The sequence below is a fragment of the Schistocerca gregaria genome, chromosome 4, assembly GCF_023897955.1.
Source record: "Schistocerca gregaria isolate iqSchGreg1 chromosome 4, iqSchGreg1.2, whole genome shotgun sequence".
Taxonomy (NCBI): domain Eukaryota; kingdom Metazoa; phylum Arthropoda; class Insecta; order Orthoptera; family Acrididae; genus Schistocerca; species Schistocerca gregaria.
Window position 1 is genome coordinate 657,557,157 of NC_064923.1, and position 72,089 is coordinate 657,629,245.

Here is a 72,089-nt window from a genome sequence, read left to right on the forward strand (position 1 = left end):
GTTAAGTAGTTATGGAGGAAGGTCGTTCTTTCTAGTGTGGTTATGTCTATTTCATCGCTCTTTAGTATGCACACACCCCAATGCCTTACGTCAGAGATCAGGCACCCACCATCTCTTCACAAATGCGACACACGTCCACACTTACCCAGTATCCCAGCTGAGCCCATCCATAACAAAAAGTTTGTAAACTACATCTCTGCTGCAGCTGCCAGTTTCTGGAACAAGCTACTCAGTACTCAGCACGCAATTCAATGCCCTGTTGGGTTTAAGGAAAAGCTGAAGCATTTCCTTTCATCAACGTCATAACTTGCTGCTAAGAAATGACGGACTGGGCCAGTTTTCTCCCTATTAAATAGCAAAGGAACTGTTTGCACGACCTAGCAGTTACGCTTCCGCCTCCCTCCGTTTCTCAACCAGTTAAACCACTTTCTTTCCCCCTGTCGAGTGGAGACACTTCTGCGTTGTCGGGATGATGATGTGGAACCTGCAGAGCATTTTTGATGCTAATAAAAATGTTTAGCAAGTTAATATTTATTCATTCAGACGTACAATTCTGTGTCTTCTTGTCATCCTCTGCTGATGCCTCGAACCAATGTCATGGAGGGATTCCGCTGACTCCTACTGGTGACTCTGCTGTACTGTTAGTCAAGGCTGCTACAGCAGCAGTTTGGCCAAGGTCTTGCGGGCTGTAGCGTGATATTATGCCCTCACACTGAGTCAGAGCATCTTCAGTATCGCTCCGAAAGATAGCAATGACACCCAGTGACCCATTGGGAAGTACAGCGCTGCCGCAAGTCGTGTAGTCGACTGATCCTGGCCCATGAGAGAGGTGGGTCCTTGGCATCTGAAAGTGCCTGCAGCGATGATCAGGAACTGGAGATGGTAAGGAGACGATGACGTGAGGCTCTGTGCGTTATGACCGAATTTGACGTGCTTCTTTACTAGTGCACAGCTATCAACTGCACTGTCAAATCTCTGATAGGTGTTATTGCATACGAGGTACAGCTTGTTGTTTCACGTAACAAGAGCTAACGAATATACACTATGTGATCAAAAGTATCTGGACACCTGGCTGAAAATGGAATTCTATATGGTGTTGGTCCACCCTTAGCCTTGATGACACTTCCAATTTCGCAGTTGCTGGAAGGTTTCTTGGGGAATGGCAGCTCATTCTTCAATGTGTGCTGCACTGAGGAGAGGTATCGATGTTGGTCGGTGGGGCCTGGCACGAAGTCGGCGTTCCAAAACATCCCAAAGGTGTTCTATAGGATTCAGGTCAGGACTCTGTGCAGACCAGTCCATTACAACAATGTTATTATCGTGTAACCACGCCGGCACAGGTCCTGCATTATGAACAGGTTCTCGATCGTGTAGAAAGATGCAGTCGCCAACCATGAATTGCTCTTCAACAGTGGAAAGCAAGAAGTTGCTTAAAAGATCGATGTATGCGCTGTGATAGTGCCATGCAAAACAAGGGGTGGAAGCCGCCTCCATGAAAAGCATGACAACACGATAACACTACCGCCTCCGAATTTTACTGTTGGCACTACACACGCTGGCAGATGACGTTCACTGGGCATTCGCCATACCCACGCCCTGCCATCGGATCGCCACATCGTGTACTGTGATTCGTCGCTCCACACAACGTTTTCCCATTGTCCAGTCGTCCAATGTTGACGCTCCTTACACGTTTAGCATTTACCGGAGTGATGTGTGGCTTATGAGCAGCCGCTCGATCATCAAATCCAAGTTCTCTCACCTCCCGCCTAACTATCATCGTGCTTGCAATGGATCTTGATGCAGTTTGGAATTCCTGTGTGATGGTCTGGATAGAGTCTGCCTATTACACATTACAACCTTCAACTGTCGGCAGTCTCTGTCAGTCAACAGACGAGGTTGGCCTCTACGCTTTTGTGTAGTACGCGTCCCTTCACGTTTCCCCATCGCTATCACATCGAAAACAGTGGACCTGGGGGTGTTTAGGAGCGTGGAAATCTCACGTACAGACGTATGATACAAGTGATACCCAATCACCTGACCACGTTCGAAGTTCGTAAATTCCATGGAGCGTCCCATTCTGCTGCCTCGCGATCTCTAATGACTACTGAGGTCGCTGATACGGAGTACCTGACAGTAGGATGCAGCACAATGCACCTAATACGAAAAACGTATATTTTTGGAGGTGTCCGGATACTTTTGATCACGTAGTGTATTTCTGTCTGTCCCTCTCAGTGGACGTTCTGCTGAATGTGAAACTTGTGCCTGGCAGATGGTGCCGAAGTAGCAATGCGTACTCATGTCCCTGACGAACTTGATTGTTTCTTTCTGCTGCATAGTTATATCACCACCTCTGCTTGATGTCGCTTGTGACTGTGCTAACGTGAACTTAAGAAAACTTTTTATTTACTCCGTTTTTTCTACTTTGTGGAGTAGCCTTTCTCTCTTCATTATTCGCGTTTTCATCTCCTCCTCTCCGTCTTCTTCTTCTACTGGTTCTCTCACGTCTATTGCTGGGATTGCTCTTAGCTTAAGTCTGCCTGATTGCAATCTGCCTTCGTTGCACTACTTCTCATGACATAATACAGGATGTTTCACAATCTTTAGACGATTTCAAATTTTAAAAACGCTCGCCAAAAACAAGACACAGCGGCGGTAGGGCGGTCTATTAGCAGTGCAGAGTTCGAAGTCTCATTCCACGTACACGTCAGTAACCACATCGTGCTTTCCGGTGGACTTCTATTTTTGCTATGGCGAATCTGTCATGAGCGGGCAACGTGGGTTTCGTAAGCATTTCAAGAGTCAGTCGCGATATTTAATTGCTTTTCGTGGGACAATACTGAACTGGGTAATAAACTTTCGTGCAACTGCCAGTGCAGCGAATCGGAAATCAGCCGGCGCTCGGAAAATGGGTGCACTCCCGAGAACATTGAACGTGTGTATAGCAGTTCACAGGAAAGCTCGTGTAGTTCATTACAGAAACGTGTCACAACGGTGAACCGAGCGGCCGAGAAGCTTGCAGCAGTTAAAAAAAATCGAATCCACAATGACGTTTTTGGAATTCCTCCAGTGATTATGAAATATATATCCAGAAACTAGGTCAAATGCCCCGAGTATTGGGCAACCGCAAATAGTTGACATTTGTCTGAAGTAGTATTTCATAAGTAAGTTGAATAAATATTGCACCTAGTGTAAAATTTTCAATTTATTTCACGATTAGTTTGTGTGTTATTCAAATTTGAAACTGTCAAAACGTTGTAAAATACACAGTATAAATTCAGTTTTTTTCCCCCTATCATGTCTACTACTGCTTTCCACTACATTTGTTATAGCTACACTACTGGAAATTAAAATTGCTACACCAAGAACAAATGCAGATGATAAACGGGTATTCATTGGACAAATATATTATACTAGAACTGACATGTGATTACATTTTCACGCAATTTGGGTGCATAGATCCTGAGAGATCAGTACCCAGAACAACCACCTCTGGCCGTAATAACGACCTTGATACGCCTGGGAATGGCGTGTACAGGTACAGCTGCCCATGCAGCTTCAACACGATACCACAGTTCATCAAGAGTAGTGACTGGCGTATTGTGACGAGCCAGTTGCTCGGCCACCATTGACCAGATGTTTTCCGTTGGTGAGAGATCTGTAGAATGTGCTGGCCAGGATAGCAGTGGAACATTTTCTCTATCCAGAAAGGCCCGTACAGGACCTGCAACATGCGGTCGTGCATTGTCCTGCTGAAATGTAGGATTTCGCAGGGATCGAATGAGGGGTCGTAACACATCAGAAATGTAACGTCTACTGTTCAAAGTGCTGTTAATGCGAACAAGAGGTGACCGAGACGCGTAATCAGTGGCACCCCAAACCATCACGCCGGGTGATACGCCAGTATAGCTCGGTACGGGCTTTTGTTAAAGTTTAGAGAACATACCTTCACCGAAGAGTCAAGCAGTATATTGCTCTCTCCTACGTATATCTCGCGAAGAGACCATGAGGATAAAATCAGAGAGATTAGAGCCCACACAGAAGCATACCGACAATCCTTCTTTCCACGTACAATACGAGACTGGAATAGAAGGGAGAACCGATAGAGGTACTCAGGGTACCCTCCGCCACACACCGTCAGGTGGCTTGCGGAGTATGGATGTAGATGTAGATGTAGATGTAGATAGCGATGACGAATATACGCTTACAATGTGCGTTCACCGCGATGTCTCGAAACACGTATACGAACATCATGATGCTGTAAACAGAACCTGGATTCATCCGAAAAAATCACCTTTTGCCATTCGTGCACCCAGGTTCGTCGTTGAGTACACCATCGCAGACGTTCCTGTCTGTGGTGCAGCGTCTAGGGTAACCGCAGCCATGGTCTCCGAGCTGATAGTCCATGCTGGTAAAAACGTCGTCGAACTGTTCGTGAAGATGGTTGTTGTCTTGCAAACGTCCCCATCTGTCGCCTCAGGTATCGAGATGTGGCTGCACGATCCGTTACAGCCATGCGGATAAGATGCCTGTCATCTCGACTGCTAGTGATACGAGGCCGTTGGGATCCAGCACGGCGTTCCGTATTACCCACCTGCACCCACCGATTCCATATTCTGCTAACAGTCATTGGATCTCGACCAACGCGAGCAGCAATGTCGCGATACGATAACCCGCAATCGCGAGAGGCTACAATCCGACCTTTATCAAAGTCGGAAACGTGATGGTACGCATTTCTCCACCTTACACGAGGCATCACAACAACGTTTTACCAGGCAACGCCGGCCAACTGTTGTTCGTGTATGAGAAATCGGTTGGTAACTTTTCTCATGTCAGCACGTTGTAGGTGTCACCTTGTGTATGTCAGCACGTTGTAGGTGTCACCTTGTGTGAATGCTCTGAAAAGCTAATCATTTACATATTACAACGTCCTTTTACTGTCGGTAAAATTTCGCTTCTGTATCACGTCATCTTCGTGGCGTAGCAATTTTAATGGCCGGTAGTGTACCTCTAAGTGCTGTATCCCATTGTCAATGTAAGTGTTTTAATGACACCTGTGTCGGTTGGTGATATAATGTAAAATTCACTGTTAGATAAAAAAAGGATGCAACCAGAAGATATGGTCTGATGCTAATGGAACTTAATGGTCTTACGCAATAACAGCGTGTTTGTGAATGACTGGAGCTGGAATTTCTGAGAAACGTAGAATAACCTCCAAAATGTGTTAGTGTTATTCATGTTTAGTACCGTTACCAGGCGTGGTAGGTTACATAAGAGGCGTGAAAAGCGTCAGGTGTTGGACGGTAACTGCGAAGAACACAGAGATGCCGCACACTCGTAAGAGACAGCGTTATCCGCACCTGGCAGTGTTTGAAAGGGGCCTCGTTTTGGGTCTCCATTTGGCAAGCTGATCGAATCAGGCAATATCCAGATTTCTGGAGCATTCGCATATGACAGTGAACTGATGTTGTACTGCATAGAGTAACGAGACATCCTCCTGTAGCATTACGAGTACTTTTCCTCTCTAGTAGTTGTCGATACCAGTATTATATTTCGTATTTTGGACAAATCAGTATTATCTCAGTTGCTTTCCTGAAACCTTTCACGCAATTTGATACACAGTATGTTATATTTCAAGCTAAAATATATGAAAATAAATTACTTTATAAAATGTATTAGTTTCGATGTTACAACCGATAAGTACTAGTCCTGAATATACAGTTAAATTATTTTTTAGAAACATTTGAAATTACAAACTGTTGGCACACTTAAAATTTTATTATTAATTACGCAATACTATACTGGTTACTATGTTTATTTCTGGATTCAGTTATGAAATAGTAGGCGAAAGTAATAATGTAACAGAAAATAATAGAAATTCATTTATCAAGAAAAATTGTAAACCCTTTGGAATATTACTATTTCCGCTGAGTAAGACAGCAGTAAGCATACCTCTGATGTGATCGGACGTATTTTTGTATTTTGTGCGAACAATGTAATTTCGAATTTGTTAATGTGAAAAATTAAAAGACTGTATGATATACTAAAATGTGACAAAATATATTAACGAAACAACAAAAATTCTGCAACAACAATCTTCAAATTTATTGAGATCAATCCAACTGTGAGTACCTGAAATGTGATATTTTCAGCTTCAAGGGTCAGACCCCTAGACAAGAAGAACTGGAGCCAATTCTACAAGAAAAGCTAAGTAAATTACACTCATGCTCATAAATTAAGGATAATTCCAGAATGTGGTGCCACACAACCTGGCACTATACAAAACTGGCGCTAATAGCATAGGCACATAGGGAACACACATGACAGAGATCTCTAAGCCCACGGTATTGGTGATAAGTTGAGAAAACCGCCCCGAAACACATGTATTACAAAATGCCACTGTTTCCTGCGCATGTACCCCGATATCAGTATGGGATATGATCACTATGCACACGTACACAGGCCGCACTACGGGTTGGCATACTCTGGACCAGGTGGTCGAGCAGCTGCTGGGGTATAGCCTCCCATTCTTGCCCCAGTGTCTGTCGGAGCTCCTGAAGTGTCATAGTGGTTTGGAGACGTGCAGAAATACATGGACCGAGAGCATCCCAGACGTGCTTGATGGAGTTTATGTCTGGAGAACAGGCAGGGCACTCCATTCGCCTCATATTTTCTGTTTCAAGGTACTGCTCCACGATGGAGGCTCGGTGGGGCAGTGCATTATCATCCATCAGGAGGAAGGTGGGACCCACTGCACCCCTGAAAAGACGTACATACTGGTGCAAAATGACGTCCCGATATACCTGAACTATTACAGTTCCTCTGTCAAAGACATGCAGGGTGTACGTGCATCAATCATAACCTCACCCCACACCATCAAACCACGACCTCCTTATAGGTCCCTTTCAAGGACATTAAGGGGTTGGTATCTGGTTTCTGGTTCACGCCAGATGAAAAACCGGCGAGAATCACTGTTCAGACCATACCTGGACTCGTCTGTGAACAAAACCTGGGACCACTGTTCTAGTGACTATGTACTGTGTTCTTGACACCAGGCTTTACGTTCTCTCCTGTGACCAGGGGTCAGTGGAATGCACCTTGCAGGTCTCCGGGCGAATAAACCATGTCTGTTCAGTCATCTGTAGACTGTGTGTCTGGAGACAACTGTGCCAGTGGCTGCGGTAAGGTCCCGAGCAAGGCTACCTGCAGTACTCCGTGGCCGTCTGCTGTCTTCTTGTGGTGTTGTACACTGTGGACGTCCCGTACTGTAGCGCCTGGTTTGAATCCTGCCTCGGGCATGGATGTGTGTGATGTCCTTAGGTTAGTTAGGTTTAAGTAGTTCTAAGTCTAGGGGACTGATGACCTCAGATGTTAAGTCCCATAGTACTCAGAGCCAATTGAACCTGTAGCGCCTGGACACGTTTCCTGTCTACTGGAGTCATTGTCATTATCTTCAGATTACAGTTTGAGGCACACTGAGGGTCGTGTACCCTCATAACGTCATCAATATGAGTTCTTTGCGTCACCATTAGCACGTCTGGTAACGTCTGCACACTTACTCGCTCCATCGTACTCTGACATGCACCAACACGCCTCTGCGTATGTGGACTGCTGCCAGCGCCACCGTGCGACGACCGCAGGTCAAATGCACCGCATGGCCATTTAAACCAGCAAACCGCCCACCAGAGCGTTGTTTCACCATGTATCAGCATAATCCTTAATTTATGTACATGAGTGTAGTTAGTGTGTACATACAGGCCAGAGAGTGTGCAGCGTCATACTGATAAGTGAGTCAAGTTCTTTGTATATTTGAGTCAACACTGCAATCATTCAAGTTATATCATTTATCCTTATTGAAGTTACATCACTTATCCTCATTTCGTTTCCTTCTCCCCTGCTGCGTGTTTCACTTCTTTGTCAGCCAATGCATGTAAAAGAATCTACGTAAGTGTTTCAGATGAAACTTCGCAGAGTATCTGCATATTAATTTGAGATTATCTTGCAGTATCCACATAGGCGTACAACGAACATCAAGAGAATCCAACCTTGACACCATCTGTAATCGAAAAAAAAATTCAAAAAGAAATCTCTAAAGAGTTTTAAGGATCTGCACTGGAAGACTGATGTTTTAATGTAGGACTGACAACACAATCAAATTTTTTATCACACGTCATTGGCCAATGTAAAATCAAAAAGAGGAATTTAATTATTCGGATTTCTTCCTGAAACAGTGATATCTGTGTACTTGCTGAGAGTCATTTCCACAAGAGTCTGGAGAGTACTATCGCTGCAGTCAGAAAAACTCGTTGGGAAACAGTAGATGGTTCACCTTTCCTTCTTCTTTCTTTTGACACTTGCCAAGAGGTCTATATCCACCCATCAGTCTAAATGGAAAGAAAGTGAAACTGTCTTTGATATACATTTTACCAGGGTAGTTATTAGCTTTTCGCTCATTTGAAATATCCGAACCCAGGGAGAGCTCTAATTATAGATTGGATCAGAGCATAAAATCGTTCTTCATGATAGACCGATAGGCGCAGACCACTGACTATTCTTCATCAGCCCAATTCTGAAACCATGACTTTAAATTCGATAGTGGAAGAGTGATGTTCGTTACAGGGCCAGACGCATTGGCCTCCACTATCATCTGGTGCACCTTTTCATTATAAACCGGGCGTATATGAGCTAAGGCCCTTAGAAAGGAAATGCTTATACATGTGTTCCGTGGTAATACTGGTGCAACTTTCAAAACTTGGAAGTTTATTTTATTGACTCACGTCGGCTTTGAGATGGATTGGATACTATAAATACGTCCAATAGTCCCAAATGATGATCAGATCTGAAAGCCTCCCGTTGTAGTAGCTCTCCACGTCATTTTATCTTATGTAAGTCTTTTCATATCTGTTTCACAATTGTACCGCACATAAATTTGGACCTATTACTGTAGCCAAGCCTTAGTCTTCCTCCACAATTTTTACCGTCTACAGGTCGGCCGCGGTGGCCGAGCGGGTCTAGGCGCTTCAGTCCGGAACCTCGCGACTGCTACGGTCGCAGGTTCGAATTTTGCCTCGGGCATGGATGTGTGTGGGGTCCTTTGGTTAGTTAGGTATAAGTAGTTCTAAGTTCTAGGGGAATGATGACCTCAGATGTTAAGTCCCATAGTGCTCAGAACCATTTTTTTTACCGTCTACACAACCGTCTGTTATCAAATTAGCCATTAATTAAATCCCCAGGATGTCTCTTATTGATCTATGTCTTCTTTCAGTCAAGTTCTGCCATGAAGTTTCTGTCTTGCCAATTTGGTTCAGTACTTTCCTGTTTCCCCATCTAATCCTCATCATTCTTCTATAGCGACAGCTTTCAGACACTAGCATTTTCTTCTTGCCTTTACCATTTTCCGTACACTTTTCACTTCCAGTTATTGCTGTTCAAAACTTTCCCCCCAAAAATTATATGGTATGGAAAGCCCTTTATGTAGATTTAGAAAAAGCGTCTCGTTTCGCGCCTATTTCGCACTCTGTTCTTCGATGGAGTATTAAGCTGTATACACTGTACGCAGCAAAACATTTTGACCACTGTCCACCCTGAGACTGAGTTGCAGGCACTTGACATTGCAAGGATAGTAGAAAAGTGGAGCAGAGCCGAATGAGGAATCGTTTTAGCTACGATATGGACCACCCCACTGACATAAGTGGCCTTGACAAGGGGAGATTGTCATGACCAGGCACCTGGGAATATCAGAAATGGTGAAATAGTTACTCTCATGGTACTGGCACGAGCATAAATGAAACGTGGTTACTGAACGGTGGAACCACAAGTAGCTGACAAGATGCTGAACATCTACTCCTTATCACAGAACATGGAAGTCAGAGGCTAGCCCACTCTGTTAAGTACGATAGGTGGCTATCAGTGCGAGATTTGACGACAGAGTACAATGCTGGTGCAGTCACAAGTGTTTTGCAGTACACTGTTCAGCGTACATTGTTGACCATGGGGCTCCGTAGCAGGAAAGCACTGTGTGTTAGAAACACAAAGTGCACAGATGACAAGATATCATCGACAGTAGATGGTGGATCTGCAGCATCCTTACCTATCACCTACATCAAAGGGTAAAGACAGTTGTAATGTCTTGGCAGGTACCATATGATCCATCCACTAGGCACACAACAGAGTGCCGTGGGTTGTCACTCTGTCGAGGTACCCACAACTCCTGTCTGCGCCTCCTGTCTGCGACAGCTGCTGCGGTACCCGGTGGCGCCACAGCAGCTCTGTTTCCAACGCTAGCTCGCCTCCGCAGGCCATGTGTTAGAAGCACGACGTTGCAACATTCCTCCACCATACAGCGTTATAAGACGTCACCCAACAGCTCGCCAGTCAGTCTGCGAGTGTGCGAGTTGCACTTCGTGACTTCAACGTCACGCTAGTGCAGCATAAAGGGACTTTTCCTGTGGAAGTGTTTCTGTACTGACAGACTGTGAACTCATCTTGTAGTTTCAAGAACTGTTATTGTATTGAATATATCGTTAGGCTATATTCTCTGCATCAGTAGTGAAGCTATAAAGTTCTTAGCAACCTGGGCACGTTTGTCTTCTTGTAACCTGCATCGCCCCCTATAGGGTACTAAAGGGGCATGAGATGATCGCTTCTTTTTTTCTGTACTGCTCTCGTCTCAGTGATGACTGATCTTTTTCCAGAACTTGATCCCTAGTTTCTTGTGCTCAACCAGATAGTTTATTTTTGTACCTCCCACAGAGTTTTTGTTCCTCTTCCCCACATTCCAGCGTCCAATGGCCGTTGTTGTACTTTTAGATGGCATCCTTTACTTTGTGTGTGCGCACTTTTTTTTGCTCTCTCGTTTTCCATGAGTCTACGTCCTATTCTTCTTTGTTTTTCTTGTTTCCCCCACTGAGCAGGAATTTGACTTGTCTGTGTGGGGTCGGCCGTAGTGGCCGAGCGGTTCTACGCGCTTCTGTCTGGAACCGCACGACCGCTACAGTAGCAGGTTCGAATCCTGCCTCGGGCATAGATGCGTGTGATGTCCTTAGTTGGTTATGTTTAAATAGGTATAAGTTCTAGGGGACTGATGACCTTGGAAGTTAAGTCTCATAGTACTCAGAGCCATTTGAACCATTTTGTCTGTGTGGGCACACTGTACTAGTGCAGCTTCATTCCTTTGTTCTGATGAATTGCTTGTGCTGTTTCTCTGCTTCTCTTGCTTCCTGTCCATACTGGACGATCTTTTGTGCTTTTGCCATCAGTCGCGCTTGCCCATTTTCCATAGCTACATCCACCCCAGATTTATTGCTCTTGCAGGTTTGCAAGCCATGGGCTCAGCAGTTACATCATTTGACACAAGATGTCACTCACTTGATTCAGCTTTGTTTGGTGACACTGCTCCCACGTGCAACTAGCAAGAAAGCATAGTTTCTGCTTCACACTCTGCACTTGCTCCACACCGCTGAGCTAATTGGACGCCACCTCACCATCTCAATGCTTCCCCTGCACAGGACACAGCTATGTGCACTCTCTCCAGAGTCTGACAACGCATTAGATTCATAGCCGACTTTTCTTGCTATACTAGCCACTTGCTTCACGTTTCTGCTCTTCGCATTGTGTCTGTCTCGACCATCTGCTGCCTCTCTGCCTCTAACACACCTGCCACCAGCACTGCTCCCCCTGGCTCTGCCTTGCTGCTGCACACCCCGGTGCCCTCTTCCCCTGGTGCCCCCTGCCTATGCTCCTGCCCATCAACTTCTGGCCTCTCTGCCACCGGCACTACTTCCTCTGACGCTACCTTGCTGCTGCAGGCCCCGTGCCTTCTTCCCCTGGCGCCCCCTGCCCATGGCCCTGCCTGTGTCCCTGAACGCTCCTCTGCCATGGGACGTGCCAGTCCTGCACAGCATGGCCCACTGATTGCAGGACCACCTGGTTCAGTGCCACTGGCTCCAGCGCCATCTGCTTCAGCGACACCATCCGTGGTGCCCTGTGCTTCCATGCCACCCATTCCAGTTCCTCCTGCTGTGAGACTCCGGCTTTGGTTACTCCTGTTCTGGTGCCTACTTTTCCAACACCTCTCTATCCAGGTCCCCCAACCTGGCCCCTCCCAATCTGGCGCCTCCCGATTCGGCCCCCTCCTATCCAGCCACAGACGATCTGGTGTCTCCCAGTTCAGCGCCCTCCAATATGGCCCCTAACGATCCGGTGTCTAGCCCTCCACCCCCAATCTGGGGCCTCCCGATCCGGTACCTACAACTGCAGCACCTCCTGCTGTGGCGCCACCAGCACTTGCACCACCTGCTCTTACCCTACAGGCAAACTCGCCGCTGATCCTGGCGCCTCTTTGGGTTCCAGACCCTCAGCGTCCTCGCCACCAGCTCAGAAGGATGCACTATATGCAGTTCAGAACCTGTAAGAGATTTCGTCCTGCATGCGTATAGCATATGAAGACATGTAGATAAAAGAGACTGACAGTGTTAAATTTCTGTGATTACAACTCGACAACAAATTCAGTTGGGAAAGGCATAACATAAAATTGGCGAGGCGCCTAAACAAGTCTGTATTTGCAGTAGATATGATGTCAGACGTAAGAGATATAAATACAAAAAACTTGCTTACTTTGCTTACTTGCATTCTACTATGTCATATCACTTTGTATTCTGGGGTAACTCATCAACCTGAGTAAAAGAATGTAGAGAGCAATAGCTTGTAACAAGAGTCATTTGTGGTGCAAATTCAAGAACATCATGTAAGAACCTGTTCAAGGAACTGGATATTCTAATCACTGCCTCTCAGAATGTTTATTACTTAATGTAATTTGTTGCAAGTAATATGTCTGCATCAATCAATAGCTCAAAACATAGTTTCAATATTAGGGTTAAGAACAATCTACATACAGATCTGAAATTAGTTACCTTTGTCCAAAAAGAGGTCCAATCTTCCAGACCTCACATCTTCAATAAGTTTCCAGCAACCATTATAAACTTGGTTTCAGCTACATATTTTGACAATCTGCTGACAAACGACTGGGGAAGTGAGTATTATATTCAATTGTCTATGCTTTTTATGTGATCCTTTCTGACATGTTCCACACCCACGAGAATCGTCTCATTTTTGAATCTTAAGTTTAATCCGATGTAACGTAACACTGCCAGCGCACACGCTGCCGGCCGTCCTGTTTGTTCCAGTCCAAGCAGTGCCGACGCCCTCACCAGGGGCCACACCATCTCTTCGGGTTCCAGCCCCATCTGGACCCTACCCGCCACTGGGCCACAGCCCACAGGCCCACACGTCGCCGCCCTGCTCACTGGTGGCCAGTGTGCCACATTGGATATTTGGGACCTATGATAGTGATTCAAAGCACCATGACAGCTGTGGATATGTCAATGCTAATGTGGATTACCTGCATCATCCCTTCGTACTTGGTGTCTCTCCTCATATCGATAGCTGTTCTTATCACAAGGTCAGAACAGTGCTACAATTGTTTGAGTAGCGTGATAATAAACTCACGTGAGCCATCAAATTCGCCTTGTCTGACCCTTGGGGAGACGTATGGGTTGGGCCACCAGCTCGGCTCTCACAGTACATTGGCCCATAACTTAATGGAATTGCGTGACCTGCACATAGATACACGACTGGCCATTAAAATTGCTACACCACGAAGATGACGTGCTACAGACGCGAAATTTAACCGACAGGAAGAAGATGCTGTGATATGCAAATTAATAGCTTTTCCGAGTATTCACACAAGGTTGGCACCGGTGGCGACATCTACAACATGCTGACATTAGGACAGTTTCCAACCGATTTCTCATACACAAACAGCAGTTAAACGGCGTTGCCTGGTGAAACGTTGTAATGCCTCGTGTAAGGAGGAGAAACGCGTACCGTCACGTTTCCGACTTTGATAAGGGTCGGATTGTAGCCTATTGCGGTTGCGGTTTATAGTATCGCGACATTGCTGCTCGCGTTGGTCGAGTACCAATGACTGTTAGCAGAATATGGAATCGGTGTGTTCAGGAGGGTAATACGGTACGCCGTGCTGAATCCCATCGAGCTCGTATCACTAGCAGTCGAGATGACAGGCATCTTATCCCCATGGCTGTAACGAATCGTGCAGCCACGTCTCGATCCCTGAGTCAACAGATGGGGACGTTTGCAAGATAACAACCATTTGCACGAACAGAACGACGACGTTTGCAGCAGCATGGACTATCAGCTCGGAGACCATGGCTGCGGTTACCGTTGACACTGCATCACAGACAGGAGCGCCTGAGATGCTGTACTCAACTACAAACTGGGTGCACGAATGGTAAAACGTCATTTTTTCGGATGAATCCAGGTTCTGTTTACAGCATCATGATGGTCGCATCCGTGTTTGGCGACATCAAGGGAGCGTGTATTCGTCATCGCCATACTGGCGTATCACCCGGCGTGATGGTATGGGGTGACATTGGTTACACGTCTCGGTCACCTCTTGTTCGCATTGACGGCACTTTGAACAGTGGTCGTTACATTTAAGACTCTTCATTCGATCCCTGCGAAACCCTACATTTCAGCAGGATAATGCACGACCGCATGTTGCAGGTCCTGTTCTGGCTTTTCTGGATACAGAAAATGTTCGACTGCTGTCCTGGCCAGCACATTCTCCAGATCTCTCACCAATTGAAAACGTCTGGTCAATGGTGGCCGAGCAACTGGCTCGTCACAATACGCCAGTCACTACTCTTGATGAACTGTGGTATCGTGTTGAAGCTGCATGGGCAGCTGTACCTGTACGCGATATCCAAGCTCTGTGTGACTCAATGCCCAGGCGTATCAAGGCCGTTATTACGGCCAGAGGTGGTTGTTCTTGGTACTGATTTCTCAGGATCTATGCACCCAAATTGCGTGAAAATATAATCACATTTCAGTTCTAGTATAATATATTTGTCCAATAAATACCCGTTTATCATCTGCATTTCTTCTTGGTGTAGCAATTTTAATGGCCACTAGTGTATTTGGTGGCACCTACCTCTGGAACCTGCCCAAGACGTGACGGGGCTGCGCGACGCGGTATCACTGCAGTATTACGTTTTAGAGGGGGCAAAGAGGTTATTAAGCAAGTGATCATAATGTTTGGCCCATCGGCGTATTTTTTACGCAGACATCTGTATCTTGAATGATAACGGAGTCACAGAGGGTTACTTGCAACAAGATCGGACAACTTCCCTCAATTCCATAAACAAAATGGAAGAGATAACGTCTTTTTGTAAGATAATGTCGCGTCCATCGATTTCCAAAAATACCGTTCTGATACTTTCTTCCTTTATTTGCGTTCCTATTCTTAAACCCAGGAAGAAGGGCGAATGCCCAAGTAGGTATCTTAGTGTTTGCCTGAACAGTTACATGAGAAAGCCTTAACGTGAACAGTCACAACCATCTTGTCTGGATCTGAAAATCCAGGCAGCCAAGGTGGATTCAAGAGGCGTCACTTCACCGTAGGTAACCTGATAGTGTTGGGCAGTAGCTATCCGTCCAATAGCCTTCCTGCTCAAACGTCATTAAATGTTTCTTTTTCCTTTGAGATGGCCTATGATACTTCCTTGAAGCATAATTTCCTCCGATAACCCCATGCATAGAATTTCTGGAGAAGTATTTTTCTGATTACATATGGCATTTCCCCTCTCCATGTTATGTCAGATATCGAATGTGTGACGTTTTATTACATTGTTTAATACAAGAAAGCGGTTTCCCCCAAGGCAGCGCTTTAGTGTGAGCTTTTTCTTAATAGCTTTAGATAGAATTACGTCCACTTAAAGAGTCCTGTCAAGTGGTCTTTACTTATGGGTGACTTTAAGTTTTGTTTTCTTTTCCTTACAGCAAGTACGTTGTCTGTTAAGACAGTGAAGGAATGGACACTAAAGTTAGTCACCAGACAATTTTAATGTGTGTTCTTTACCGTTCTCGTCAGTCTCATTTAATTTTCCGTGATCTAAGTAAGCTCAGAAACATCGTTCTAAATTTTAGAGAATTGGTGAAGTACCTGGCCCCTGTTTTTATGAGTGCCTCAAAGCCTTTAAAATTTCAAAATGCGTTGCACACCGTGTGTGGGGAGGAGATGTGCTTGCCAGTCACAGTTGTATAGACGTTTGACTGGTACGGACTTAATAAGGATGCACAATGTACGAGTGTGCGAGACCGTCATGAGGCTCGCTGATTACATGGTCACTTGCTGCAGAAGGAGTCAGTAATGGGTACTACAATTTTTTGTTACTAATAACAGAATAAAAAACCGAAATATCAATTAGCCATTACAGCAGTGCCTAAATTTTCATTTTTAGACCTTTTTAAAACAAAAACAGCAATTTTTACTCTCAAAATTTGCATAGGTTTAAAATATTGCATTATTGTAGAACATGAGAATAGCAATCAGTGTTGTTTTAATAATTATGCCGACAGAAACGAGCAACAAACCCATAGCATACAAAGTGGTACAGCGTTGCCATGTGGTACGGCCTACGCGTATACATGCAGTGTGCGAGACTGGCACCATGTGGTCTGTTCAGTGTTTTTTCGTTGTTGTCATCGGACAGTCGGTGTATTGCACAGTGGCACTATCTCCAGTCTGAAAGTATTTTAGGAAGCACGGTATCAGTGAAATACAATGCACCATTTGTTTCAAAAGATTAAGACCGGGAGAAGTCACATCAAACTTGCGGTGTCGTATTAGGAGAAAACATAAACCTAACAATTCATTCATAGTTTGCAACAGAAATGGAAAGTAGCCGACCTATTGCCTGCGTCAACATGATATGATATTATCTGATTGTAGCCCTTGGAAACGGACGAATTGACATGAAAAATATTTATTCAACCACAGTTTTCGCCCTTTGGTACAAACTATTCGTAATACCCAAGTGTTGGTATGATCCGCGATTACAAGACGTTTGAAGAGAGTTTTAAAAAAGTAGAATCATTAGGAGAACCACTTATCACTTTGCAAGAAAAGCAAGGAATGGTGGACGGACTATGTTTCCTTTTATTTGCCTATTTAATTTAATATTTTGGTTTTATGTATCTTGAAACTGAGTAAGTTGAAAATTTTCAGTCTTTGTTCGATTCATACGTTAATTACAGGAAATAGCAGGAATAACGAAGAGAAAAACAGTTATTTCAGAAAATGGTTATTTTACGTGGTTTTAACACTCGCGTTAAACTGGCGCTGAAAAAAAGATATAAACAAAACCAGTTGTTTCAACAATAACCGCCATCCCCAGAATGGAGAAGATTCTTCGTAGGTGCGCATCAATGTTCCAGTATGCACCCACGCTCGTCAGTAACAATGGAAAACGAGAACATCACCCAAACAGAGCCACATATTAACGAACCGTTTCCTTTAATACAACATTGCAGTTCTTGTGTTATTCCGAATATGACGCCATGCATTCATGCATAGCCAAAGGAGCAGGCAGTGCGGCGACTACATCCCTTTTTAAATATGTTAAACATATCGACAGTTGTGAATAGGGACAACTGTCAGCTGTAGACTGGAATGACGACGACCAAAATTTGTGCCGGACAAGGACTCGAACCCAGAAGTCCCACTCAGCTCGAGCGGTCGCCTTCCCGTTAGGCTATCCGCGCACGCCTGACGGCCCGATCCACACTTCCATATGCCGTCAACCACCCCTCCACAAGCTGTACTTTTATATCCATTCTGTATATTTCCGTACAGGTGAGACATTTTACTTGAAAGTCGCTTGTCCGGTGTCGCCGGGTAACTAAGCTGTCCGACTGCCTGTGTTGTTCTGAATACGATTCGAACTTCCTTCTTTACATGCACGCACAAATTTTCACTGTCATCATTCCGTTCTACAGCTGATGGTTGCTATATTCGCAATTGGGAACACATTTAATGATTCCTTTGATGTACCGACACCGCGTAGAAATTGTTCGTCGTTACACAGAGCGGCGCTCTTTGATATAAATTAACTTTACTAACATGGAAACGATAAATTAACATTACTAGCATGAAAACGGTAAATCTCATTACGTGACTTCATATGTGAGAAATAAAGCTCAGTCTATGCATAACAGACAGTATTAAGGTGTACAGAGAGTGGTCTGCTTTTTATAGTTGTGTGAGTTGCTCGGACTAATGTCGTAGGCTGCAGGTTTCAACGTGTTGCAGCAGAGGCTCTTTATGCCAAAACGACAAAAACCAGTTGAAATACTTGGATGACAAAAGAGGTATTTAACTGATGAAAGCAAAAAATATAAAACTCCAGCACATGAAACAGACAAAACGGAACATATACATCTAAAAATGAGACCGACAGAAAATGCAATATGGTGTAGTAAAAATGGCTACAGGATAATGAAAGGCTGTTTGTACAGAAAAATGAAGGAGACCTTTCGAGAAAAGAGAATCAGCTGTATGAATATCAAGAGCTCAGACGGTAGGCAATACTAAGCAAAGAAACTGAAAGGTTGAAGGAATATATAGAACGGCTACAAAAGGGAGATGAAGATAATGTTATCAAAACAGAAAAGAGGGAGAAGGTGAAAATGAAATGGGAGATGTGACATTGTGAGAAGAGTTTGACAGAGCACTGAAAGAACTAATCTGAAATAAGGCCCCTGCAATAAGCGATATTCCCTGAAACCTATTGAGGTCCTTGTGAGAGTCACGTGTGACGAAACTATTCCACCTGGTGTGCAAGATATATGAGAGTTGCGAAATACCCTCAGACTTCGAGAAATATGTAATAATTCCTATTCCATGGAATTCAGGTGTGCTGATAGATGTTAATATTACCGAGCTTTCAGATTAATAAGTCAGCACTACAAAATTCATACACGATTTATACGCTGAGAAGTGGAAAAACTGGAAGAAGACAATCTCAGGGAAGATCAGTTTGGGTTCCAGAGAAATCTAGGAACACGCGCGGCAATACTGACACTGCACATTATCTTAGGATATAAGTTGAAGAGGTTAAAGAAAGGCAAACTTATCTTTATAGCATTCTCACATTTAGAGATATCTTTTGACAATATTGAATAAAAAGCGAGGAAAGCACTCCTGGAAAAGGCAAATTTATTGGCATCGAAAATACATTTGAGTATTGAGCAATCTTTGCTTAAGGTATTTTCCTGGAGCTTAGCCTTGTAGGGAAGTGAAACGAACATGTTAAACAGTCCAGACAAGAAGAGAATAGAAGCTATTGAAATGCGGTGCTATAGAAGAAAGCTGAAGATTAGATGGGTAGATCGAATAACTGATGAGGAAGTATTGGATCGCACTCGGGAAAAAAGAAATTAATGATAATACTTGACTAAAGGGGGTTCGGTTAATAGGATACGTCCTAGAGCATGTATACTGGGGAAGTGTGGAGGATGGAGATTGTAGAGTGCGATCAAGGGTTGAAAACAGTGAGCAGGTTCAAACGGACATAGGATATAGTCTTTATGTAGAGACGAAGGGACTTTCAAAGGATAGACTTGAGTGTAGAACTGCTTTATATCAGTCTTCGGACTAGAGACCATAACGACGACAAAGTGGTTGGCTCACTTTTTATTAGGCCACTGTTCAGTCAGCCACGATTTCTGTTGTATTTTTTACAAGTACAAAGAAAACAGTCCTCAGTCACAAATCGTGAATTTTTATTTATTTATTTATTTAAATGTCACGTTCCGTAGGACCAAATTGAGGAGCAAATCTCCAAGGTCATGGAACGTGTCAGTACATGAACTTACAACATAAAAAGTAATAACAGATAAACATAAATGTTCATGAACCTGAAAGAAAATCAGTCCATAAGTTTAAGCAAACGCTATCAGCAATACAATGAGAATCATCTTAATTTTTCAAGGAACTCCTCGGCAGAATAGAAGGAGTGACCCATGAGGAAACTCTTCAGTTTCAATTTGAAAGCACGTGGATTACTTCTAAGATTTTTGAATTCGAGTGGCAAATTATTGAAAATGGATGCAGCAGTATACTGCACACCTTTTTGCACAAGTGTTAAGGAAGTCCGATCCAAATGGAGGTTTGATGTCTGCCGAGTATTAACCGAGTGAAAGCCCAGTCAGATTCCACATCACAGCCGTTATCAACATTGTGAATAATGACCTTTTGCTGCCTGTTGCTAAAGTAAGAGGTGAACCAATTATGTGCTACTCCCCTTATTCCGTAATGGTCCAACTTCTGGAGCAATATTGTGTGATCAACACAATCAAATGCCTTAGTTAAATAAAAAAATACTCCAAGCGTTCGAAACTTTTTGTTTAGCCCATCCAGTACGTCGCAGAGAAAAGAGAATATAGCGTTTTCAGTTGTCAAACGAAGTCTAAAGCCGAACTGTACATTTGATAGCAAATCGTGTGATATAAAATGATCAATTAACCTTACATACACAGCCTTTTCGATAACTTTTGCAAATACTGATGGCATAGAAATAGGTCTAAAATTATCTACATTATCCCTTTCTCCCTTTTTATAAAGCGGCTTTACTACTGAGTGCTTTAATCGCTCAGGAAACTGACCATTCCTAAAGGAAAAATTACAAATATGGCTAAATACAGGGCTAACATGTGCAGCACAGTACTTTAATATTCTACTAGACACTCCATCATAACCATGAGAGTCCTTAGTCTTCAGTGATTTGATTATTGTCTCAATCTCCCTCTTGTCTGTATCACAGAGGAGTATTTCAGACGTCAATCTCGGAAAGGCATCTGCTAAGAAATTTATATGATTTCCTGTAGATGCTGAATTTTTATTTAATTCACCAGCAATGCTCAGAAAATGGTTGTTAAATACTGTACATATATCTGGTTTATCAGTAACAGAAATATTATTACTGCAAACTGACTTTATATCGTCAACCTTGTGCTGCTGCCCAGACAGTTCCTTCACAACTGACCATATGGCCTTAATTTTATCCTGTAAATTAGCTATTTTATTTGCATACCACATACTTTTTGCCTTGCTAATAACATTTTTAAGCACCTTACAATACTGTTTGTTATGGGCTACTGTAGCTTGATTGTGACTACTTCTAACATTTTGATATAATTCCCGCTTTGTTATACATGATATCCTTATCCCACTAGTCAGCCAACCGGGCTGTCCATTACTGCTAGTACCCCGTTTAGAATGTTCTAATGGAAAGCAACTCTCAAAGAGCATGAGAAAAGTGTTATGGAAAGCATTGTATTTATCATCTATATTATCGGCACTGTAAACATCTTGCCACTCTTGTTCCTTGACAAGTTTTGAAAAACTCTCTATTGCTGTTGGATTAACTTTCCTACGTAGTTTGTAATTAAATACGACATTGGTTTGAGTACAAAAACCTTTTAGTGTTAAAATTTGTGCATCATAGACTGAAAGGCCATTCGCCCTTTTACTAACAGAATGCCCATCTAGTAACGAAGAATGAATAAAAATATTGTCTATGACTGTGCTACTGTTCCCCTGCACCCTAGTTGGAAAAAAACACAGTTTGCATCATAGCATATGAATTTAGGAGATCTACCAACATCCTTTTTCTTGCACAATCATGTATAAAATTAATATTGAAGTCACCACATAGAACTACTTTCTTGTACTTCCTACAAAGTGAATCAAGAACCCTCTCTAACTTAAGCAAAAATGCTCTGAAGTCGGAGGTAGGTGACCTATAAACAAAAGCAATTAAAAGTTTAGTTTCACTAAATTCAACTAATGTTGCACAACTTTCAAATATCTGTTCAGTGCAGTGTCGTGATACGTCTATGGACTCAAATAAAATACTGTTCTATACGTACAGAGCCACTCCCCCACCCCGCAAGGAACTCCTTGAGAAACAGCCAGCTAATCTGTAGCCTGGTAAAGGAAGCCTCTGAATTATCAATTATTATTTCAGTATACGATACATTTCAAGCCCAGGGCCCCATCTTCAGGTGCTTGTTCATTTTATATGATTTACTTGAAATTTAGGTTATGACTGGTTCCGTTAAGAGTACGTAGACTTATTACAACGTTGCACATCGCGACTACAATTGTTACAGGACTAAATCAAAACCGAGAAATTACTGTTTACGTATTGGTTACATATTTTTAGAGCATAGTGTAACTAGATATATTTGTAGACATATACCCACTTTCTGCCTCACAGCACATTTGTGAACAGAATTTAAACAAGTCAAAGACTATCCAGATGTAAAGATGATACATTTCCACTTATACATAGGGGCTGCTGTTTCTAAGATTACAAAGACGTCTTACATAATTATTGATACACAGATTGCACTTACAAAACAATCATTCGTGCAAATGTTAGACATGACCTTATATCATGAAACGGTTGCAACTGTTAAATATATAAATGATGACTAACTGACAACCTCAGCTGACGACAGGTGTTGTTGATATACCTCGATGTGGACACCGAAAATGTGTGTCCCGACCGGGACTCGAACCCGGGATCTCCTGCTTCTTTCGAGAACAAGTTACTGTCTTCATATACAGAGTTAAAGGCTACCCAGCCATCGACCTTCGTCTGTGCGAATGCGCACAGGTTGCCCAAACTCTTACGGGAATCGCCAAAGCGTGCGCGAGTAATGAGTGGGTGGGCAAATATCTATAAGGTACAATACATATGTAGAATTGTGGACAGTTGGGAATTTGAGTCTCACGGAAAGCGTGCAAGGGATAAGTCCCTACAGTTGCGCTATTTATCTGTGTCCTCGGTTACTCGGATGGATAGAGCGTCTGCCAGGTAAGCAGGAGATCCCGGGTTCGAGTCCCGGTCGGGACACACATTTTCGGCTGTCCACATCGAGGTATATCAACAACACCTGTCGGCAGCTGAGGTTGTCAGTCAGTCATCATTTATTCCAGGGAAAAGTTGCACGGACACCAACAGGAACTGTTCTTTCGAGAACATGTTACTGTCTTCGTATATATTGTTAAATACAAGTTTCTCTAGAAAAAATAGACTTTTGGAACTGCTGAAAAAACTACGACTATTGGACTCTATTTTTGTTTAACGTGTTTTTAGAAAGTTTTTCTTTGTTTTATCGTATTTATAATTGTTATAGCAGATAAGTTTTCTACCAGCAACACTGATAGCAAATTACACGGCTCATTTCGTTCTTTTCCTCTTAACTAGTAGTTTTATAGCTGACAATCGCACTGATTTTAGTGTGTGTGTGTGTGTGTGTGTGTGTGTGTGTGTGATCTTAGCACTGATTTTTAAGTAACTGTTATGTTTGCATTCATGTTTACACATTTATATGTTTCTCTTAGCCACGTTCGTCTCTTTAACAGGATCTTAAGGGTGCTGGAGTCACAAACGTCATGCGCTCAACAACATAATCATCATCTTAAGATTTTTAAGATTGTACTGTGAACTGTATAAGTGATAAGTGATGTATAATAAATGTTACGAACCTACTACGCTGTCGTAGCAGGCGGAGAGGTGGTACTACGACTTGGTACCTTGGTGGTAGCGGATACAGTAAGGGCTCCTTACCGGCTTGCCGGCGAATTTCAGCGAAATAAAATAGCTGTCGCTGTTGTATAACAGCTTCTACGGTTCACAACCGTACTTGTAACTCGGAGCTTGCTCCATATAAAGTTGACTACCTTTGAAAGTCGAACATGGAAGGTAATCACTTACCGAAACATCTACCACTTACCAATTGACAAAGAAGTCTGCATTCGGATTCGGTGGGAAATCACTTGAAAGGTAACTCAGATGAGTTCTAGCACCTGAAAACACTCAAAAATGACAGAAGACCAAAATTTGGATTCAAGACAGGACTGATAAACTGCATAGCAACACACAACATAAATTCTATCATACAACCAGGGAAACTCAAAACTTTGACCGAGAAAATGGAGCGCAAAGGGATTCTAATAGCTGGACTTCAAGAAATGAGAAACTCTAATCAGAAATAAGTGGAATCACATAGACATAGAATGTATAAAAGAATACCACGAGAAAAAGTAATGAAGCAATGTACACAATTGGAATGGGATTTGTGGTAAGTCGCAAAATAACTGAGTCCGTAATAGAATTATATCACGATCTCCTACGCTGTCAAGACAAAGTATAGGAGCTGCAAATAAAATATAACAATAATAAATGCCCATGCCCCAACTAATGATAAAAATAGTAAGAAGGAATACATAAAAGACGTGGATGAATTTTGGAAGATTTTTGATCAGACGGCAACAAACATAAATAAAGATCACACTATACTTTTAACTGAAGATTTTAATGCCCAGTTAGGAAGGGAAAAAGAGATATAAAGACGTAATAAGGAAATGGACAGCACAAAGAAGAACAATCAGGAATGGCATAAGACAGATGGAATTCCGCAGAAACCATGACATGAGCTCAGAGTCAACATACTTCAAGAGAAGACCAAATAAACAAGTTGAGTCAAATAGTTGAACAGTTAGCTCCAATAACTACAAGGAAAAAACACTAACGGAGGAACGCTGAGTGTTCTAAAACAGTGGCAGAGACAACAAACCTGGTTAAGGTATTAGGATCATAAAACAGAAGAATCACACTTGAACTCACAGAACACAGAAAGATAACCAAAAGAAAAAAAATGAATCGCTAAACGCTAATATCAAAAAGATATACTTCTAATGATAGAAATAAATAGAGAGAAAACAAACTCAGCGAGTTACTACAAAATATTTAGCAGACAACTGCAAAAAAATATCAACATCCAACATTAATGTTAAGGCATAAAAAACATGAAGCAGTGGAAAAATACAGAAATTTTAGTAGAAACATTTAACAAATTACTAAATCGCAAAGGTCTCTCAGAACTACATCAAGAAAGTGATACCCCTACTAAAACACCAGTATAAAGAATAAACCCACTCACAATTCATGAAGTCTACAAGGGTTTGAAAGAGCTGAAAAATTACAAAGCATGTTGAGAAGATCAAACATTTATGGAACTTTGAAAATGTGTAACAGAACCAGGGAAGATTTTCATTACACCACAGCATAGTGAAAATATAGAACAAAAAAGAACTCTCAGAACTCTGGAGACAATTCAATGCCGGACAACTATTGAGGACTTTTCCTTTTGGATATGACATATAAAGTCATGTCAAGAATTCTATACAACCTTTGAAAAGATCAGCCTTAATTGGAAATAGAACAGTACTAAGGAGGAGTTAGACCCTGGAGAAGCTGCCCAGAACAGATAATCACTTTGAAATTGGTATTGGATCACTACAAAAGAAGACAAAAACAAGGTACAGCCTTTGTAGACTTCAAAAAAGCTTATTATTAAAGCTATAGATCTTCAGTGATGAAGATAATAAGAAATCCGGTTTCCATCTCAAATTAATGAAAACGATAAACTTAATTCTGACAACCTAGAGACACCAGAAGTTTCAGATTGATTATATAATGGTAAGACAGAGATTTTGGAACCAGATTTTAAATTGTAAGACATTTCTCGGGGCAGATGTGGACTCTGATCACACTTTATTGGTTGTGATCTGTAGATTGAAACTGAAGAAACTGCAAAAAGGTAGAAATTTAAGGAGATGTGACCTGGATACACTGGAAGAACCAGAGGTTACAAAGAGTTTTGGAGGGAGCATTAGGGAAACGATTGACAAGGACAGGGAAAAGGAATACCTTAGAAGAAGAATGGGTAGCTCTGAGAGATGAAATAGTGAAGGCACCAGAAGATTAAGTAGGTGAAAAGATGAGGGCTAGTAGAAATCCTTGAGTAACACGCGAGATACTGAATTTAATTGATGACAGGGAAAAATATAAAAATGCAGTAAGTGAAGCAGACGAGAGGGAATACTAACGTCTAAAAACGAGATTGACAGGAAGTGCAAAATGGCTAATCAGGAATGGGTAGGGGGCAAATGTAAGAATTTAGGAGGATATATCACTAGGGGAAAGATAGATGCTGCCAGCAGGAAAATTAAAGAGACCTTTGTAGGAAGAGAATCATCTGTTTGAATATCAAGAGCTGATACGGAAAACCAGTCCTAAGGGAAGGAGGGAAAGCAGGGAGGTGGGAGGAGTATATAGAAGGGCTATACAAGGGAGATGAGGGAAATATTAAGGGAATGGAAGAGGACATAGATGAAGAAGAGTTCCCAGATAAGATACTGCGTGAAGAATTTGACAGAGCACTGAAAGATCTAAGTCGATACAAGGTCGTGGAAGTACACGACACTCCATTAGAACACCTGATAGACTTGGGAGAGCCAGCCATGACGAAACTCTACCACCTGGTGAGCAAGATGTAAGAGACAGGTGAAATATCGTCAGACGTCAAGAAGAATATAATAATACCAATTCTAAAGAAAACAGGTGCTGACAAAAATGAAAATTGCCGAACTATTAGTTTAATAAGTCATACAATTGAAATACCTAGGTGAAATCATAATACACAACTTGGATGAGAAACCTGCATGGCAAGGAAGAACGATCAAAACGATAAAAGCTGAAAAATTAACACGGTATGCACACAATAAAAAGTGCCTATCAGTCAAAACTAAATTAAAACATTACAAGTCGGTGGTTGAACCAGCGGTGCCATACGGAAGTGAAACTCTTTTCAAAGTCAACCAGAAAGACGGAATCGACGAAATGCTAAAACCAGAGAGAAGAATAGCTAGAAGAAGCATAAATAAGAAACGTTTGTATAAAAAAAAGGACGACAGATAGTGCCAAATGAGTTGGTGTACAACGAACTGGAGCCCACAAGAAGAAAAGGATCCCTTTTTTTGTCGCATTAAGAGAACACCAAATATCAACTTAAAAAGAAAAAAATGTAGAGAATCTTTTGTACATGAGGCAAGAAGTAGGAAGGACAAAGGAAATCAGGTAGAACATGAAAAGGCTAGAATTAACGATTTGAAAAATAAGAAAAAAACGAAGAATGAAAATTAAATTTAAACCAAAAATAGGCAAACGACAAACAATAGAAAGGGTATTTATAGATGAGGAACAACAAAAAGGATCAGAGCAAATGAAAAGATACTGGGCAGTTCGGAAAGAAAACCTATTGAAGAAGATGATCAGAAAATGACCATCTGACGTGGTCCAATGAAGACATTGCAGCCCACATTTCCGAAACATGACGCTTAAAAGTGTCTTAGGACACGAAAAACTCACTTCGTGATTAGAATTATTTCTCTAAACATGTCGTGTGGAAAATAAATAAAGAATAATTGAAGGGCTTATTTCAATAGTGGTACAAGTCCAGTACCTCCACTTTTCTGGTTGTAATGCTTCTGAAATTAATGATTCAAACAAACAGAAAGAAAGGTTCATCTCTAGCAAGAAGCCATATGCGTGAAAATTTATAGTATCTCAACTGCAGATTTTTCAGCGCTCATTTAAGGACTCGGTATCTCAAAATGAACAAAAATGAACTTGTCTCACTATTGAAATAAGCCCTTCAATTGTGAGTAGCAGCAGTAAATATTATTTGTTGTATCACAAACCAACCCGCATCACGTGGCCGTGCGGTAGCGTTCTCGCTTCCCACGCCCGGGTTCCCGGGTTCGATTCCCGGCGGGGTCAGGGATTTTCTCTGCCTCGTGATGGCTGGGTGTTGTGTGATGTCCTTAGGTTAGTTAGGTTTAAGTAGTTCTAAGTTCTAGGGGACTGATGACCATAGATGTTAAGTTCCATAGTGCTCAGAGCCATTTGAACCATTTATCACAAACCAAATCATTGTTTTTACAGTTGTAAGCTTTCAGTGAGCAGTTCATAACGGCTACAACAAAAATGTAAAAAAGTATCAAATATTTAAAATTGTAGCAATGAGAGTGAACATATCTGGTGTCCTTACTTTCTTTTGTAAAATAACACGATATCAACTCTTCTACATGTACGAACTCGGAAGACTAAAAATTAAATGGTGATTGTGTTGTCCAGGCTTTACTGGTCATCACTCGGCTGAGCCAATTTGTAAATCAGTGTTTATGTCGAATTACAGGCCTCCAAACGTCCATTCTGCCTGACGACGACCTGCTAAACAAGACAGGGCAGCAACCAATTGACGGGCCGACGAAGCGTAGACAGCGAGGTCGGACGGCAACTGGACTGCTGTAACGGACCACCGAGCGTGTCTGCTGGTGGTACACCAGACTTTCACTCAGAATAGTGATGTTCTTACACTATATTGGGACAATAGAACTCGAAAACTGGCGGAGAATCAATGACAGAAAGCCCTGATTACATAATGAAACAGAAGAACAAAATGTAGAAACGTTCAGAGGATTACATGTCGAAAATCCTTCAAACGTTCAAAAAATACGGAAATTAACGAAGGTAAAACATGCAGGAATACCAGTCGCCAAAGACGTCAATAGTTCAGAGACACAATACACAACAAAAAAGTATGTGTAAACAACAAATCAATGGAATGTCAGTAATTCTAAATTCACAGAAATACACGGAAACATATTAACTTAATAATAAACAAACTTTTGCTGCATCATCTGAAAATCTTGCAAACGCCTAAATATAAACTAATTTCTTGAAACGTGTAGATAGGAGAGCAGGTTTAATAATTTTCAAACAGAGAAACTATTAAAGGTTCATCCTTAAAGCAGAGATAATTCTAGAAAATGGTTTAGAAAAATCTACCATAGTCGAAACGATACACAATGTGGAAAATGCTTATGGAATTACAGAGAATATTTACAGTAAAGGGTGCAAATCGGGAAATGCGAAAGTAACAGATTACACGACAGTAATCGAACCAGAATGTCCCTAAGCAACCTACTGTCTAGCACTGAATTATAAATAAGACAATCTAGAGGTACTGAAAATAAGAATTATGAGGAAGTATTTAGGACGAATGAAGAACTCAAATATCAGAAAATGAATAAGTGATGATGAAACATAACAAAACATAGAATAACAGAGACAATAAGAAGAAGAAAAATGATTTTAGGGGCGTTTATACAGAATAAACGATTGTAAGCCAACAAACCAGATTTTCATATATCTCTTGCACAAAAAATTAACGACATACCGGATGCAAGAAATCAAAAAAGCTTTAGACATACAAAATACGAAAGAATATAATCAGAAGCAAGAAACATTATTAGGGGGAAAGTTTTAAAATTAAAATTCGAAGAGAAAAGCGACAAGACAATATCCACGTCGACATCTACACACACACTCCGCGTGTCGCCACACTGTGCATGGCAGAGAGTACCTTGTACCACTATTAGTCATCTTCTTTTTTCCTGTTCCACTCGCAAATGGTTTGAGGGAAAACGACTGACTATATGCCTTCACTCGAGCCATAATTTCGCTTATATTGTCTTCGGGATCCTTACGGAAATGTACGTCAGTGGCAGTAGACTCATTCTACAGTCCGTCTCACGAAAAGAGTGACTTCTCTTCGGGAGTTCCATCTATGTTCACGAAGCATATCAGTAATATTCGCGTATTGATCAAAACTACCACCAACGCCTCTGAATTGTTTTGATTTCTTCCTTTTTTTCTGACCTAGTGGGGGATCCCAGACACTTGATCAGTACACTACTGTTCTATATGCGGTGTTCTTTATACACTCATGCTCATAAATTAAGGATTATGCTGATACGTGGTGAAACAACGCTCTGGTGTGCGGTATGCGGGTTCAAATCACCTCGGGGTATGACCTTGCGGTGCATTTGACCTGCGGTCGTCGTACGGTGGCGCTGGCAGCAGTCCACATACGCAAAAGTATGTTGGTGCATGTCAGAGTACGGTGCAGCCAGTAAGGTTTCAAACGTTTTCAGACGTGCTAATGGTGACTGTGTGATGAAAATCGCTCTAAGAACACATATTGATGACGTTATGAGGGGTAGTATATTTGGGCGACTGGAGGCTGGCCAAACACAGCAGGTCGTAGCACGGGCCCTCCGTGTGCCACATAGTGTGATCTCAAGATTATGGCAACGATTCCAGAAGACAGGAAACGTGTCCAGGCGCTACAGTACGGGATGTCCACAGTGTACAACACCACAAGAAGACCGATACCTCACACCATCAGTGCCCGCAGACGGCCACGAGTATTGCAGGTCGCCTCGCTCGGAACATTGCTGCAGCCACTAGAACAGTTGTATACAGACACACAGTCTACAGATGACTGAACAGACATAGTTTATTTGCCCAGAGATCTACAAGGTGCATTCCACTGACCCTGGTCACAGGAGAGCCCGTAAAGCCTGGTGTCAAAAACACAGTGCATGGTCATTAGAACAGTGGTCCCAGGATGTGTTCACAGACGAGTCTGAACAGTGATTTTCGCCGGGTTTTCATCTGGCGTGAACCAGGAACCGGGTACCAACCCCTTAATGTCCTTGAAAGGGACCTGTATGGAGGTATTGGTTTGATGGGTTGGCGTGGGATTATGACTGGTGCATGTACACCCCTGCATGACTTTGACAGAGGGACTGTAACAGGTCAGGTGTATCGGGACGTCATTTTTCACCAGCATGTCCGCCTTTTCAGGGGTGCAGTGGGTCCCACCTTCCTCCTGATCTACATCTACAGGGATACGCTGCAGATCACATTTAAGTGGCTGGCAGAGGGTTCATTGAACCTCCTTCACAATTCTCTATTATTCCAATCTCGTATAGCGCGCGGGAAGAATGAATACCTATATCTTTCCATAGGAGCTCTGATTTCGCTTATTTTATCATGGATGATAACACACGGCCCCACCTAGGTGCCATCGCGGAGGAGTAACTTGAAACAGAAAATATCAGGCGAATGGAGTGGCCAGCCTGTTCTCCAGACCTAAACCCTATCGAGCACGTCTGGGATGCTGTCGGTCGACGTATCGCTGCACGCCTCCAAACCACTATGACACTTCAGGAGCTCCGACAGACACTGGGCCAAGAATGGGAGGCTATACCCCAGCAGCTGCTGGACCATCTCATCCAGAATATGCCAATCCGTTCTGCGGCCTGTGTACGTATGCATGGTGATCATATCCCATATTGATGTCGGGGTACATGCGCAGGAAACAGTGGCGTTTTGTAGCATGTGTGTTTCGGGACGGTTTTCTCAACTTATCACCAATATCGTGGACTTACAGACCTGTGTCGTGTGTGTTCCCTATGTGCCTATGCTATTAGCGCCAGTTTTGTGTAATGCCACGTTGTGTGGCAACACATCCTGGAATTATCCTTCATTTATGATCATGAGTGTAGATTAGATACACTTTCCTCAAATTGCCCCCATAAACCGAAATCGACTATTCGCCTTCGTACTACCATCCTTACGTGCTCTTTCCAATTCTAATCGCTTTGCAACGTTACGGCAAGATATTTAATCGATGTCATTGTGTAAAGTCCTTTGCTGTCACTGACAGAATTACAATGTCATCGGCGAACCTCGAAGTTTTTATTTCTTCTCCATGGATTTTAATACCTACTCCAAATTTTTCTTTTGTTTCCTTCACTGCTTGCTCAATATAGAGATTGAATAACATCGGGGAGAGGCTACAACCCTGTCTCACTCCCTTCCCAACCACTACTTCCCTTTCATGTCCCTCGGCTCTTATAACTGCCATCTGGTTTCTGTAAAAATTGTAAATAGCCTTTCGCTCCCTGTATTTTACCCCTGCCACCTTCAGAAACCTAGGGTTATAAATACAAAATCAAATAGGGGTAATTCAGGAGTAGGTTTAATAATAAATAAAAAAATAGGAATGCGGGTAAGCTACTACAAACAGCATAGTGAACGCATTATTGTGGCCAAGATAGATACGAAGCCCACACCTACTACAGTAGTACAAGTTTATATGCCAACTAGCTCTGCAGATGACAAAGAAATTGAAGAAATGTATGATGAAATAAAAGAAATTATTCAGATAGTGAAGGGAGACGAAAATTTAATAGTCATGGGTGACTCGAATTCGTCAGTAGGAAAAGGGAGAAAAGAACACATAGTAGGTGATTATGGATTGGGGCTAAGAAATGAAAGAGGAAGCCATCTGGTAGAATTTTGCACAGAGCATAACTTAATCATAGCTAACACTTGGTTCAAGAATCATAAAAGAAGGTTGTATACATGGAAGAATCGTGGAGATACTAAAAGGTATCAGATAGATTATATAATGGTAAGACAGAGATTTAGGAATCAGGTTTTAAATTGTAGGACATTTCCAGGGGCAGATGTGGACTCTGACCACAATCTATTGGTTATGACTGGGAGATTAAAACTGAAGAAACTGCAAAAAGGTGGGAATTTAAGGATATGGGTTCTGGATAAGCTGAAAGAACCAGAGGTTGTACAGAGTTTCAAGGATAGCATAAGGGAACAATTGACAGGAATGGGGGAAAGAAACACAGTAGAAGACTAATGGGTAGCTTTGAGGGATGAAGTAGTGAAGGCAGCAGAGGATAAAGTAGGTAAAAAGATGAGGGCTGCTAGAAATCCTTGCGTAACAGAAGAAATATTGAATTTAATTGATGAAAGGAGAAAATATAAAAATGCAGTAAATGAAGCAGGCAAAAAGGAATACAAACGTCTCAAAAATGAGATCGACAGGAAGTGCAAAATGGCTAAGCAGGGATGGCTAGAGGATAAATGTAAGGGTGTAGAAGCTTATCTCACTAGGGGTAAGATAGATACTGCCTACAGGAAAATTAAAGAGACCTTTGGAGAGAAGAGAACCACGTGTATGAATATAAAGAGCTCAGATGGCAACCCAGTTTTAAGCAAAGAAGGGAAGGCAGAAAGGTGGAAGAGGTATATAGAAGGTTTATACAAGGGCGACGTACTTGAGGACAATATTATGGAAATGGGAGACAAGATACTGCATGAAGAGTTTGACAGAGCACTGAAAGACCTGAGTCGAAACAAGGCCCCCGCGGTAGACAACATTCCATTAGAACTACTGACGGCCTTGGGAGAGCCAGTCATGACAAAACTCTACCAGCTGGTGAGCAAGATGTATGAGACAGGCGAAATACCCTCAGACTTCAAGAAGTATATAATAATTGCAATCTCAAAGAAAGCAGGTGCTGACAGACGTGAAAATTACAGGACTATCAGTTTAATAAGTCACAGCTGCAAAATACTAACGCGAATTCCTAACAGACGAATGGAAAAACTGGTAGATGCGGACCTCGGGGAGGATCAGTTTGGATTCCGTAGAAATGTTGGAACACGTGAGGCAATACTGACCCTACGACTTATCTTACAAGACAGATTAAGGAATGGCAAACCTACATTTCTAGCAGTTGTAGACATAGAGAAAACTTTTGACAATGTTGACTGGAATACTCGTCGAGGGGCATGAAAGGGAAGCAATGGTAGGGAAGGGAGTGAGATAGGGTTGTAGCCTCTCTCCGATGTTATTCAATCTGTATATTGACCAAGCAATGAAGAAAACAAAAGAAAAATTTGGAGTAGGTATTAAAATCCATGGAGAAGAAATAAAAACTTCGAGGTTCGCCGATGACATTGTAATTCTGTCAGTGACAGCAAAGGACTTGTAAGAGCAGTTGAACGGAATGGACAGTGTCTTGAAAGGAGGATATAAGATGAACATCAACAAAAGCAAAATGAGGATAATGGAATGTAGTCAAATTAAATCGAATGATGCTGAGGGAATTAGATTAGGAAATGAGACAGTTAAAGTAGTAAAGGAATTTTGCTATTTAGGAAGTAAAATAACTGATGATGGTTGAAGTAGAGAGGATATAAAATGGAGACTGGGAATGGCAAGGAAAGCGTTTTCTGAAGAAGAGAAATTTGTTAACATCAAGTATAGATTTATGTATCAGGAAGTGGTTTCTGAAAGTATTTGTTTGGAGTGTAGCCATGTATGGAAATGAAACATGGACGATAACTAGTTTGGACAAGAAGAGAATAGAAGCTTTTGAAATGCGGTGCTACAGAAGAATGCTGAAGGTTAGATGAGTAGATGAGGAGGTATTGAATAGGATTGGGGAGAAGAGAAGCTTGTGGCACAACCTGACTAGAAGAAGGGACAGGTTGATAGGAAATGTTCTGGGGCATCAAGGGATCACCAATTTAGTACTGAAGGGCAGCGTCGAGGGTAAAAATAGAGATGAATGCCCTAAGCAGATTCAGAAGGCTGTAGGTTGCAGTAGTTACGGGGAGATGAAGCAGCTTGCACAGGATAGAGTAGCATGGAGAGCTGCATCAAACCAGTCTCAGGACTGAAGACATCAACAATAACCTTCAGAATTTGAAAGAGAGTATTCCAGTCAACATTGTCAAAAGCTTTCTCTAAAACTACAAATTGTAACGAGTATACATGGGGAAACCATCAGTAGAATAAAGCAATTTTCTTAAAGCAACTAGTGATGGTCAAGCAAATCGGCTCTAATTCTCAAATTGGAATGTCCGTATTTTGCAAGAGTTTTTCCTTCTTTCATACAGACTGAATTCTGATTTAAACATTCGATGTACTTTGGAAACTAAGGGCGTGTTCCCATTTAAATATAGAACTCGTTATACGAAAATAAGTTACAAGCACGGTTGTTTTACGATCGATATTGCGATATCATATCGCTGACACGCTGATACAAACAGATAAAACAGCGAGTCCCGCTAACGGCTTGCACTTCGAAATTGCCTTTCGTTATCCAGGCTATGTCTACCTAATACATCCTTATGTGAGTGTGTAGTTATCCATTTCTTCAGCTCTACTTTTAGTGATAAGAAGTCCTCAATAACAGATCATTAAATACCCATGAGTTTATCAGCAATGCAGAAAAAAGCAAGAAAAACTTCCTGCCTGAATCTGCGTGTAAAACGATTAGAAAGCCACACTTAACTTTGTGAACGTCTTTTTCATATATTGTGTAGCAGCGTTCCAAACAATAACAGTATTGTGTGGAAGTGGGTCATGGACTGAGGGAACCCAGAACAGAATCGAAGCGTTTGAGATGTGATGTCACAGGGATATGTGGAAATTCAGTCGCCTGTAAGTTAAGGATAGGGTACACGTCGATAGAACATGTGTCAAGACATGAATAAATAACACCCATGGGAATAGACGAAAATTTAAAGAGAATAAAATAGGGAATAGGAACTGGAATATATCCAGCAAATAATTCTGGACGTTGAGCGTAAGTACTACAACGAGATAAAGAAGTTGACATAATAGATGTGGAGGACCGCATCAAAACAATAGGATGGCTGATGGCGGGTAGCATAAAATGACAGCGGTAGAGACAGCTCAGTCACCGTATAACTATTCAAGACTACATGTTTATCTCAATACTCTCGGTGATAAAGTGTTCTTCAGGATGAATTTGCTGTGGACGCTCCCGTCTTCTAAAACAACAGATTGGAGCACATACGAGTCTGTCTTAACGAATATTCAAGCACAATGTTGCACCTCAATTGTTCCACTAAATCACCTGGTCTTAATCCCACAGAAAATGTCTGGGACTATAACGGGTGAAGTATGGCAAGTAACATACACAGCTGAATTAGAGCACTTACGATTAGTGGGCAGCACCTCCTTCGCCCTGATGGCGGCAGCGTCGATTCGCTGCACCGACTGCGCGAGACACTTAAATTGCTCGGACACCATCGTTATTTGTGTTCGATCAATCGTCGCATACTTGTGAGGGATACCAGTCTGTGTTGGGTCTAAGTAGCACGAATAGTGCTCAGTTCAGTACCAGATACGCTTAAAAGGAATGCGATCACGCGACTTGATGGCAGAAATACTCTCACTCTTATGTGTGGAGTCTTCCACTATCCATTAAGCTACGATTCAGAAGCGACTAAATAGAGTACCGTCGTGTTCCATGTAAAATGTTGTGGGTAAAAAAAGGGATACTCCACACTTACATTTTTAGGAGGTGGACAGAAATACTGAAACAGAGCAAATGGCTCTGAGCACTATAGGACTTAACTTCTGAGGTCAACAGTCCCCTAGAACTTAGAACTACTTAAACCTAACTAACCTAAGGACATCACACGCATCCATGCCCGAGGCAGGATTCGAACCTGCGACCGTAGTGGTCGCGCGGTTCCAGACTGTAGCGCCTAGATCCGCTCGGCCATCCCGGCGAAACACAGCAATAAATACATGATTGAACATAAACCCAGATGCTAGCCAATCCTGCAGGCTTGCCCTGTTGTATTTGACCACCAACGGCACGTCTACATCTACATCTACATTTATACTCCGCGAGCCACCCAACGGTGTGTGGCGGAGGGCACTTTACGTGTCACTGTCATTACCTCCCTTCCCTGTTCCAGTCGCGTATGGTTCGCGGGAAGAACGGCTGCCGGAAAGCCTCCGTTCGCTCGCGCTCGAATCTCTCTGATTTTACATTCGTGATCTCCTCGGGAGGTATAAGTAGGGGGAAGTAATATATTCGATACCTCATCCAGACACGCACCCTCTCGAAACCTGGACAGCAAGCTACACCGCGATACAGAGCGCCTCTCTTGCAGAGTCTGCCAATTGAGTTTGCTAAACATCTCCATAACGCTATCACGCTCACCAAATAACCCTGTGACGAAACGCGCCGCTCTTCTTTGGACCTCCTCTATCTCCTCTGTCAACCCGACCTGGTACGGATCCCACACTGATGAGCAATACTCAAATATGTGTCGAACGAGTGTTTTGAAAGCCACCTCCTTTGTTGATAGACTACATTTTCCAAGGACTCTCCCAATGAATCTCAACCTGGCACCCGTCTTACCAACAATTAATTTTATATGATCATTCCACTTCAAATAGTGCATACTCCCAGATATTTTACAGAAGTAACTGGCACCAGTGTTTGTTCCGCTATCATATAATCATACAATAAAGGATGCTTCTTTCTATGTCTTCGCAATACATTACATTTGTCTATGTTAACGGCCAGTTGCCACACCCTGCACCAAGTGCCTATCCGCTGCAGATCTTCCTGTATTTCGCTGCAATTTTCTAATGCTGCAACTTCTCTGTATACTACAGCATCATCCGCGTAAAGCCGCATGGAACTTCCGACACTATCTACTTGGTTATTTTTATATATTGTGAAAAGCAATGGTCCCATAACACTCCCCTGTGGCACACCAGAGGTTACTTTAACGTCTGTATACGTCTCTCCATTGAGAACAACATGCTGTGTTCTGTTTGCTAAAAACTCTTCAATCCAGCCACACAGCTAGTCTGATATCCCGTAAACTCTTACTTTGTTTATCAGGCGACATTCCGGAACTGTATCGAACGCCTTCCGGAAGTCAAGGAAAATGGCATCTACCTGGGAACCTGTATCTAATATTTTCTGGGTCTCATGAACAAATACAGCGAATTGGGTCTCACATGATCGCTGTTTCCGGAATCCATGTTGATTCCTACAGAGTAGATTCTCGGTTTCCAGAAATGACATGATACGCGAGCAAAAAACATGTTCTAAAAATCTACAGCAGATCGATGTCAGAGATATAGGTCTATAGTTTTGCGCATCTGCTCGATGACCCTTCTTGAAAATTGGAACTACCTGTGCTCTTTTCCAATCATTTGGAACCTTCCGTTCCTCTAGAGACTTGCGGTGCACGGCTGTTAGAAGGTGGGCAAGTTCTTTCGCCTACTCTGTGTAGACTTGAATCGGTATCCCGTCAGGTCTAGTGGACTTTCCTCTGTTGAGTGATTTCAGTTGCTTTTCTATTCTTTGGGTACTTCTTTTGATGTCAGCTATTTTTTCTTCGTGCGATGACTTCAACGGTACGACATGTCGTTAACATACGACTTTTTTGTCACGCCAATTCAAAACCATCACAGCTGCTCTTGATCTGAATTTCATTTCTCCTCTTTGCAGTTTGGCTTCAACATTTGGCATAGGTGAACAGTACCTAGAGAATTTGTTATTCTTTCATGCAAGCAGTGGAAGAGAGATGAGCCTGTGTACCAGCTGTCCATATACAGCGTGAGTCACCTAACGTTACCGCTGGATATATTTCGTAAACCACATCAAATACTGACGAGTCGATTCCACAGACCGAGCGTGAGGAGAGAGGCTAGTGTAATTGGTTAATACAAACCATAAAAAAATGCACAGAAGTATGTTTTTTAACACAAACCTACGTTTTTTTAATGGAACACCGTTAGTTTTGTTAGCACATCTGAACATATACACAAATATGTAATCAGTGCCGTTTGTTGCATTGTAAAATGTTAATTACATCCGGAGATATTGTAACCTAAAGTTGACGCTTGAGTACCACTCCTTCGCTGTTCGATCGTGTGTATCGGAGAGCACCGAATTACTTAGGGATCCAAAGGCAACGGTGATGGACCTTAGGTACAGAAGAGACTGGAACAGCACATTACGTCCACATGCTAACACCTTTTTATTGGTGTTTTTCATTGATGCACATGTACATTACCATGAGGGGTGAGGTACACGTACACACGTGGTTTCCGTTTTCAATTACGGAGTGAAATAGATTGTGTCCCGACATGTCAGGCCAATAGATGTTCAATGTGGTGGCCATCATTTGCTGCACACAATTGCAATCTCTGGCGTAATGAATGCCAGCACGCCGCAGTACACCTGGTGTAATGTCGCCGCAAGCTCCCACAATACGTTGTTTCATATCCTCTGGGGTTGTAGGCACATCACGGTACACATTCTTCTTTACCGTACCCCACAGAAAGACGTCCAGAGGTGTAAGATGAGGAGAACGGGCTGGCCAATTTATGCGTCCTCCACGTCCTATGAAACGCCCGTCGAACATCCTGTCAAGGGTCAGCCTAGTGTTAATTGCGGAATGTGCAGGTGCACCATCATGCTGATACCACATACGTCGACGCGTTTCCAGTGGGACATTTTCGAGCAACGTTGGCAGATCATTCTGTAGAAACGCGATGTATGTTGCAGCTGTTTGGGCCCCTGCAATGAAGTGAGGAGAAATGAGGTGGTCGCCAATTATTCCGCACCATACACTTACAGTCCACGGTCGCTGTTGCTCTACCTGTCTGAGCCAGCGAGGATTGTCCACGGACCAGTAATGCATGTTCCGTAGATTCACTGCCCCGTGGTTTGTGAAACCCGCTTCATCGGTAAACAGGTAGAACTGCAACGCATTCTCTGTTAATGCCCATTGACAGAATTGCACTCGATGGTTAAAGTCATCACCATGTAATTGCTGATGCAGTGACACATGAAACGGGTGAAAGCAGTGACGATGCAGTATGCGCATGACACTACTTTGACTCAGTCCATCGGCTCTCGCAATGTCCCGTGTACTCATGTGTGGGTTCATGGCAACAGCAGCTAACACACCAACTGCACCCGCTTCTACGGTGACGAGCCTGTTACGGACCCGTTTGCGAGCTACGACCATACCTGTTGCATACAGTTGGCAGTAGATGTTTTGCAATGTGCGGCACGTTGCATGCTCTCCGCCCGGGTACCGTTCTGCATACACCCTGCAGGCTTCAGCTGCATTTCGTCGACACTCGCCATAGATGAGTATCATCTCCGTCTTTTCAGAGTTCGAATACACCATGGTCACAGTTTCTACAACACTACACTATCACAGACGTCTGTTAACACGGTGTACTACAGTTGGTCTGCGAGCAGAGACGAATGCAGAATGACAATAGCAGCAAGCGCTACATGCGGACACTGCGACAGCTAGACCAAACCATAACAGTGCACTACAGCCACACTCGTAAACACGATCGTCATCGTAAACATGTCCCTGCAGATGCTGCTCGCCGACCGTGGCCCGTGTTTGTTACAACACGCAAATGAACGTCGGACGTTTCAAGCGTCAACTTTAGGTTACAATATCTCCGGATGTAATTAGCATTTTACAATGCAACAAACGGCACTGATTACGTATTTGTTTATATGTTCAGATGTGCTAACAAAACTAACTTGGTTCCATTTAAAAAAACGTAGGTTTGTGTTAAAAAACATACTTCCGTGCATTTTTGTATGGTTTGTATTAAACAATTACACTAGCTCCTCTCCTCACGTACGGCCTGTGGAATCGGTTCGTCAGTATTTGATGTGGTTTACGAAATATATCCAGCGCTAACGTTAGGTGACTCACCCTGTACATCATGTGCTCTTTTCCCAAATAAGGTTCCTAAAGTGTCGCACAATACTGCCAGTAATTTCCAAATATCTTCATTGACTACCATGTCATACTTTGTACCAGCATAAACTAAATAGCAAAGTATAAATTCCGTTCCACGAGCAGATGGCAGAAATATTTTTATATCAATAGGAGATCTTTTAGATGGAATTTACTACTTGAAAACCAAGCGCACCTTGATCAATAGGAGACTTTATCAATAAAAACTTTTTGGAATAGAGTTCGTGCCACTCTGAATTTCCCTGTCCCGTATGAAACAAATTATCTTATTTTCACAGCCTATCAACTTGGGCAGTAACACTGTTATTGCAAAAATTGAGCATTTAGAGCTATTATTTCATCAAAAATTGGCGTTTCGAAGAGAGGAGCATTTGGCTATTACGAGTATTCATAAGATTCCAGTTTTTTTAGTTCTTACAGTGAGAGGAGTTACTGCCAAGAAACAATACATTTCTAATATATACGTATCTTCCCAGGCCTTCAAACTGTTTTTATCATAAAGAATAGTACTCTGAACAGTCAAGTAACTATCAGTCTTGTCTACAATAAAGAAGACTGATCCTCCGTGAACAACGTCCGAAAACCTTTTAGTGTGATACGGTTTTCCGGAAGTTTAAGAGTTACACTGGAATGTGCTGTATCAAAATTCTTCCTGTACCGCTGAAATTTGTCCAAAACTTTGCCTTTCTTCACTGGGGCACGTCATCTTCATCTTCATTGTCGCTGTCAGTCATTCTTCTGGAAGGCGAAGATATGCAACAAGCAAAACGTAGTACCAAACTGCTCAGTGCGTCACACTCTTTAAAATGATGTATTTCATTGCTCTGGACATCGTATGATTGCAGCGGTATGTATTATTAGGCTTAAAAGTATACGAAGAACCCGAGTTACATTCTGTCTGATTTTCATGCAGCCTACACAACGTAATTTTGATCCAGATGCTCTAATCTCTTTTCGATACAGTCATTTGACTTAATACAATTGTTACCACAAGTGACCACTAGAGAACAATGCTCTGTGTGGCAATCAAGCCAAATGTAAATTAGTACCTCGATGTAACAAATACAAGAAAATACGTTGTTAATGATGAGACAGTCCTTAATACTTGCAAAATCAATTTTTTTACAATAAGTGACATCTCAAAAATGTTCCCACTCTCATTAGTACATGATACCCGATTTTTGTAATCGTTAGTCAAATCTTTTTTTGTGAACGAGAGATTTTGAAAGAATATCTGGATTCTCAAAGTCCTATGACAATTTGAAGCGTTATTCATATGTCAAACGTTTTCAAATCATTTATTAATTGTCGTTATCATGGCGGGTGGTATTACATAAACTGGGTAATGAACTAACCAGTTAAAAATAAACTTCAACAAACAGCGTCAGCACCCCTTTGAAACTTCAACATTAACAGTGAATCATTAGTAATTTCACTGTACTCATGATTACACGTGGATCTACGTGCATTTCACTTATCATCTTTGTTATCTAGCAAAAAAGTAGCTTCGAATATCCATGGTATTCATGAGCAGTGCAAATTTGAACTTTAAATGAAATGCCAAACTGTTTCGTTTTGGATATGATACAAACCAAGACTTTACACATAGCTATGCTAACCAAGCAAAGTTTTCCTGTCAGACTGAGACTCGAAGATGGCTACGACCACTACAGCAGCTACCATCTATGCCCTCTCCATCATATTTGCAACAGAGGTGGCGCCTTCGACCCTGGTTTCCGGAAAAGGCCCTCAGTACACAGAGGCTACGTTTTATGGCTTTTGTTAACCGAATGACACTGAGCACCTGACCATTACACCTTTCCATACTGCATCCAATTCAGGAGCAGAGTGGATGCTCAGGTCCTCCAAAACACAAATGCATAAAATAATGATGACAGCCGACTTCACGGAAGTCCTCACCAGCTTCCTTCCCCCCTATCAGTCCACTCTCATAAAGGGACACAGACCAGCCGAAATTTTACCAAGACACAGACCGCGCACCCTCTTTGACCTGAGATGCCCAACTTAGTGGGCCCACCACCCACGCACACTGCTATGTTATCGCATGGGCTTCTTCATATAGCCCAGTTCTTTTGGATCGGACCCATGATTAATCCAAGGCGTCATCATTGGCAATTTGGGGTGGGGCGTTGGGGGGGGGGGGGGAGGAGGAGGCCAACCTATGTTTGACAACGAAACGCCTACAGCCGACCTTATGATCTTATTTATTGTGCAGCCACCAGTTTCGGCACTTCAGTGCGCCATCTTCAGCCCTTAGTTGATGCTGAAGGAGTTGGCAGTTGATGATTGGAGTACTGGCACCATATTGCAGATAGTCTTCACATATCAGTTATGTTGGACACTGATGCAGCGTATATATGGATAGTGATAACTCCTACAGCATCAACTAAGGCCTGAAGATGATACAGTGAAGTGCCATAACTGGTAGTTACCCAATAAATAAGATCTTAAGTACGGCTGTAGGCGTTTCATTTTCTGACGGTAGTGAACGGCCGTTGTCCCCAAGACCTCCAGTCAAAAGGATGGACATACGTAAGCATATGTTTCAGGTTGTGGCCAGGCAGGAGAGTCTAGTCAGGCACTGAAATCAGCTCTGGACATACCAATCCAGCCCTTCCCCTCAGCTGCCTACTGAGCATGATCTACACAACACCTAGGGTAAGTCTGCCCAACAACCTTCCTGAGACCATTACAACCTCCACCCACATTTTAGGCTTTGATCAGGGGCCGCCAATGACCAGTGATGAGAGCCAGTAGACCAGTACAGACTCATACCAACGCGGGTGATCTCTTCCAGGCTGACACCTCCATATTCTAACCTTTTCCTGTCTTTCTTTTATTGCTACACTCCTGGAAATTGAAATAAGAACACCGTGAATTCATTGTCCCAGGAAGGGGAAACTTTATTGACACATTCCTGGGGTCAGATACATCACATGATCACACTGACAGAACCACAGGCACATAGACACAGGCAACAGAGCATTCACAATGTCGGCACTAGTACACTGTATATCCAACTTTCGCAGCAATGCAGGCTGCTATTCTTCCATGGAGACGATCGTAGAGATGCTGGATGTAGTCCTGTGGAATGGCTTGCCATGCCATTTCCACCTGGCGCCTCAGTTGGACCAGCGATCGTGCTGGACGTGCAGACCGCGTGAGACGACGCTTCATCCAGTCCCAAACATGCTCAATGGGGGACAGATCCGGAGATCTTGCTGGCCAGGGTAGTTGACTAACACCTTCTAGAGCACGTTGGGTGGCACGGGATACATGCGGACGTGCATTGTCCTGTTGGAACAGCAAGTTCCCTTGACGGTCTAGGAATGGTAGAACGATGGGTTCGATGACGGTTTGGATGTACCGTGCACTATTCAGTGTCCCCTCGACCATCACCAGAGGTGTACGGCCAGTGTAGGAGATCGCTCCCCACACCATGATGCCGGGTGTTGGCCCTGTGTGCCTCGGTCGTATGCAGTCCTGATTGTGGCGCTCACCTGCATGGCGCCAAACACGCATACGACCATCATTGGCACCAAGGCAGAAGCGACTCTCATCGCTGAAGACGACACGTCTCCATTCGTCCCTCCATTCACGCCTGTCGCGACACCACTGGAGGCGGGCTGCACGATGTTGGGGCGTGAGCGGAAGACGGCCTAACGGTGTGCGGGACCGTAGCCCAGCTTCATGGAGACGGTTGCGAATGGTCCTCGCCGATACCCCAGGAGCAACAGTGTCCCTAATTTGCTGGGAAGTGGCGGTGCGGTCCCCTACGGCACTGCGTAGGATCCTACGGCCTTGGCGTGCATCCGTGCGTCGTTGCGATCCGGTCCCAGGTCGATGGGCACGTGCACCTTCCGCCGACCACTGGCGACAACATCGAGGTACTGTGGAGACCTCACGCCAGACGTGTTGAACAATTCGGCGGTACGTCCACCCGGCCTCCCGCATGCCCACTATACGCCCTCGCTCAAAGTCCGTCAACTGCACATACGGTTCACGTCCACGCTGTCGCGGCATCCAACCAGTGTTAAAGACTGCGATGGAGCTCCACGGCAAACTGGCTGACACTGACGTCGGCGGTGCACAAATGCTGCGCAGCTAGCGCCATTCGACGGCCAACACCGCGGTTCCTGGTGTGTTCGCTGTGCCGTGCGTGTGATCATTGCTTGTACAGCCCTCTCGCAGTGTCCGGAGCAAATATGGTGGGTCTGACACACCGGTGTCAATGTGTTCTTTTTTCCATTTCCAGGAGTGTAGATTAGTGATTGAAATTAGTCAAAGGGAATCAATGGCGAGCACTGATTTGTTTTTCACGTAACAACGTACAAAGTAAAGACGAATTAGTTTTATGTGGCTGAAATGTTATATTTGTAAATGGTATAATTTAGCTACCTTGTATCTTCACTGTAGTTCTCTCTAAGTTCGTTTTTATTTACTCAGTACCCAGTTTGATGGTTCCCATTTTAGGAGGAGAAATTCAGATTTTCTAGTTTATGTAATAATTTTCGTATTATTATTTTCAGAGCTTTCCATTTTCATGATTTTAATTATTTAATTCGTCAGTACGAACACAACACATCACATAACTGGTTACTAGCTTTTCCATACAAATGTTTGCCTTTACACACTTTGGCAGCCAACAAACTCTTTTCAAACATCAGCTTAGAACTGCTAAGGTCTGGCATTATAGACCTCAATGAATTATTACACAGCAAAAAGTTAGATCAGTAATTCCAGCAATACATATCTCGTTGTACAAAAATATTAAGACATATCGATCTGTACATGCAAAGATAAAGTCATTTCTAATTAATACATTGGAATGTTTAGTTCACAATTTTTTAAATCATCATCAAAAAATTATAGGGGTGATAATAATGATAATTTCGTATGTCTTATATATATATATATATATATATATATATATATATATATATATATATATATGTGTGTGTGTGTGTGTGTGTGTGTGTGTGTGTGTGTGTGTGTGTGTTTAGCACAACTTTTTAGTGCTTCAGTTTTCAGTCCGAAATACCTGCTTGTTGCACATTTTTATATCTAAACGTAAATAAAATAACTCTTTATGTTTGTTTAATATAAATAAATATCAGAACTTCTCAATGTGTGAAGAATATCAATGGGTTGTGTAGCATACTTATTTAAACGCATCGTGAAGTATATTAGAGGGAAAAAGTGTATCACTAATAAGACCCATCATAAGCGATACAGAATTATCCTGCCAAATATGCTTCAGATTTTCTTGGCATTTCAGTTCAATATTCTAAATGATTTTCACTTATACTGCGTCACTGAGTTACCAAATTTATGTTTCTAGGCCCAGGAAGGTCGTCCACGCAGATCTACAATTACTTTCGTTATTCATGTTGTGAATTACTTATCTCGGCCATCACTAAGACAACGAGAGATCCCTGAATGCCACAGCTGTCAGCTAGCTAGTGAAGACAGAGTTCGCTGTCTATTACAGACCACCTTTTTAATTCTCATGTGAGAGAGGTACAAGTGACCAAGGAAATATTAGGAAAATTTTCTATCGTAAGACTTCACACTTGTATTGCGACTTCACGGGGTCTCAGATGCTAGTAACAGATGCCAACTCCAATGTAGACGTCCCTGGGATGCAGTTCTTATCACAGAACACCTTCTTTGTGCCACCAGGAGCATAACATTACATTTCGTAGACTCACATTCTCCTTTACTTCAGATATTCTTTTGTTAGGGCTCAACCGTTATTTTATTGTTATGAAAGTGACATACATTGACCCAAGTCGCTGTCTGGTGGTCCTGATTTAGGTATTCCGTGATTTCCTTAAATCGATTAAAACGAACAGTGTAACCATCCCTTTGAAAGGGCACTATCGATTTCCTGGCGCATCTTTCCCTATCAAAGCTTCGGTCTCATGTCTAATAACATAGACATCGATGGGACGTTTAACCTTACTCTTCCTTTCTTTCTTTTTCCCTCAACATTGCTCCCTGAATGCAAGTATCTCACTAATTAAATGGTCGTAGTTCATCACATTTTCCAATATGGGTACATTTACGTGGGCCACAGCAGTAAAACGTAAAAACGTCCTCCATCAATGTCAGTTTGTCTTTTCGAATGTGGCGAGTAATCACATCAAACCGTTTCTACGATTATTCGAAGGAAACCCGCCTTAATATGCTGTGAGAGTTAAGTGCTGAGAATCAACGTGACGGATTTGATCACATCGCCTTCTACATTTTTCATCTACACTTAATCTACAATGCCTTCTTGGGCCTACTCAACTTTCAGGTCTTCTTTAGGGATATCGGCCAGGTCTCTGCACGTCACAATACCATTTTTGTTGTTTAAGGTAGTATGGAGCTCAGTCATAATGGCATATTCCCCAAGGCTTTGGGTCTTCTGCAGGTTTTTCACTTGTTAGAAACTTGAGGTTTCGACCAACAACGTCCCATTCCGCAAGCGCTTAACAGATTTAAATGTATTGCAATCCCCACTAAACACTTTTGATTGTAAAAAGATGACACTTTTTCAAAACTTCGCTCTTTCCTTTAACCCATAACAACACACTCCAACCAGCAGCATGCATTCCTTTAGTAAAGATACTAGAATTCTTAAATGTTCCTGTATAATAAAACTATGAGCCCTCTTGTTTGATACAGTGGTGGTACCTAGCAGTAACCCACCATTTCCTCTGGGAAGAGGAAGAGAAAGTTTCTAAGAATCCATCCCAGTCCCAAGAGCAGCTAGGGAAATAAAAGTCAATCTAGACAGAGCCCGCATGTCTAGGTAAGCCTTATACACCTGAGGTCCGGCAGGTTCACCAGAGATGGCCCGTTAATGACTGTTCCACCACAACAGCGATGCATCTCATCAGTGTGCAGCACACCATGAGATTGAGGGTTTTCTGTTTTTTTAGAGGTTTTTAGCATCCCCGCGATCTGGGCGGACAAACCAAGAACCCTGTCTCTTGTGACACACAAGGCCCCACATACACGCCACACAGAGGTTGCTGAAGCATGTTCAGAGCTTGTGGTGAAAGAGGACTTGTGGTGCTTAGCAGTCCTCAGCTCAGGAACCCCGCTTCCGCCATACCCGTACTCAGCAAGGGATGCTCAGTCCCCATATTCAGCTGAGACAATTGTGCATGTCATACGCCGCTGACAGAAGCATCAGCACTTCCTTATTTCCAAGGCTATGCCAGGAACAATGTATTGAGGCCAAGGAGGGGGAGAGGAGGAGAGAGGAGGACAACCTGCATCCTGCATCCCGCCTCCTTCGTCCTTTGCAATTTGCGAGTGTGTTGGCATCATGAAGCCACCCCCCCCCCCCTCCCCACGCCCTGAACTCCACTCCTTTTCATCCAGTGGTGGGCAGTTTGCATGTGTGTTATTTTATGTGCCCTGGCTCTAATGCATAACCCCATAACCGCTGTTTGTGCTTTTGTGAAAACGAGAGTCACGTGTGTACTGTGGTCTTCCAGAGATCATGACATCAGCATCTGGGCACATGCATCCCCGCCACCTACTCGTCCCCCACATGGCAGCCATGGGTGTGGACATATTTCACAATTTGCAAGCAGTGCAGTAGAGTACAATTGTGACATCAAAAGAATAATTTAATGTGTAAAAGAAGCGCATAACGTCGCCATGTATTTGCCGTCAGTACATCATGTGTTCAATTGACAAGACGCATGCGTTGAGCAAAGAAGAATTTGACAAGATTATTTGTTGGAAACGTCTATCAGAGAAATATAGTCACAGCTTTCTACACAGAAAATGAAAGGACATGATAGTACAGGAGCATAAGACTGTAGACAGGAAGAATACTGTTCAACAAATAACGGCTATGCAATAAGTTGTGCAAATGATGCATTATATTATCCAGTCCAGGAACACACTGTGCTGCAAATGTCAGAATTGTTTAACCGTTTTTAAAATTTCCATCCGCTCTCCCACCGCACAAGCACAATTAATTGCAGTACATATTTAACTGTCTACCTAAGAAATTGGTTCACTTGCCCAATATCGTGTAGGGCCAGCGCAAGCACGCAGAAGTGCTGCAACACGACGTGGCATGGACTCGACTAATGTCTGAAGTAGTGCTGGAGGGAACTGACACCATGAATCCTGCAGGCCTGTCCATAAATCCGTAAGAGTAGGAGGGGGTGGAGACCTCTCCTGAAGAGCATGTTGCAAGTCATCCCAGATATGCTCAGTAATATTCATGTCTGGGGTGTTTCGTGGCCAGCTGCAGTTTTTAAACTCAGAAGAGTGTTTCTGGAGCCACTCTGTAGCAATTTTGGTCGTGTGTGGTGTCGCGTTGTCCTGCTGGAACTGCCCAAGCCCGTCGGACTGTGCAATGGACATGAATGGATGCAGGTGACCAGACAAATACTTACGTACGTGTCACCTGTCATTGTTGTACCTAGACGTAACAGCGGTCCCATATCAATCCAACTGCACACGGCCCACGCCATTGCAGAGCTTCCACCAACTTGATCAGTCCCATGCTGACATGCAGCGTCCATGGATTCAGGAAGTTATCTCTATACCTGTAAACGTCCATCAGCTCGATACAATTTGGAACAAGACTCGTCCGACCAGGCAACATATTTCCAGTCATCAACAGTCCAATGTCGGTATTCACGGGCCCAGGCGAGGCGTAAAACTTTGTGTCGTGCAATCATCAAGAGGTTCCGAAAGCCCATAGCGATAATGTTTCGTTGAATGGTTCACACGCTGACATTTGTTGATGGCCTAGAATTGAAATCTGGAGCAATTTGCGGAAGGGTTGCCCTTCTGTCACGTTAAACGATTCTCTTCAGTCGTCGTTGGTCCCGTTCTTGTAGGATCTTTTTCCGGCTGCAGCGATGTCGGAGATTCAATGTTTAACCGGATTCCTGATATTCACGATACGCTTGTGAAATGGTCGTTCGGGAAATCCCTACTTCTTGGCTACCTCGGAGATGCTGTTTCCCATCGCTCGTGCGCGGACTATAAGACCACTTTCAAACTCACTTAAATCTTGATAACCTGACATAGTCAGAGCAGTAACCGACCTAACAGTTGCACCAGTCACCTTTTATCTTATATAGGGTTTGCCGACTGCAGCGTCCTATTCTGCCTGTCCACATGTCTCTGCATTTGAATACGCACGCCTATACCAGTTTCTTTGGCGCTTCAGTTTGTAACTGTTGTTATGTTTTCGCATAAAGTTATACTTAGGACTTTTTTGTAACAATTAGAGTGCTAGTGGAGTTCACAGCAGCAACAAAGGGTCATAGGCTTTTTTTAAATATTTCCAGCACAGTGCTCTCTAAATGCATTTGCATCGTGACAATGAAGACAAATGATGAAGATGTCGGCTGGAGTGTAAGCATTTGGGAAAAAAACGAAAAAGGACGACATACTCATATTACAGAGCTAAACATTCAATTTTCTGTATTTACTATTTTGTTTTCCCACAGCACGACATGATGGGATCGCTGTTTATGATGTTATTGAAGCATTTTGCTGTTGTCATCGTGGTATTCTAGAAACTGGAATGAGGATATTGTCTGCATGTATGTAACAATAAATAATTATAGCTTAAAAAGCGCGTATAATTTCATGGAAAGTGCAGGTGCTCACAGCAATCAGGAGGAATTTTGTAAACAAATATGTCCCACACACCTGCGACTTAATCTTCCTAAAATGCACAGCGCACTGCTTCTGCCTCTAAGTTGATAATAGGCCAAACAGTGTGATATTTAGCATGCCACCTAAATACCTTGAAAAGTCCCCTTAGAAAAATTGTGCAAGACTGTGCTTAAGCTGACACACAATATTTTTTAGCGCAACGCAATCTGACTTCCAATAATCCCTACAAAAGAATGGCCCTATACCTTTCACAAATCACTTACCTCACAAAAATCTTCGTTACTCGAACTACTGCAATACAGCGAGCGCCACTACTGCCAGCTAAATAAAAGATTCAAACTACTGAAGGCACTAACTACTGATAGAGACAGTTAGCAAATTAAAGATTTTAATAGAGAACAAACAATGTATTTACCTTACTAGTGTTCAAAAGTCATAATATATATAGCAGTTCATGACATCCAGTCTTACAAATTTCAAAACTCCGCCATGTCTCTCCCCACATCCACCACTGCTGGCGGCTGCGCAACGGTACGCGCTGTTAACATCCAGCTGCCCAACACTACAATGGCAGACAACAATGAAAACTAGCCACAGACTGCACACAGCACAGCCAGTGATTTTCATACAGAGCGCTATGTGGCGTTACCAATATAAAAACCTAAACAGCCTACTTACAACCTTTCCAAATGTCTTAACCATATCAACATAGTTATAAACATTTTCAAAAAAGGATAATAATAACGTCAGTAGAAGCAGGAAATGTATTTAGAGCAATCAAAAAATGGTTCATACATTTGTGAGAGAAACGTCAAAGGGTAAGGATGACAAAACGTGTGTCAGTACTCCTTGCTGCAAGGCAAATAAGCATAATTAATAATCCATGTTTCATTGTAGGCTAGGTGAAGTTGTTGCAGCACCTACCACCTGAGGCGAAAACAACGATGTTACTACTTGAACACTACTGGTAAAAGCATATTACTGTCAGTGTAGTATCAATTCCCCCCATGAACCATGGACCTTGGCGTTGGTGGGGAGGCTTGCGTGCCTCAGCGATACAGATAGCCGTACCGAAGGTGCAACCACAACGGAGGGATATCTGTTCCGAGAGGCTAGACAAACGTGTGGTTCCTGAAGAGGGGCAGCAGCCTTTTCAGTAGTTGCAGAGGCAACAGTCTGGATGATTGACTGATCTGGTCTTATAACAATAACCAAAACGGCTTTGCTGTGCCGGTACTGCGAACGGCTGAAAGCAAGGGGAAACTACGGCCGTAATTTTCCCGAGGGCAAGCAGCTTTACTCTATGATTAAATGATGATGGCGTCCTCTTGGGTAAAATATTCCAGAGGTAAAATAGTCCCTCATTCTGATCTCCGGGTGGGGACTACTGAAGAGGATGTCGTTATCAGGAGAAAGAAAACTGGCGTTCTACGGATCGGAGCGTGGAATGTCAGATCCCTTAATCGGGCAGGTAGGTTAGAAAAGTTAAAAAGGGAAATGAAATTGAAGCAGTATGATGAAATAAAAGAAATTATTCAGATAGTGAAGGGTGACGAAAATTTAATAGTCATGGGTGACTGGAATTCGGTAGTAGGAAAAAGGAGAGAAGGAAACGTAGTAGGTGAATATGGACTGGGGCAAATAAATGAAAGAGGAAGCCGCCTGGTAGAATTTTGCACAGAGCACAACTTAATCATGGCTAACACTTGGTTCAAGAATCATAAAAGAAGGCTGTATACATGGAAGAAGCCTTGAGATACTGACAGGTTTCAGATAGATTATATAATGGTAAGACAGAGATTTAGGAACCACGTTTTAAATTGTAAGACATTTCCAGGAGCAGATGTGGACTCTGACCACAATCTATTCGTTATGACCTGTAGATTAAAACTGAAGAAACTGCAAAAAGGTGGGAATTTAAGAAGATGGGACCTGGATAAACTGAAAGAACCAGAGGTTGGACAGAGTTTCAGGGAGAGCATAAGGGAGCAATTGTCAGGAATGGGGGAAAGAAATACAGTAGAAGAAGAATGGGTAGCTTTGAGGGATGAAGTAGTGAAGGCAACAGGGGATCAAGTGGGTAAAAAGAAAAGGGCTACTAGAAATCCTTGGGTAACAGAAGAAATATTGAATTTAATTGATGAAAGGAGAAAATATAAAAATGCAGTAAATGAAGCAGGCAAGAAGGAATACAAACATCTCAAAAATGAGATCGACAGGAAGTGCAAAATGGCTAAGCAGGGATGGCTAGAGGACAAATGTAAGAATGTAGAGGCTTATCTCACTAGGGGTAAGATAGATACTGCCCACAGGAAAATTAAAGAGACCTTTGGAGATAAGAGAACCACTTGTATGAACGTCAAGAGCTCAGATGGAAACCCAGTTCTAAGCAAAGAAAGGGAAAGCAGAAAGGTGGAAGGAGTATATAGTGGGTCTATACAAGGGCGATGTACTTGAGGACAATATTACGGAAATGGAAGAGGATGTAGATGAAGATGAAATGGGAGATACGATACTGCGTGAAGAGTTTGACAGAGCACTGAAAGTCCTGAGTCGAAACAAGGCCCCCGGAGTAGACAACATTCCATTGGAACTACTGACGGCCTTGGGAAAGCCAGTCCTGACAAAACTCTATCATCTGGTGAGCAAGATGTATGAGACAGGCGAAATACCCTCAGACTTCAAGAAGAATATAATAATTCCAATCCCAAAGAAAACAGGTGTTGACAGATGTGAAAATTACAGAACTATCAGTTTAGTAAGTCACAGCTGCAAAATATTAACGCGAATTCTTTACAGACGAATGGAGAAACTAGTAGAAGGTGACCTCGGGGAAGATCAGTTTGGATTCCGTAGAAATGTTGGAACACGTGAGGCAATACTAACCCTACAACTTATCTTAGAAGCTAGATTAAGGAAGGGCAAACCTACGTTTCTAGCATTTGTAGACTTAGAGAAAGCTTTTGACAATGTTGACTGGAATACTCTTTTTCAAATTCTAAAGGTGGCAGGGGTAAAATACAGGGAGCGAAAGGCTATTTATAATTTGTACAGAAACCAGATGGCAGTAATAAGAGTCGAGGGGCATGAAAGGGAAGCAGTGGTTGGGAAAGGAGTGAGACAGGGTTGTACCCTCTCCCCGATGTTATTCAATCTGTATATTGAGCAAGCAGTAAAGGAAACAAAAGAAAAATTCGGAGTAGGTATTAAAATTCATGGAGAAGAAATAAAAACTTTGAGGTTCGCCGATGACATTGTAATTCTGTCAGAGACAGCAAAGGAGTTGTAAGAGCAGTTGAACGGAATGGACAGTGTCTTGAAAGGAGGATATAAGATGAACATCAACAAATGCAAAATGAGAATAATGGAATGTAGTCGAATTAAGTCGGGTGATGCTGAGGAAATTAGATTAGGAAATGAGACACTTAAAGTAGTAAAGGAGTTTTGCTATTTGGGGAGCAAAATAACTGATGATGGTCGAAGTAGAGAGGATATAAAATGTAGACTGGCAATGGCAAGGAAAGCGTTTCTGAAGAAGAGAAATTTGTTAACATCGAGTATAGATTTAAGTGTCAGGAAGTCATTTCTGAAAGTATTTGTATGGAGTGTAGCCATGTATGGAAGTGAAACATGGACGATAAATAGTTTGGACAAGAAGAGAATAGAAGCTTTCGAAATGTGGTGCTACAGAAGAATGCTGAAGATTAGATGGGTAGATCACATAACTAATGAGGAAGTATTGAATAGGATTGGGGAGAAGAGAAGTTTGTGGCACAACTTGACCAGAAGAAGGGATCGGTTGGTGGGACATGATCTGAGGCATCATGGGATCACCAATTTAGTATTGGAGGGCAGCGTGGAGGGTAAAAATCGTAGAGGGAGACCAAGAGATGAATACACTAAGCAGATTCAGAATGATGTAGGCCGCATTAGGTACTGGGAGATGAAGCAGCTTGCACAGGATAGAGTAGCATGGAGAGCTGCATCAAACCAGTCTCAGGACTGAAGACAACAACAACAACATGTAATGGATATTATTATTTTATTTAGAAAGTGAAAGTGGTCAAGCTTTGATTATTTAAATATGTAAAATAATGTAGAAAATGTACAATAATGTAGAATAAGCTGTAGCCAATCAGATGGACGGCTTCAGGAAAGGGAACTGCACTAGTCAGTTGAGCGACGATGCTCGGCACGTCGGGAACGCTGCTGGGGACGGGCAGAGACAGTGTTGGTAGAGACGCGAAAGCGGACAGTGCGACTGGAGACAGCAAAGTGGACAGTGTTGGTGGCGGTCGGTCTTTAGGTAGCTACGAAGTGAATCGACTCAGAAAATTGTGCGTTGTGTGGTATTGCGGAAATTTGTCTTTAACCGGTGAGCAGCCGCGCGCCTGGTATGAACTCATTAACTTTTCACGTAGTTAAGGAGGCCGAGTATTGGACTTGCGTTTCGCGATGAGACTGTGTATGATCGAAATTTGTCAAATGAATATGCGCTCGACTGTAAAAGTAAACACAACCACTTTAGCGATTAGTTTGCTTTCTGAATAAACATCATTCTAATCAAATCGCAGCTGTCTGGCCTACATCATTTATGGGTCGTTAATTTAGTTCCCGATATTATTATTACTGTTATTACATGTTATCTCGAGTTTGTATTTCGCAAACTTAGCATCAGCCAGACAATTTAACCAAAGGGTCACAAGTGTCTAATTTAGGGCGTGTAAGGCTACACGTGCAGTCCAACCCCTAGTCGCGTTTGAGCCAAGACATTTCGACGAAGAGAAACCGCATGTGAGCCTGAACATCTGTGGGATGTTGGCTCGAAACATGTAGGAACCGACATGTTATTCAACGAATTCGTTACCATATGCAGTGTGGCTTTGTGGTTAGAGATAAAACTAGGAAACTGAATGAGGACCAATATCGACGAAACTTCGATGAGATTCTCCATAAGAGGCCGTGTATTAAACGTAACTGTCTCAGTGTACTGTAAGCTATGAACACATTTTCACAAGTCTTTGTTGATCCATTGTCTCTGTTGATACATTGTGGACCCGTGACAGTGGCGGGTTAAATATTTATCAAGCAAGATAGCCAGACAGCCGTACATATTTGAGAAGTTATTTTATTTCATCATGAGTGCATAGATAAGTATTGCTGCATTCGTTGTCATCAAGACAATGCATACCAAACTTAACTCGGGTGCTGGAATAACCTTCAAGCAAATAACAAATGCAGCTGGTCACACCACAAAGAAAAAGAAATAATATCTATAGAATGTTTGAAAATTGCATGTAATGACGAGGGCAGTGGCGAGAGGTATCTTGAGGCAGAAAGGACGAAGAGAAACATGCGTTTAAACGCGCAGCGTCCTGCCAATACCACTGAAAGTGGCGGACTAATTCCGTTTCTGATCCCTGAATTTGCTGGGCTATCAGTCAACGGTTCGTTAGGTGGGGAAGCCACTGCCGTAACTTAAGCAGTAAAGACTGCACAAAACACTGAGAAGAAAGTAAAACAAGGTAAAAGGCATAATTTAGCCACAACTACGGGTATTTAAAGCTACACAAGAAATGATTTGCACTCCACATAACCAAAAAACAAGCTCATCATAATACAACCTGCTTAAAAACAAAGACCTGCTTAAACTCGTCAGAAAAGCCAAAATCACGAGATTTCACAGACCATCTATGGAGGATATATTGCCAGAGGCGATGTGGAATTCCAAAGAAAATGGGATTGTCAATTTAGACGTTGTGGGAGAATATGGAACTCACTGCCTTGCGGACGTAAAGAAAACTGGAATAGCATCTACTACTTTGACTCATTTGTCGATCTAAAAACCGCTTGAGGAATTATGTCGTTACTTCACCGACAGGAACCAGCTCTACTATATTTTCAACGCTACCATGAGTTCAATTCATACCTCTGCGGATATTTCTGACAGTTGCATTAAAACAAGCAGTATGCACGTCACTGCATCATGATGTATTGTTATGCACTCTGACTCTAGAAGATTATTCATTCACATTAAAACCAAATTACTTTGCTCCAAATGATATGAGTATGGGGGAGTGGAGTATAGCATCGATCGGTCTGGAAACATACAATAGCATAGCTGATGTCACTGAGCCAAATAAACTGCAGCTAGGGAGTGGGAATGTTGTAGTAATACCTCCTGGCTCCTACGAGGTTGACGATACAAATGCGCATATGAAACAATTCGTAAAAGGATTTGATTTACATGCAAACGTTAATACATTTAAAGCAAAGATAAAAAAATAGAAAAGACATAACTTTAGTCACACATACTGAAAAGGATCGCTACTAGGTTTCTTGAGGGAACAAGTGCTGGAGCTTAATACCGATAAAATTTACAAGTCGAATCAGTCAGTATACATACTGCCAGTCAGTACGACGTGCGTGAAGTGTAATATCGCAGTCTAGTCAATTTTTGTGGTGATGAAATTATAGTATGTCTTATCTGAAGCAGAATTATGGGTGTTCAGTATACGTATCGTAAATAAAGTATACCCAGCTATCAGACGACCACTCTGCAGTGGAATCAGAACGCGATAAAATGGTAGAATTGCGAGTTACTTACATCAAATTTTAGATCGAGTTTCTTAAATCAATAGGATTGAAACTCTGCACTAATGTCACTAAGTATAACACCTCCTGTACAGAGCAGATCATTAGCCAGAAATATTATTCCCACAAACCGTTTGCCTCAGTGACATTTAATAATAATGACGAGATACGAATCATTATTCAGCATCAAGATGTATTGACATTCCGAGCAAGAGCTTCTTATATTTAGTAGGGGTATTTAGATCTAAGAAGCGTCCGGTAGCAAAAGTAACAGTGCATCCTACATGTAGTGCATTAGTCTTTCTGTTTCAATAAATAAGATATGAATGTAATGGTGTCAAAATCGACTCTCAAGACATGCACCTCTGCATCGTCATCGGATCAGAATGCCCTACAACACGCATGATGGTTCATAGATGAATCGATAGATAACTCCTTTAGTGTGTGCTTTCCACTCAAAATGTTAACAGGCTTGTTTGAAGACAGTAATCACATTATTATGAACACTAAGCAAGAGCTAATTCTAGTTCGAAGTGCTGCAGAAAATAACTCGTACATTCTAGGACAAGGAGAAGAAAGGTACGAAACTGTTATGGAAAGCACCACATATATCTCTGACAGACAAAGAGAATTTGAAACTTTTACATGTTTTTTAATTCACGAGTGCGACTGCCCTTAACTTTCCATTCACGGGAGTTGTTTGAATATCAAATCTATCCATAATCACCCCAAAAAGCATAGACTTTTAAGAGTTCTATCCAGCTAAAAATGCCTCTCTTTATTATTCTGGCGCTGCAGACAGACAGTAAGGGGTATCTCGAAAAGGACTCGAGAGTATTTGACGACTGTAAGTCAACCAATGCTAGAGTTTAAGTGAACTCCCAATTTTTCCATACCATAATTTACAGCTCGACTGGAACAGAAGCGCATATGGGCTGCTGCATGACATCTACACAAGACGTTACACAACGTATTACGAGATTGCTGATGGTTTTGGATGCGCATTTAGCTCACAGCAGTTTAAGGAATTATCACCCATAGTGGTTATACAGTGTTCAAAGCAACGTGAGGTAGTGAATACTGGAATTGTGGAAGTATATATTGAATTGGAATCATCGCAAAACTTCATCACAGGTACTGCAAGCGGCATATGCATTAATACTGCACGATCATATCGTACTACTTGCCGCTAACAGGAATTAACAATGTGTAGAATAAATGTGGAGAATTTCACAGCATGTGCAGCATTAAAGCGATGGCTCGAAGAGGTAAGATCGTCACACATGCGCAAGGGTTTTACGATGAGTGCATGTTTAAAGATGTTGCATTCTCTGACACTGGGCAAGTACCAACGAGGTATTCCACACTCGTTGCTTCACCCAAGCCATTTCGTTCAGTGTGGGGTACTACAACTCGGAAAACGATTGCATGGTTAATACGATTTTATTGCGGTAATCGCTGGGATGATAAAGTGGTGGCTCTGAATGTATGACCATAGAGACACCGTAGTTTACATCAAAGATCATGATATGTCCTGGTTCAAGAAATTTATGAATATGTATCTATACTGAACCTGAAAAAAAAAAAGATGCCCTATCCTCAAGAAGTTGGAGAAGAGGTGTGGATAATATGGGTTTATGAACACTTCAGAAAATATAGAACTATTTTTTAACTGGCTTACCAATTAAATAGATTGGTTTTTTGATGATGAGACAATGGCATCTCTCACAAACGATTTACGCGAAGATGAACTTAAGAAATTTTTTCCATATGTATGTAATTTCTTTGTCACATCTGCATATGATACTGAAGTGTTCCTTTTTTTGCTGTAGGTGAACAGATTGATATATTGATATTGATCTATCACAACATGTAGCTAAGACACTATTTACTCACCCAGAGCTTGGGGGGTTTTGGTCAGAGTGTCCATGGTCATGCCATCGACAGTGAGCTGACACCATGTTCCACTCAGAGCTCATGGGATTTTGGCCAGATTGTGAATGAGCTACCGCCGGCTGGTGTGGCCGTGCGGTTCTAGGCGCTTCAGTCTGGAACCGCGTGACCGCTACGGTCGCAGGTTCGAATCCTGCCTCGGGCATGGATGTGTGTGATGTCCTTAGGTTAGTTAGGTTTAAGTAGTTCTAAGTTCTAGGGGACTGATGACCATAGATGTTAAGTCCCATAGTGCTCAGAGCCATTCTGATTGAGCTACCACGAGTAAACAGCATTTTTTTTTCTAGTAAATGCTCGTGGACGATGAGAGACACATAAGTAGTAGCATTACTACTTCTTTTCGGTGTAATAATTTTTGTTATGCCTGCATACAGTGTTTATCTTTTCTTTTTTGTATCAGATGGACCTGATGCTGATATCTCAAGGGAAAGGAAACCTAGCTCAACTAAAAATTATTATAATACATCCCACCTAATATTATGAAAAACAATGAGGAAGATGAGTGGATGGAAGTACTTATTGTCAATGAACCTCTACATAGCCTCGCGGGATTAGCCGAGCGGTCTAGGGCGCTGCAGTCATGGACTGTGCGGCTGGTCCCGGCGGAGGTTCGAGTCCTCCCTCGGGCATGAGTGTGTGTGTGTTTGTCCTTAGGATAATTTAGGTTAAGTAGTGTGTAAGCTTAGGAACTGATGACCTTAGCGGCTAAGTCCCATAAGATTTCACACACAAACCTCTACATAAACATCAGAAATTAATGATTATTAGTGGGTGTGCATGGCTACTGCTTCTGTTTCTGTGTGATACTTAACAATTTCTCTTCTTCTACCAATGCAGAAGGATTATTGGAAGCTTCCGGAGGTGGCATTGCAACAACACAACCGGAACTATCATTGATGCGGTCATTGATTGTTGGACCGCTTTGTTTTTCCAAATTAGCCAGACAGTTTCCTAAACACGTAGATTTGCTGCTGTTCTCTAAAGAGGAGAAACAGCACTACGTCTGGACCCAAAATATGTCCCGCCTACGTTCCGAGCAAAAATGAGCATAAACGATATTCTCAACTCTTTTACCAAGCATGAATATTTAGCAGGACATATGATTAATTGCTCGAGTGAGGGACTGTTTCATGTGGGAATGTCCGCTGAACATAAATAGTTCTTAAAGTTTAAGAACGTCCACCACCAGGAACGACGCTCCTTTGGTGTATGCGCTGACTGTGAGTGATTACTAGTTCCTCTGGCGCGTTGTGAAGGTGATTCCAATGCCTCTACACCACTTCCACAAAACCACACGTACCTTATTTGGCAGCGTATCAAATTTTCTGCTCATATGATTCCAGGCGCAACAAATTTGGGTCATATGACCCTGCGAGATGGTTGCTCTCTGAGGTCGAAAAACGTCTGTGGGATGTTGCTGGTGTTTATAGCAAAAACATTCCAATGACAAGCTCACAGGAGAATGACGCCATATACAAGCAGGCAGCTGAATGTCATATTTGCGACTTGTCCTCGTGTCGAAAAGTGGAAACTCCACGTAGAGACCATTGTCATCTAATGGGGAGTTCCGTGGTGTAGCTCACGATTCATGTAACTTGAAAGACAAACTACCATGAAACACGTATCTCTTCTACATAATTTGAGCGGGTATGATGCTAAATTTGTTACTGAGACTTGTTGGATTTCGGGTTGTAGGACAACAAGATTAATATCATAATTGATAATGTGGAAAAATATATTTCATTCTCCAAGCGAGAGACGCTAAGAATATCGCTTCGCTTCCAGTATTCCTTCTGATTTTTGCAGACACTCCTTCAGGAACTTGCTGAGATGATGCCTCGAGATGATATGCATATCACTCGATCTGCATTTTCCGACGATGAAAAGTTTCAGCTTGCAACGAAGAAGAGGGTTTTTCCATATGAATATCTGCATTTGATATAGAGACTCCGTGAAATCATGTCGCCCAGTACAGCTACATTCACCAGTAAAATCACAGGAAAGGCCATAACAGGTGCACAGTATCTCTGATTTAGAGGACTACGCTAAATTGTTCATGGGGACAGATGTGTGCTTGCTCGTGGAGATTTTTGAGGCATATACTAGTGTGTGCCTGGGCACATACACTCTATATCCTGCCTTCATTACACCGTGCTGGGGCTTTCTTGGGACACAATGATAAAAAAGATGCACATCAACCTCGAACTGTTGACTGATGTTGACAATTTTGCTTTTTTTTTTTCAAGGCAGGATTCGTGGGTGATTTTGCTAGTGCATCCATAGGTACCCCAAGGCGAATTACCTGCAATTGGTTAGGGAGGAATACAGATCTGACGATTTCAGTTATATCCTTTGTTTGGATTAAATAAGCCATGCTACAAACTCTGCCGTTGGGAGGATTCCGAGGGCTGTCCGAAGATGAAATCATTGTAATGAAGGGTAAGGTCGACTATGTGGTTCCTGAAGTTGGTAGGGGATATGTCCTGGAGGTCGAACTGGAATGTCACACTGAACTACATGACTTGCTGCTGTATCCAGAGCACCTAGTCCCTTGAAATGGTTCCATCCCCAAGCTGACAGCAATGCTGGACAATAAGCAGAGATACATTCTACAATGTAGAAGCGTCCAGCAGTGTTTCAGTTTGTGGATGACTTCTTAGAATCACCCATGTCAACCCTTCAAATAGCATGACTGTTTCAAGGAGTACATTGATTTAAACACCAAACATACAGCTCTCATGACATGTGATTTTCAGAAAGATATTTATAAATTAATGAATAATTCAGTTTTCGGAAAAACCACGGGGAAAGGAAAAGTCGCAAAATTTATTTAGTTTGCCATTGGGATGGATATTATTATGCAAGACATTATCCCAGCAGGCTAAATTTTAAGCAGGCTACAATCTTGAATAAAGGGCTAGTCACTGTGGAGATGACTATGGTTTCAGAGGAGTGCACCAGACCTGTGTGTGTGGACCTCTCCAAACTCCACTTGTACCGATTCCATTACAAGTTTATAAAGCAAAACTTATCTAATATCAAGTTACTTTATATGGATCCAGACAATTTTACCTACTAGGTGGAAGTGTGCAATCCATATGAAGTAATTAGGTGCAGTTCCGACGAATTCGTCATGTTTGTACATGCATCCAGTAATCCTTACAGCATATAACATTATAACAAGAAGGTTATTGGCCGGATGAAAGATGAGGCGAATACCTCACAGACTGTGGGCTTCATAGGGTTCAGATCTAAGATGTAAGCATAAAATGGGCTGCAACTGAAAGTCAGGATGTCACATCATCACAACAAATGCTTCATCTGTATGGACAGTATCAGGACCCTCCCATTCACACACTGTTCGCTTGAGTGATTTTGCTGTTTGTGTGTGTGTGTGTGTGTGTGTGTGTGTGTGTGTGTGTGTGTGTGTAACAGTGGAATAGATAAATCGATAGGTGAAACATTTGTCACAGTTTTGTGCGAATTGTGTATTGTTATGTGCACCATGTATATGACTGCACACTATATTTGTTTGCAAAAATATAATATACATGTTTTGTGCACTTCTGTATTTGTGTTGCTGCTGCTGTTTCCTGTACACTGTAAAGATAATAAATTAAAAAAATCATTCTCCTCTTGTCTTAGTATAATGTATCTCGCCTGTTGTTAATATTGTACAGTTGATGAGTTGCTGTTGTGTAAATAGAATAATTCTGTATCCATCTCTTTTCGACAAAAAGTATTGTTACTGGTATAAAGCAGCTCTACTGTTGTAAATATTGTGTAGCTGATCAGTATCTGTTACGTGAATTTAAAAAAATCATTCTGCATTTATGCAATCCTCGTTTGAAAAATGTTGCTCATAATTAACAATGAGTTCATTTACTATATCTGTGTTATTATTATTATTATTATTATTATTTGATCTTCTCTCATCATGAAACTTATTGTAGGGTGGAAGCAAATAAGAACAATTTTATAGAACTTTTTTTATTTATACACAATTACTCAGCTTTACAGAAGTTTCCAAACGATCGTTCTTTATATGCTTTGAACTCAGCCTGAATCATATTCAAGCCTGTAGGTGCAATTACATACACAAGCATTCCTTCAGTAAATTCAGTGTCCACTGATTTTATAGTTATAGGCTCAATACTTAACAAACTTTGGCACAGGGGAATACATGCACTGATGCATGGCTCCACTTGATCCATACTAAAAAAATTCATAGCTCATCCCTCTTACATATGGATGTCACTGGCCCAGTCTGTCTGCAGCAGTCAATAAAGCATTGTACACGTCACTTAAATTTACCACACTAGGATGTTTAATGCATATACTCACGCCTTAGGGTTGTAACTCAAGAACTGGCTCCTCATACCCACTGATAATGGACACTTCACCCTTCAACATGCTAATTTTAGTAGCAGTATGTAACGGATTGTATTCAGTCACCATGTTTCTCTCCATGAACTCCATCATACTACACAGACAATCCCAATCATGCTATGAATACTGCATCCTAATACCAGGACATTGAACATCCTCTATTTAAGTCATGATATCAAAGTCACTGTAAGGTGCTAGGCCAACATTCACATGTTGGCGAACAGCAGTATGCTGTCAGTCTCAGGTTCAGGCTGCTGCTGTGGCTGCATAATGACAAAGTAAAACAAAAATAGGTCTGATGAGGTGGGAAGACATCCTGTGGACTGTGGTATGCCCTCATCCAGCATTTGATCATAGTCTGCAAGAATAATAGCAAAAAACTATGATGAACCGTACACACATAATAATAATGATTCGAGGCATACTGATGTAATACATACTGGTAGCCTTCTACTTCTCAGCTGATCCCTGCTACTGCTGATGGCGCTTCATGCTGAACAGCAAATGATGGAACACATGCAATCAACTCATTATAAGGAAATATTCCTTGCATGCCATTGGCTAGAGACCCGGGGGGGGGGGGGGGGGGGAAGGGGCGGTGCTTCACACTACAACATACATATAAATTACAGGGTCCCAGGGGGCAGGGGCAGGGTGACCTTCCCCTCCTCAACCTCCCCCTCTCCCTCCCCATCTCTGGATGCGGCATGTCGTTCACACCATGGTATTGGAGATACTGAGATGCTGATGCTGCTGTCAGCGGAAAATGGCATACACAGTTGTCTCAGTTGACAACGCAGATAAGAAAGATACTTATTTCAGTTGCTTTTACTATCAGAACAAAGAACAGAGCTATGATCTAAATCATGTAATTATTTACACCTTGTGACACTACACTTTTCCAGAGTTATAAAAGCGAAAATGTAAAAAAATGAACCTCTTGTATATTAGTCAGACTTAGAGATAGAAACATCTGTCATGTAATTATAATTTTTTGGCATCTGCCGTTTTTCATCTACAACTAGAAAGGAGTTAAATACAATGTTGCAAGCTTTTGCACTGACCAGCCAGGACATTATGATTCCATCTACAGCGAGAAATGGGTCATTTACAGTGTTGGAAGCGTTTCCACTGATTAGGCAGAGCATTATGACCACCTACCTAATAGCCAGTATGTCCATTATTTGAAACAGGTAACAGCGGCTACCAGTTCTGGTATGGAAGCAGTGAGGCCTTGGTAGGCCTCCAGAAGGAAATGGGGGAGGGGGGGGGGGGGGGGAGGAATGAGCTCTGACAACATGTTCAATCACATCCCATATATGTTCGACCGGGCTCAGGTCAGACGTCAGACGAGTGGGGGGTGGGGGAGAAGTACATCAAGTGAAATTCGCCACTGTGTCCTTCGAACCAGAACATCACACTCCTGGCCTTGTTAAATGGCGCATTATCTTGTTAAAAAATGGCACTGCTGTCGAGAAACACGATTGTTATGAAGGGATGTACGTGGTCTGCAATCAGTGTGCCATACTGCTTGGCCATCATGGTGCCTTGTAGGAGTTCCACTGGACCCATGGGTGCCCACACGAACGTTGCCCAGATCATAATGGGGCTGCCGCCAGCTTGTCTCCGTCCTGCAGTACAGCTGTCAAGCAGCTGTTCCTCTGGAAGACAACGAATTCGCGCTCTCCCATCGGGGGAGAAGGTACAGTGATTCGTCAGACCATGTAACGCTCTGCACTGCGCCAACCTCCAGTGCCGATGGTCAGGTGACCATTTCAGTCGTAGAAGTCGTGATGTAAATATTGGCACATGCACGGGTCGTCGGCTGTGGAGACCCATTGTTAGGAGTGTTCGGTGCACTGTGTGTTCAGACACACTTGTACTCTGCCCATCATTAAAGCCTGATGTTAGTTCAGCCACAGTTCGCCGCCGATCCTGTCTTACAGTCTGCCCAGCCTACGACGTCCGAGATCTGTAATGAGGGGTGGCCGCCCAACCCCAGGACGTCTGAACGTGGTGCCAATTGGTATCAGCACGTGTTGAAGACACTCACCACAGCACTCCTCTAACACCCGAAAAGTCTCGCAGTTTCCGAAATGCTCTTGGCGAGCCTCTGGGCCATCAGAGTCTGCCCACGGTCAAACTCAGATAGCTCGTGCGCCTTCCCACATTCTACACACGGACAGCACGCTCACTGATACTGCATGTACCGGGAGTATGTCTGACTGGCAGTCATTCCTCGCCAGCTGACGTTGCTGTCGCCTGGATGGGTTTATGTGGGCCATAATGTTCTTGCTGATCTACATCTACATCTACATGACTACTCTGCAATTCACATTTAAGTGCTTGGCAGAGGGTTCATCGAACCACAATCATACTATCTCTCCACCATTCCACTCCCTAACAGCGCGCGGGAAAAACTAACACCTAAACCTTTCTGTTCGAGCTCTGATTTCTCGTATTTTATTTTGATGATCATTCCTAGCTACGTAGGTTGGGCTCAACAAAATATTTTCGCATTCGGAAGAGAAAGTTGGTGACTGAAATTTCGTAAAAAGATCTCGCCGCGACGAAAAACGTCTTTGCTGTAATGACTTCAATCCCAATTCGGGTATCATATCTGCCACACTCTCTCCCCTATTACGTGATAATACAAAACGAGCTGCCATTTTTTTGCACCCTTTCGATGTCCTCCGACAATCCCACCTGGTAAGGATCCCACACCGCGCAGCAATATTCTAACAGAGAACGAACGAGTGTAGTGTAAGCTGTCTCTTTAGTGGACTTGTTGCATCTTCTAAGTGTCCTGCCAATGAAACGCAACCTTTGGCTCGCCTTCCCGACAATATTATCTATGTGGTCCTTCCAACTGAAGTTGTTCGTAATTTTAACACCCAGGTACTTAGTTGAATTGACAGCCTTGAGAATTGTACTATTTATCGATTAATCGAATTCCAACGGATTTCTTTTGGAACTCATGTGGATCACCTCACACTGTTCGTTATTTAGCGTCAACTTCCACCTGACACACCATACAGCAATCTTTTCTAAATCACTTTGCAACTGATACTGTTCTTCGGATGACCTTACTAGACGGTAAATTACAGCATCATCTGCGAACAACCTAAGAGAACTGCTCAGATTGTCACCCAGGTCATTTATATACATCAGGAACAGCAGAGGTCCCAGGACGCTTCCCTGGGGAACACCTGATATCACTTCAGTTTTACTCGATGATTTGCCGTCTATTGCTACGAACTGCGACTTCCCCGACAGGAAATCACAAATCCAGTCGCACAACTGAGACGATACCCCATAGGCACCTAGCTTCATTAGAAGTCGCTTGTGAGGAACGGTGTCAAAAGCTTTCCGAAAATCTAGAAATACGGAATCAACTTGAGATCCCCTGTCGATAGCGGCCATTACTTCATGCGAATAAAGAGCTAGCTGATCAGTGTCCACAGCAAAGTCTCATCTTAGATTAATTTATTCTTCTCTTCCAGTTACAAATACGTAATGCACATTCTGCTAAGTGTAGGATGTGGGCAACAATTGTTTGACTTTTATGTTATTATGGTGCGAGTCGGTAACCATTATGTTCAGAGGAGCCAAACGTTACGTCCTCGACGCTGACGATAAATGGGTGGAAGGTGGGAGACCAAAGGAATTGCCGGTGTAGGGATCTCCACAGACAAACATAAGATTGGTTAACACAGGTGCAGTTTAAATAACTGTAATTTGCTCAGCTTGTGCGAAGGAAGTGCTAGAGTGCTGACAACTTGCGGCAGACGCGGCTAGCTGTAAGTAGAGAACCGACACGCGTGTGCTTCTATGTTCAATGAATGTTACTTGGTAGAGCTAACTACCAACAATTCGGTGTAACACCAACTACAACTGGAAGTGATCTTGAAAGAGTAGAATGGTGCCCGCTCCTAACACCGTTCCGACGGCCTTCATTGGTCGGTGGCCTGCAGGCTCTTCTTTGCTGGCGATGTTCAAAGTGTCACTCGCCGGAGCCCGCAGGAATCTTTGACATGCCAGCTCCAGCGGTACTGATAAATTACGATACTACAAATGTAAAGGGAGGCCAATCGTAAAACCGTAGCACTTAATAACTCGCATTTACTTATGAACGGAGAGAGATATCAGTGTCGCTACCATTTTCTCTACTGTTAACTATATTTCACTTACAATTATGTATGATATGTAATATATCTAACAGTAAGCTACAAGCTATCAAATTTGTTCAACAGAAGATCTGTAAATCAAGTGCACGTGGTTGGCAAATAGCGTCATTTCACAATGACTGTTACGAATTATGAAGAGGTAAATACACAACTAGCTCTTTATTCATTTGAAGTGCTGAGTACTATTGACAAGGGATTTCAGATCTATTCCTTATTCCTGGATTTCTGAAGGCTTTTCACATTGTACCACACAAACGGCTCCTAGTGAAACTGCGTGCTTATGGAATATCGTCTCAGTTATGTGACTGGGTTTGCGATTTCCTGTGAAAGGGGTCATAGTTAGTAGTAATTGACGGAAAGTCATCGAGTAAAACAGAAGCGATTTCAGGCGTTCCCCAAGGTAGTGTTACAGGCCCTTTGCTGGTTCCTTATCTATATAAACGATTTGGGAGAGAACCTGAGCAGCCAGCCGTCTTCGGTTGTTTGCAGATGACGCTGTCGTTTATCGACTAATAAAGTCATCAGAAGATCAAAACATACTGCAAAACGATTTAGAAAAAAATATCTGAATCGTACGAAAAGTGGCAGTTGACCCTAAATAAGAAAAAGTGTGACATCATCAACATGAGTGCTGAAAGAAACTCGTTAAACTTCGGTTACACGATAAATCAGTCTAATCTAAAAGCCGTAAATTCATTAAATACCTAGGTATTACAATTACGAACAACTTAAATTGGAAGGAACACATAGAAAATGTTGAGGGGAAGGCTAACCAAAGGCTGCGTTTTATTGGCAGGACACTTACAAAATGTAACAGACCTACTAAGGAGACTGCCTGCACTGCGCTTGTCCGTCCTCATTTAGAATATTGCTGCGTGGTGTGGGATCCTTACGAGATAGGACTGACGGAGTACATCGAAAAAGTTCAAAGAAAGGCAGCACGTTTTGTATTAAAGCGAAATATGGGAAAGAGTGTCACAGAACTGATAATGGATTTGGAATGGAAATCATTAAAGGAAAGGCGTTTCTCGTTGCGACGGAATCGCCTCACGGAATTCCAATCACCAACTTTCTCCTCCGAATGCGAAAATATTTTGTTGGCACCGACCTACATAGGGAGCAACTATCACCACGATAAAATAAGGGAAATCAGAGCTCGTACGAAAAGATATTGGTGTTCATTCTTTCCGCGCGCCATACGAGATTGGAATAATAGAGAATTGTGAAGGTGGTTCGATTAACCCTCTGCCAGGCAACTAATTGTAATTTTCAGAGTATCCATGTAGATGTAGATGTATAAATAGTTTATTAAGAAGCTGAAATGCTACACTACTATATGCACAAAAATCAAATTTTTTTACCGTATATTTATTTAAGAATTTATTGAGAAACTGTACGGAAGTAAATAATCAAGCGAAACGAAAATTAGGCCTTTACTTCTTTCAGGAAGAAAGTAAAGGTTTTAAGAAAAAATAAGTTCATGACACGTCGTGGTGTAGTCTTATATACCGCCACGAGTTTTTCCAATGTGAAAATCGGAGAAGTGGATTACCTCCTTTTCGCCGTCCCGGCCAGGCGCGCAGCGTAAATGCAATAAGGCAAGCGGCGAGCAGCGAGACGCTATGTGCCATCCTCCAGCAGCGCGGCCGCAGTGTAAACATACCCTTTCACTGTATTACAACGTTACAGAATTACTTTTCCTAGTCATCTTCATTAACTTACATTTTTATACATTTAGAGCAAGCTGCCACTCATCACACCAAACAGATAGTCCGTCTATGTTACCCCGTATAATGAATCAAGAGCAACGCTTTTCCGCACACTACTGAGTCATCAGCAAACAGTTGCAGACTTGCTGCTCACCATATCAGTCAGATTGTTTATGTACACTCACGCCCATAAATTAAGGATAATGCTGACACATGGTGAAACAATGCTCTGGTTGGCGGTTTGCGGGTTCAAATCACCTCGGTGTATGACTATGCGGTGCATTTGACCTATAGTCGTCGCACAGTGGCGCTGGCAGCAGTGCACATACGCAGAGGTGTGTTGGTGCATGTCGGAGTACGCTACAGCGAGTAAGTGTGCAGACATTTTCAGACGTGCTAATGGTGGCTATGTATTGAACATAGCTCAAAGAACACATATTGATGTCGTTATGAGAGGTAGAATACTAGGTTGACTGGAGGCTGGTCAAACACTGGAGGTCGTAACACGAGCCCTCCGCGTGCCACAAGATTATGGCAACGATCCCAGCAGACAGGAAACGTGTCCAGGTGCTACAGTACAGGTCGCCCACAGTGTACAACAACACCAGAAGACCGGTCTCTTAACCATCAGTGCCCGCAGTCGGCCACGGAGTACAGCAGGTAATCTTGCTCGGGACCTTACCGCAGCCACTCGAACAGTTGTCTCCAGACACACAATCTACACACGACTGAATAGACATGATTTACTAACCCGGTGACGTGCAAGGTGCATTCCACTGATGCCTGGTCACAGAAGAGCCCGTAAATCCTGGTATCAAGAACACAGTACATGGTTATTGGAACAGTGGTCCCAGGCTATGTTCACGGACAACTCCAGGTATAGTCTGGACAGTGATTCTTGCCTGGTTTTCATCTGGCGTGAACCAGGAACCAGATACCAACCCCTTAATGTCCTTGAAAAGGACCTGTATGAAGGTCGTGGTTTGATGGTCAGGTGTATCGGGAGCTAATTTTGTACCAAAATGTCCACCTTTTCAGGGCTGCAGTGGGTCCCACCTTCCTCCTGATGAATGAAAACGCACGGCCCCACCGAGCTGTCATCGTGGAGGAGTACCTTGAAACAGAAGATATCTGGCGACTGGAACGGCCTGCCTGTTCTCCAGACCTAAACCCCATCGAGCACATCTGAGATGCTCTCGGTCGACGTATCGCTGCACGTCTTCAAACCCCTATGACACTTCAGGAACTCCGACAGACACTGGTGCAAGAATGGGAGGCTGTACCCCAGCAGCTGCTCGACCACCTGATCCAGAGTATGCCAACCCGTTGTGTGGCCTTGTACGTGTGCATGGGGATCATATCCCATACTGATGTCGGGGTACATGCTCAGGAAACATCGGCGTTTTGTATCACATGTGTTTCGGAACGGTTTCTCAACTTATCACCAATACCGTGGACTTACAGATGTGTGTCGTGTGTGTTCCCTATGTGCCTGTGCTATTAGCGCTAGTTTTGTGAAGTGTCATGTTGTGTGGCACCAAATCCGGAATTATCCTTAATTTATTATCATGAGTGTATATAGAGAACAGAGCCGGTCCCATTACACTTCACTGGCACTCCTGACGATATCCTTGTCTCTGGTGATCACTCGCTTTAGAGAACAAAGTATCTCGGAACACAGTCCAATCCTCGGATCTTCATTAACAGCGAGGCACTGTGTTGAAGACATTTCGGAAATCCTGGAATACGGAGACTGCCTGTTGCCCTTCATCTATGGTTCGCAGGATATGATACGAGAAAAGGGCGAACCGTTTTTCTCAAGAGTGATGCTGATTTGTGGATTGAAACTTTTCTGACTAAAGCAAATTTATTATTCAGGATGTCGCAAAAATTTTGCGACAAACTTTGTGGTGTTCTAGGGGATGACATGAAGAAGAAATCAAGGACAGGAACCCATGTTCGGAAACGTCATCCAGCAATGCTACAGAGGCCCAAATTTTTGGCGCCGTCACTGCCGCTAAGGCGGCAAATGTGTGCTGACGGACTTTGGTCGGAACGTCTCGTAATGTTGTTTGTTATTCAGTGATCGCTACTGATTGCCACCATCGCCAGTGGACAAGATGGGGCTAGTTGCTGCAAAGACAGGCCTTCTGTCGTATGATTCAAAATGGTTCAAATGGCTCTGAGCACTATGCGACTTAACTTCTGAGGCCATCAGTCGCCTAGAATTTAGAACTACTTAAACCTAACTAACCTAAGGACACCACACACATCCATGCCCTAGGCAGGATTCGAACCTGCGACCGTAGCGGTCGCTCGGCTCCAGACTGTAGTGCCTAGAACCGCACAGCCACTCCGGCCGGCTCTGGCGTATGAATGCGATGCACTGTTGCCTAAGTGAATGATGGTTTCGTACACAGGTTTCCATCTGCAGTTTGTTTTTCTCCTGGAACCCTCTAAACAATGTTTTTCGGTATGCAGGAGACAAATGATCTGCAGATCGAAAGCTGTGTCCGAAACCCTTCATCCATCAAGGGTCACAACAACTGTCTCCATCTTCTGCTCTGGCGGTCGTGACAATTATTCGCGATCACTGAATAACAAACAGACGTTCTGCGTATGGTTCGTCAGCCTACAATGTCACGTTTGCTCCCGTAGGGGTGCCCTAGCTGTAGACATCGGCGCCTATAACTTCGACGCTCTGTAGCCTCGTTGGATAACGTTCGCGGGCATAGGTCCCTTTTCTCGATTTGATCCTCAAGACATCCTCTAAAATCCCTTGAAGTTTGGCTCTACATTTCTGTGACACCCTGTATTTGAGTTATAATATGTTCAAGAATCCAACGAAAAACCGATGTTAAGGACATTGGTCAAACTAGAGAAAACTGCGGCATTTTTTCCTAAATTTCAGGCTTGAGTGTTTTACAGCTGGCGTACAGAATGTTTGTGGGTCCCATTCTTGAGTACTTATCAAAATGGTTCAAATGGCTCTGAGCACTATGAGACTTAACAGCTGTGGTCATCAGTCCCCTAGAACTTAGAACTACTTAAACCTAACTAACCTAAGGACATCACACACACCCATGCCCGAGGCAGGCTTCGAACCTGCGACCGTAGCGGTCGCGCGGTTCCAGACTGAAGCGCCTAGAACTGGTCGGCCACAACGCCCGGCTGAGTACTTATCACATGAGAGCTTGAGGCTCTCACCAGTTCGGATTGAAGAAAGGCATCAAAGCAATTCAGAGGCCTGCTGACGTATGTGTAACTGGTCAGTTCGAAAATTACGAGTGTTGCAACAGTTTAGATGGGATTACGTGGAGGGAGAAAGACGATGTTTTCGCAACACGTTGTTCAGGGAGTCAGGAGAACCAGATTTTGCGACAGACAATAGAACTATTCTGCTATCTCTACCACACTTCTGGTGTAAGGACAGCAAGGAAAATTTCAGGTAGATACGTGCTCCTTCAGGAGGATACAGGCAACTATACTGACAAGGGAAGGGTCAG